Raw genomic sequence first — 60948 nt, forward strand, 5'->3', positions numbered from 1 at the left:
GTTCCAGATAATAGGTTTCCAGACACAATTTATTTCATGCAAAATATCATGAACAATGCAACTTAAATCTTCTGTCATTCTGGAGAGATGAGACAGTAGAGTTGGTTTAGTTTTAGGTATGTTTGTTTGCTGTACAATCTACTGTTGAAAGTTTGAGAGAGACATAGTGAGTCTATATTCAAGGCATGACAGAGCTGTATCAAGACCTAACAGTACCTTAAAGTCAAACTGTATTGTAGAAGGTCATCAAGGGTTGCATGGCCCTAAAGGGGACTTTAGGTGAAATCTCATTGCCTCACATCCTTTGTAAATCTAGCCCCAGGAACAATTCTATCAATCTTCCATAGTCTGCATTTTTTTCTGGGCATGAGACATCACTTCTTGTGTTTGGAGGACTCAGTAGAGGTGTTATAATTGAACTAAATGCTAGGAAAACAGATACAAAACACAAATGACACAGAACTGACAGAAAAGTAGTTCTTCAGAGGAGACAGGCCACAGGAAAAGCAGAACATACTCTTTATTTCTTAACCTAGTGATTCCTGATCAAGAGGTTGTATCACAGAAGACAATTACAAAGGCAGTGAGGCTTTACAGATTTTATTACATTTCCTTTAGTAAAGAGATTCCTTTCTTTTTTAGTTGCCAAATCACTGTAGACTTTGAAGTTCAAGTATAATCTGCCAAACATTCAGAATATACAGGCTCAGATACATATCTCCATAAAACTAACTGTTTATTTTATACTCTGGTATTCATAGGGAAAAAAAATCAGGACATTTTCAGAAATTTCTATTTCTGCTATGGGGACCAACCACAAAAAAGCTAAGAAACTCAACAACGATTCCCTTGGACACTGTCTGCTCTTTGCAAAGGTGAGCACTCAAAAAGATAGTTCATGAATGAGCCCAAATTCTTTATGTCTTCAGCAAGACTTTCTTTTTTTTTTTTCCTAGGGCTTTTTTGGCTGGATTTTCTTGTACTCCTAAGAAGTTTTGAAGGTAAGAAAAAATAATAATAATAACTCCATACGCAACAGATAAGTGTCTGGGTTTGAAAAAATACTAAGGAATTTAAAATGTTTTTATGCTGTTAATATTAACATCAAATTACAGTATTATGAAATTCCTACATAATATTCAGTGCTACAATAGAAAAGATACTGTGTTGTTGGAGAGGTCTATTATTATCATAAAAAAAGCACATGCAATCATATGCAGCAGTTCTGAACACTACAATTTATTGGCCTTTATTCAGGATAAGACTGAAGTACATACCCACTAGGACAAAGCTTGAATGCTTTGCAGAGTGGCACTTCATTAAATTTGAGGAAAAGTGTAGCCTAGGGTTTTTTCCGAATTCAAGAACTGTGCTATGAAATTATTTTCTTTTCCTTTAGCTGAATGGAGGAAAAACCACATAGAAGCTAGGATTTTCCTAGTTCATATAAACCATACATGAAAATATAAGCTTTAGACTACATAATCTATTCTAAAACAGACAAAGAAAAACATCTACAAGTATCTTGTTCTCTGTTGCTTTCCTCTCCTTTTTGCTTCCAAATACAATGTTTCAGTCAGGAGTTCTTTAGAAACTACCACAAAAAATCCTTTTGGGTTGGTGATGATTTGGCAATGCCTTAGTTCCCCATGTGGTTCAGCCTTTTTTTCTTATCTCAGAGCAGAATCACTAAGGTAAATTTCAATGCCATACTAATGCTCCCTGAGAGCACTCTGATAGTGCATATGTGACTAAATGACACATCTTACACTTTGCAAATTTCAAACTATGAGAACTAAAGGGATTTAATAGCATTTATCACCTATTTAGAGGACTCCTTTTCTGTTTGTTCCCTCTCTCTAACCTTCCTTTCAATCCGTAAACCCATGCAGAATTGATGGATTGCAATTTTGCTCAGGAGTATATCCATTGTTTTAGGAAACAAAGAGTTATTTTTCAAAGCACTCATCCAGAAACTTGGCTTAGAGAAGCTGGATCACAATGGTACTCCAGGTCCCTTAGGACACTTCCTTTTTCTTCCAGAAAAGACAAGACACTAGAAAATATTTAATTAAAAACAAAACAAAACAAAACCACCAAAACCCAAACCCTACATATGGCAAAGAAAAGCAAATAGACATTGGAATATTTCGCTTTTGTGAGTAATTATGTTCCTGAATTGGATACGACAAGTATGCTGAAGAGAGCAATTGGATGCTTGACTAGCTCTCGGTGTCCTGAATTAATGTCTTATTTCAGTTTGGGAGTGTAGTTCTGAGACAAATCTTCTGATCATCCCCACTTACCAGTTAGATTTGCACAGGGAGCGAGCTCTGAGTGCTCAGCCTCAATTCCTTTCAGATGAAACTAAACCAGAAGATGTGCTCCCACAGCATGCTCCTCCAAACCCTAAAATATTTAGTCCACAGCCTGTAAAGCTGTAAAGTAAAGTAAACTTCCCCTAAAATACATATAGTATGAATGTCAGATCCTTAGCACACATTCATTGGCTCTCTAAATGCTTCTGTAGTGCTGTACTGATTGCCACTACAAACCTTGCCATTATGGCCACATTAGGATACAGTTTGTGCACACAGTCATGAAATCTATTTGTGCAAATAAGAAAGACTTTTGCCTACAGCCATTCTGGGAAATCAGGTTCAGTGAGTGCTCTTTCTCTGAAATAGTTACACGCAGATGCTGCAGGTCAGTATTTAAAAGCATATGACAGAGATACTATAGCTGAGACCAATGAAGGCATAAACTTTGGGACTTCTTAATCTCTTAGAATGAAAATTTTAAGACCATTTTTTAATTTGTATATGAGGATGTGTCTAACAAATTACTGTGCTGAGATATTCAAAAGATGTCATCTTTGTCACAGTTTTCATTGTTGTTGTTATATTGGTATGAGTAGCTGAATACTTAGAACTATCTGCAATTGCAAATTGATGAACCAACAACCCATTTGATTAAAAAGACTATTTGCAGAGCCATGTTCACTGTGCTTCCATATGACTATAAAGGGAAAATCACAGCAAATTACTGCAAACCTTGATCTAAATCTCCAGAAGCAATAAAATTCTTGTTTGTTGCCAAAACATGTGAACCCTGACATGAGGTACCTCAAGAACAGCATTTGGGACAAGTATATATTTATGAACACATGAGAATGATCAGAGAAAGCTGGATTAATTATTCTAGGAAAGCAGCAGTGTCTCATTATGTAAAGAAAGCAGAGTTTGGCATAAACAAGCATTTCTGCTTACAAAGAAATGGAAGATTTATGTGTGAGTTGTTTCAAAAGTTGAGGTCATGATAGTTGTATGTTATATTCCAGACATTTTTGTGAATAAAAAAGTATAGCTGTGCTGGTCTTAAAAAAGAAAGAAGTAGGTAAAAAATGGAGTCCACATTTTCACTGTCTTTGGGAAGCACACAGGTAAGAGCTAAAAATAGTTACTAATGAGAAAAGTTTTGTAAAAAGACTATTGCTCCTTGTGAAGAACAGAGATGGAAGACAGAATCGTATGACAGCATATCAATATGCACAGCTAATTAGGAAGAATTTTTAAGTCAGGAAAACGTCTTAAGAGTGGGAGGAAAAGTGTTGCTCTGCCGCAGAGTCTTCTCAGAGATGTAAAGCCCTAGATTTTTATGCAACAAATTATGAAGCAAGCAGTTAGTATACTGTAGAAATGAACCTGCATTTGTAGGAGGTTAAACAGGAAAGAATGTAATAGGTCTTTTTCAATACAAATATGGTGTATTTTTCCTTGCAGAAATTAATTTTGTAAAATAGGTCTATAAATAAGTCTCTACGATGTTAGTATAGTGAAGTGATCACTGTTCCAGAGCCAGAGCTGCAAAACTCAACAAAGAGTATGGTGTAGAGTACAACCAGAAGGATAGTTTACAATAGAAGAAAAATGGTTTAATGTGACTGGCTTCTCCCTCTTTTTCAGAAGGATATGCTGAAATTATTTCAGACAAACTATATATATGAAGAAAGATCAGAACACTGAAGTACATTTGTCCTGGTTTCAGCTGGAATAAAGTTAATTTTCTTCTTAGTAGCTGGTATAGTGCTGTGTTTTGGATTTAGGATGAGCATAATGTTGATAACACACTGATGTTTTACTTGTTGCTAAGCAGTGTTTATACCAAGTCAAGGACTTTTCAGGTTCTCATGCTGCCCTGCCAGCGGAGGCTGGGAGCGTACGAGAAGCTGGGAGGGGACACAGCCAGGACAGCTGACCTATGTTAGCGTCTTTGGAATATTGTTGTCTTTTTCCTCAGTGATGCTGTTGTATGGAAGCTGATCAAAGTAAAGAATAAACATAGGGTGATTACTCAAACTCTTGTGGCTTTGATGTTGGATTAGAACACAATTTCAGTGGCAGACACTATATAAGAAACACTGTTGCATACAGTGATTTTATCAAAATGGAGATGAAGACTCCAAAGGAGTCTCCAGAGGTCTTCAAAGAAGAAAAAAATCTTTGTATTTTCAAACATACCAGATTTGTCTTTTTGATTACACTCTAAGGTTCATTTGATGTAGGCAGGTCCTACATTTGGCCCAGCAGTCTGTAAAATCAGTTATACAAGAGTCCGGTCAGACCCTCAGGCACCAGAAAGCACATCAAGTCTGCTCCCTTAGCCTTGCTAGCTGCCCCTCAATTTATTTGGGCTTTGTTTACATGAAAGTCTGTGATAGGAAGCATGTCACTTTATTGAAGTGATATTTAATGGATTAAAATGATTAAATGGCATTTTGTTGAAGATGGCTTAGACAGCAATTCATACATGGTGACTGATCAGGATCAGGGTTTGGGAACAGAACTGGTGAAATAGCATGATTAAAAATGCTCCAAGGTGACTGGAATTATTAATTAAGGACTCTCATTAAATTCAGCTTTCCCTGACACTGAAAAACATCAGTCTTTATGGAGCTTTTTTGTTTGGTGGGCTTGCAGCTTTTTTCTTGCAACACTTTGTTGCTTTTAGGTTAAATACTTGTGCTACAATATCCTAAGTTTATAATGGCATTCTGGAAGGAGAGCTGTCAGAAAAGCTAGGGCCGCTTGCTAGTTCAAAAACAATATATTTTGTTGAAAAGCCTTTTAGGAGTCTGTGGAAAACAGCATCACTTGTATCTGTTCTGCTAAGACCGTAATTGTCTGTGTCCCACAATACTTTGTCCCTCAAGGCTCTAGTATGGTTAAGTCTGGGTGATGCATTTCCTCTTAAAACACAGCAATAGTCCAACAGTGGAGAAAAAAACTCCACCACTTTATCAAAGACATACTTAGAAATAAATATGACTTTTCAGAAATGCTGCAGAAGACTTAAGTGTAAAAATCAATTTAAACATAATCATAAAAAACCATATTCTTTATACTACACATTAATGATTAGCCAGTCAAAAACTTTAGCCTTGTTTGCTCCGAAGAAAAAGTACAGATTACTTCCAATATTTTGGCAATGCTTTTTAAGTACCATGTTTCACTTATTTTGGCAATGCTTTTTAAGAACCATGTTTCACTGTGTGAAAATAAGTTTCACATCAACAAAACATTTATCATAGGTTCACCAGTACTGATTCCATATTGGTGATTTATACTTTTATATGAGACTAATTAATTGTTGCCATCTCACTTTTCATAAATATATGTAGGGTTGAAACTTCATGAGATGATTTTTCAGGTGACGTTTCAATTGGCCATGCAATGATATTATTACCCATGGAGGTATTTAAAAGACATGCAGACATGGTACTTAGGGACATGGTTTAGTGGTGGTCTTGGCAGCGTTAGGTGAACAGTTGGACTTGATGATCTTAAAGGTCTTTTCCAACCTAAATGATTCTATGATTCCATTGCCATAATGGCTTTGCAAAGGCAATCATTCTAAATGCTCCCTTCTGGAATTTCACTCTGACCAGAGACCACGGTTAGGATTATTTGGTTAAAAAAAAAAAAAAACCCAAATATTTTTCTCTTTGGATTCATTCCATGTGGAACAATTTTTGCTCATGAGGTCAGAGCAGCAGGACAACTGTGGATCACAGGAGGATCACTCCGTGCACTGTGATACAGCAGCCCTGCTGATGGGGTGCAGAGACAGGTTAGAGCTCCCTGCTAAAATGGTGCACAGCTGAAGAAGCAGCATCAGAGCCTTTGCAGATGGAGTATCAGAGATCATGACATTGGCCACAGGAATATTGCAGGAGCTGACTGCAATGCAGCTCCTCCACAGTGACCTCCACAAGGCTATTTTATCTTACTTGGGGAAAAAAAAAAAAAAAAAAAAAAATCACTCTTCATTCATATTGAATAAGATGGAGCCTTTTAATTTCTGATTCTCCAGATTTTTGATGTTTACTGTTTAAAATTGGTCACCCAGCACCAGCATATTTATAAAAACTGATTAATCACATCAATCTAGCACTTGGCTTGTCTGTGATTCACAAGATAGGAAATTAAACTTGGCATAGTGAGTAAAATTTGATTGTTACTATTCCAATCATTAATTGTATTTCACTTGTTATTTTCATACTGTCAAAAATATATTCCAGTTTGCAATTAGTTTAATAGCTTTTGTTTATTCCATCATATCAAGTTTCCTCTTAATTTTAAAGAATGTTTACATTTCCTAATCTGAAGACTATAATTTCATGATAGAATTACTATTACAGTGCTGCTAATCCTTTCCAAGGAAGTGTTTAATTATTTGGAGTGGATTGAACCAAGTGTTCTGGAAGAAAAACTGAGGACAGAGAATACAGTATCATTTACTTACCTGATATTTTGGCGTCAATATGGACTTCAGTTACTTATTCTGACCTGGATTCTCAAACAGTCCTACAGATACAAAACATGCCTGATCACATACAGCCTGGATATTCCACATGCAGAAAGAGAAATTTAAATGTATAACCAGTTCCACACATGTACGCTGCCTACATACATCTGCAGTTACTTAGCCCTAATCACATCGGTCTAAATCTACTTAGAAAATTACCTACCTTCTTGTGTTGCTTGTGCAAGCATAGAAAAATGCAGCTATAAATGTCCCTTACCTCAGTAGTTCAGACACATGATATGCACTTACCATCTATTTTCCCACAACTTTTTTTCCACCTCAATATGAAGTACAACTCTGTTACTTTAAGAGTCAATGTATTTTTCATACAAATATCATGCAAAAGCAAAATATTAAGAATATTTTATGAAGTCCCATCTTTAAAATGTAAGTGAAATTGGACAGATTGCAAAAAATTAAGTGAAAATATTGACAAATATTTCAGCTGTACGATGTTAAAATTAATCCAGTGGAGCAGAATAAATTAGGATAGGAGCTTGATTATTACTGTCTGATAATTATTTATGAATGTTACATAACCTGTTATGTACAGGTGCCCTTAATAATTTTTAAGTATTCATCCAGCACCTCTAGCAGTTAACATGTTCTATAAGGACGGGCAATCCCAAAGATTAAGTATCTTTACAATAGTTTCATTCTGCTGAAAAGAAATACAGTCTATGCTACTGTATGTCAAATGTTCATACCCAGTTAGGGTTCTAGTACTGGTGACTTCTGAGTTACCTCAGTTCTAGAAAGTTCATCCATTTCTTCCCCTCTTGCTCTGTGAGCTGTGTCAATGAAAGATATTGCTTCACCCTATAAACTCACCTTCTCTCTATAAATAACTTACAGGAACACACTGGATCTTATTAATTTCCTTTTTATAACAGAAAATATATATGAAAAACTTGGGTTTGCAAATTTAGCTTTATCCTGGATTAAACTGGTTAAAAATAATTTTCAAATGGGCCCATTGCAAATACAAAGCCTTATCACTTAGCACACAAAGCAGCACAATCTTTCCTGAAAAAACATACAATTTTTATATAAGAAAGTAGCATTCACAGCACAGAACACAAATTATTGGAAATAAAGACAGTCAAACATGTACAAAGGAACTCCTACCTTCTGCATATTTAACTTTTGTGTCTTAAGCATCTCCTATGCAAATTCAATGGGTTCTCATGATCTCACTTAAACCCTGTTCTCTTAATGGTCCAGGAGCACAAACACCACCAACTTTGAAGTCAAAAGATGTAAACCATCCAGCTTTTTTACATCCTACTTTGTGCCACACTCAGTCTTTACGTACCCGTATACCTTTGAAATCATGATTTTGAAAGTTTTATTTTATGTGTTTATGGATAGGTACCTTCTCGTAGTTACACTGGGAAAAGAATGGGCAGATTTATCTCTTCTAATTTTAACTGCTTCTAACTACCATTTAACTACCACTACTGCTACTTAGCCCTGCAGTTAAAGTCAGTCATCTGGAGTCAATGCAGAAGCCAAACACCTCCAAAGGAGTGATTTATCACTGGCTGTTTCACACAGTTCTTTTGGGCTGAGATGAATCAGCCTCTGATGGTGGTGGATTTTAGACAACTGGTCTAAGTTAGATGCCTAAGTTTCAGGTAACTGAATTTAGGTAAAGTGAAGGGAACTTTAATTCTCTTTAACATAATACTACAAGATCTTGGTTGATAATATCTAATATAAGTCAGCTCTTCCAATTGCTGAGGTTTCTGAATGTAAACAGTGTGAATTTATTTTGACCTCAGCATCTCCCACTGTCACATATTATATACTGTTCAGATGAATGGGGTTCTCTTCTACTCTTAAAATATTCTTCAAAACCATTTTGCCATAGGGATATATAACCAATGTGGAAATCATCTTGTTTCCCCTACTATTTCTCTTCCAGTACAACCTAGCCTATTGTTTACATTTAAACAAGGCTGATTGTTAACTAAAGTGTCTGTAATGACTCAATACTATATCACCACTTCATTTAACAGACAGTGCTTAGATTAGCAACTACTGTTAAAGAGCCTTCATAACAACTATTGGTACTGTTACCTACTCTGAAAGGCACCTTGCGTTAGATCATGTATTGCATCTAAACATTCGAAGTCTCTGAAATGGTACTAGGGAACCTGGAAAAGAATCTAGCCAATATAGCATAAACACTTACACATTGATATTACATTTTAAAGTTTTTATCTCCAGCATCTACAGTTTCATGTAAGACATTCAGTGGGCACACTGACATTCACGTAGGTAGAATATGAATGTTTGCTAGACAATTCTTATAGTTTTCGTCTTATACATCAGATTACCCCAACAGCATTTGCAAGGTGCAATGAATCACAGAGACTGAAGTGACTGCATAGTTGGGACAATAAGAGGAGGCAGGATCTGAACAGATACCACTGAAGTTATCATTAAAAAAGTGTTCATCATCAAAGAGGCTGACAAGTAATTGGAATGGGAAGGAAAATCAAAGCTAACTACTTCTATATGATCAGATGTAGAACTGAGTTTTTAAGGGATGACTTTAATTGCTTAAATCTGCCCTTTTGGGCCTCTCAGCTTGGGCCTGTTGAGCTACAGGTTAATATTGCTTTCTTGAGTTGCGGGTTTTGATGAAAACTGTCTTGGTCTTTTTGCATATCCTGGAAGTTTTACAATGTTTTGCTTTGCCCTGAGTGGGCTCATTCAACTCCTGAGCAAAATGTTAGTGTTTCCTGCAGCACAAACCAACCATAAGGACTAGTTAATGCGTTTATACACAGTGTTTGAGATATTGAGAAGCAGGGAAAACCTACTCAGGTAGTTGCTACTGCTCATTGTATGCAACTACCTAGAAACTTAGCACAAGGTATTAAATACAACTTTTGAAGTTATCATCCAAAACTATTAGCAAACAATTTTACAGGAAAGAAACATTACAAAGAGAACAAAAGGTAACCATTACTGACATCTTAGCAGTTATTCCTTGTTTTGCTGTGAGTGCACAAAGTGGCTAATAGCAGCCATCAAAGCAAAATTGCTGAAAGCATTATATTTTATAAATGTTATCCTATATGCTTGTTCAAAGTCTCAATAAGAGCTGGGCATTGTAACTGTATTGAGACAGGGCATCACAGAATGGACTTGTACAAGTAATTTAAAACAACTGGGTGTTTATAACTACCCATCTGAAGCTGTAGCAGTAGCTGCTGGAGAAACACTGGACCAATTCTCCGAAGACTTTCAGTCTTACTTTTATTACTGACTTCCCATACAACATTGGTCAAGTTACTTCATTTTTCTCTGCTTTGAGTCCTCCCTCTGCAAAACAGAGCTAATCATGCCTGTAACATGCTGTAAAGCATGTAAGCAAATGATGGAACTGCTCACATTCATCATGCCAGATGTGGACAAACTGGCTTTCCTGGGGAGAGAAATGCTACAGAGATGCAACCTAGTATTCTTGGGGAAGGCACATGTTAAGTCACTTCCATGCTCTGAGCTTGCAAGAGAACACTTTGTTAAGCTCAAATGGCATAATTTCCTTAAAGTTTCATGCAAATATGTGGACTTAGCCTTTTTGTGTAATATCTTAGTCAAAAGCATCATGTTAAAGATGTTCTTCACTTCTACACTAGCCTTGGCGCATTGGAGTTCTGGTCTGGTTTTGCAATGAAGGCTTAAATCACATCAGTGTTCTTGGTGGTTGCAGGGATTGTTTACGTATCTTTCTAGTTTAGGCTGGTATGTAGTTATTGGCTACTGAAGCAGAATAAATACAAGCACCTGAAGAGGTGGTTTCTTCTGGTCCTGTCAGCACATGAGGAAAAACATGTAATTCGTAAATGAAAGGTAGAGCTGTCTTCCTAAAACTGAGAAATACAAAATTAAATGGAGATGTTTCTATTGATCTTAAGGCTGACTTGGAGGAGAAACTTTAAGGCATTTCAAAAGCTAATCAGAACATCAGAAAATGCTAAAATACTTCTGGCGTCCACAGGATTAACATTACCATTAATTAACCTTTGCTGTATACACTGATAAATTATTCAGTCACTTAATGGCATTTAAATTTAAGTGCACTTGTATAGGTCCCTAGATTGTAGTTAGAGTTGGTTTAAAATGCAGGGTCTGAAATGCACTTAAGTGGAGCAGTGAACATCAATGAAATCTGAAAGCCTAAAACCATGCAAGAGGGTCTGCAGTTAGGCTGGGAGTTAGTGAGCAAAAGGGATGCTCTGCTTTCACACTTCTAGGCAAGATGCTAGCCATTTACAGAATGGCTTCCCAGCTCCTTTCGACTCTTGAAAGAGTAATGAACTCTTCTACAAGGAGAATTCATGGCCAAGAGTAGATACAGAGCTATGGAGGGACTACACTATTTTGGGTACCTCCGAAAGACGAGTGCCTCAACAGTACAAAGAAAAGAAGTGGTGTGACCTGAAGATACAAAACATACTATATATGGACATTGTAAAAATGTGTTGAAACAATTTAATTCACCTGAATGAACACACTGCCTTGCAATTTAGTGTCCTGATCATCCTTTCCCTCCCACCTGGGGAAGCGTAGGGGCACAACATAACAGAGTGGAGCTCAATCAACCTTTTGCCTGTATATTTTTCTCTGATACAAACACTCTGCAAATTAAAGTCCCTATTTGCATTGCAGTTTCATGCTAGAACAGCAGATCCTGACTGAGACTCCTATGTTTATATACTATATTTTATTCAGCCACTTTTGTCTGGTTTACAAGTGATTTGTAAAACCTAATGTTAGTCACGCACCTAAAAATTGAATAGTTCAGATACAGAATTTGGAAAACTAAGCTATGAGACTTCTGAAAGGAGAGTTAGTCACTTAAGAATGTGTGTGTTTGTCATTTGGCTAAATCAGACCCAGACACTGTAACCATCACCAGCTGGAAAGTATTACTATAATAAAAATAAATTTTAAAAAAAGAACTCCAGAGAAGTATATTTGAGTATGCACTGGCCTATATTGCTACTGAAATACTCAAATGAAACCTGTGGAACTAAATATCCATATAGGGTCATCCTGAAATTTGCAAGAGCATGGAGAAGCCTTCACTGAAGGAGTGCAATTTCTTTTGAAAGACAGTGTTGAAAACTCCAGCCAAGTTTTAAAATGGCTGGGTGAAACAGTCACAGTAATGGAATCTTTCTCCAGCATAAAAACTAGATGGCTTGTAATCCAGTATTACTGCATCTGGCCATATGTGCTGGATCATTAAAGGCAGCTAAATTAAACAGATAAGCAGGAAATCCAGACTGGCTTTACAAATCTAAAGTGCAATCAGCTACTTCCACAAAGCTAGTATAAGTGGCCCAGAGCTTAGCAATCTGAACTATGAAAAATGTTTATGCATCTTACTCATAAATTGTGCTTCACAGAATGCTGGGACATGGGAATAAAATGTGTTGCTTGTAGGTTTGTGACTTTGGGAGAACAAATATTCTTACTCCATAATAAATATATATTTTTGAGTCTGCTCTTTAAAAAGCTAAATACATTAACAGGGAAATAAGGGCCATTACTGAAACAAATAGGGCGGTATGGACATGCAATACTAAAAACAATGGCAAAAGTACTGATGTAAGGTGAAAACTGAACACTCACTTGTCTGGATCTAAAATTCTTGTAAGGGCATCATGCAAAACCTGAGCTTGTCACTTCTGAAAATCCAGTCGTGCCTGCCCTACAAGACAGTGGTCCGCAGCTTGAACCTGCCACAGCTGGGAACAGCCAGAATTTCCATAGTAGAGGAATGAGGTCCTCCCTGGGTCCTCAGAAAGTCAGGAACTCTCCACGGCTTCAAATGCTGTTCCTGCATGCAAAGGTTTCTTAGGAGAGCTGAGTTACACAACAGCCTTTACAGGCCGATCCTGGGAATCAGCCACAGAGATCAGCCTGAAAAGCTGAAGTTAGAGCTTCGTGAAAAAATGAAAAGTTTACCAAAAAAAAATAAAAATGTTTGCATCAACTTAAAATTTTGAAGCTGCTTCTTGGTGGAACAAACCCCTCTCCACTACATTTTGGGTCCCATTCTCTTTCTCATCCAACTCTGGAAGGAATGTCTTGCTTTTTTTCTCTGCAGCCACCAAAAAAGTCCTCAGAACCTGGAATACTGTTCTTATTTCAGGTCATATCTGCAGTGACATCCCATGAAGGTCTTTTACCAAATGGCTAAGCAGAGATTTATATTCTATTACAGTACAGAGTATTCATGGAAATCAAGAAATATCAGCACTCTATTTTTCACTGATCTTTTTTAAAGGATATTAATGGAAGAAAAATATTAATTAATGGAAGAAGCACTATTTTTACCTAATTTAATGTACATTCAGCCAGGTAACATAACTAGATTATATTTATCCAGAACGCGTGGTCTTGTTCAAACGGTCTGCTGAAAGCAGAACAAAACCTCTAAATCTGAGCCAAAAGTACACATTCTGAGGAAGAAACAGAAACCAAGCTGATTATTTAAAAGGTAGATGTTATATATTGGTATTTTTAACTGATCGTTATTTATTTTGCCTGGAAGCAAGCCTGCCATTTTCATACAGTTTGTTGGGGTTTTTTTAACAGTTTTATGCCACTGGGTAGTATCTACTGATGAAATGCAGTCAGAAGAGCTGCTTGTGTAATTGCACTTTCAGTGAAGCAGTTAAATCCTCTCCTTCAGCACTCGCTTGCTCTCACACCCACATACTCTTATTCGTATGCAGTGTCTTATCTCTTGCTGTCTGGCCTGTGAATTATGTGTCTGCTTTTACGTTTTCTGCCAGTGTTTGCTCATCACTGGTTGGTCATTTTTCACCTCCTGAGATACAGTCATCACAGTTACCAGTTGTACTTCCATGATAGAAAATGAAAAGTATGTCCCTCCACTTCAATATTTAACCCTGTTTGTGCTAAAAGAGGCGGAGGACTACTCTAGTCACAACATGCATTTTTTTCTAACTGAGATCAATCTGAAGCTGAAAAATTAGGTAATGTGTCATTAGTATTACGTTACTAAAGTTACTAGAGGCAGCAGCAGTCCTGGCCTCTGTCCACAAAATACTGGGCCATAATAGATCGCTGTGGGGTTAAGTCTGCTCTTCCATGTTATAGTACATAGCAGGCTGAGTAGGGGAGAGACAAATTAAATGGAGATGCACACAAGTGTGTGCAAATCAGAGAACACTGCAGGGCAGCAAATGGTTTCCTAAAAGAAGCAAAAGGCACTTAATCAGAGGGACCATGTGAGTGGCAGGAATTACTTGCTCCCTAAGCTGGGAGACGCAAGAGCATCTGGCTCCAACACCGTCATTAAGCCACCGTAACTCCCCCCGCATGCAGTGCAAAGAATCAGATACTGGTGGATTGACTGTCTTCCTGGTATTGCTGCCAAAAATACTTCAAGGGCATGTGTGAATGGAGGAAAAAACCCAACAGGTTGCTTTTCAGACTGAATTACTGGCACAAAGACACATGCATTTTAATGAAAATCCCGTTCACAGAACAGAGTGTTCAAGAAATTCAAATGCCTATGGGATTTCCAATAGCATATCTTAAGGGGATTCCTCTATTTATTGTGTCTTTTATTAAGAAATTAATTGCTGACAAATCTATCACACATCGTGTGCACAGATCTTCAGTCATCTTTGGCTGTGTGTTTTTACACAGTGCTTTGGTCTTGACAATATCAGAAAAGTCTCCAGGGGTGCCAGTGATAGTAATACTCATGCAAATTGCTTGGCCCCAACTGGATGTCAACGGAAAAAAGACAAGTTAACACTTTGCTAGTAAAAACACTGCTATTCTTTACAAAGGAATAAACAGACTTAAATAATTATCCATTTATGAAGTGCTGAATCATGGACCCAGATATCCCAGAAACCTTGCCAGGATATGCTTCCCATCCTGTTTGTTTTTTTCAGTAGGCTTTAAGGGATTGGTAGAAATGAGTACTTTCTCCAAATCATGGACTCTTTGGCAGCAGTTATTAGAAAAAGATTTATCACATGATAACAAACCCATCTCCACTTAGGAAATTAGTTTGCCAGCCCCCTCCCTGCAGCAGCTCCCTGTCCCTCTGTGGTTTGACAGAGGTAGGACTCCAGCTTCAGAAGCGTGAAGCTGTCCAACCTGAACTGTGCCCAGCCCAAAACAAGAGCGGTGGCTATCTAAGTGGAGAGGAGGTGCTCACTGACACCAGCAGTACTGGTCATGGCTTCACCGCAATACCAGGAGAACTGCAACCCAGCCAGACCCCAGGGGCAGCAACCCCATCAGGATTTTCCCCTCTGGGGAAAAAACCCTCCTTGCCCAGCCAGGGCACTAGCAACCCCCTAACACAGGCGAAGCTGAGCTGATCAGAGGTGCAATTACGTGGTCAAGTACCACGATGACGCTGCCCACACCTCAAGAGAGCTACAGGTTTTAGTAAGGCACGTGCTGGAAATCATCGCTCCTTGTTTCTAGTAGGCACTCAAGGAAGAACAGCACCTGCGGCAAGGTTGGAGGAATGCCAGACAGGACAACACTTCTGAAATGTCTCTGGTTAAAGTTTACTTTTATGACACAAAAGAAAAGAAGTAAAAAGTTGCTTTTCTGCAGACTTGAGCTAAATCACAAGACATTTGGCAGTTCGTTTCCCAGGAGGGCTCCAGGAACAATCAGTACATTTGCTGCTAGAAAGTATAAAAGGCAACATATTCCCAACTATGGTTACAATCCCTGAAATGGCTGTGCTGCCAGCAGTGATCTATAACCTCTGTATATTCAGTGTTTAAAGTGCCCTTTCTTTCATAAGAGCCAGAATTAGTGTGAGAATGTTAAGGCAAAGGCTGCCTGGTATGAATTAAAGCCATATGCAAACAACATTGTAGAAATGAATACGCAAAAATTTATGTTCTTGTCTTGCAGTGTGCAGCACTGTAAGTATACATCTCTGACCTTGTAAGCCTGAATATGTACTGGAAGGTCAGTTGAGTAAAACAACTGTTGTAGAGCATGGGACAGTATCTTCTACTGCTTCAAAATATAATTGTGTAGCTAAATAGTGCTGCCAGTGGGACCCTGTTCTATAGAACCAAAACTAAATGCTGGGAGCAACCTGTGGACAAGACACCTCAGGTTTTGCCCAACTGACCTCTGCTGCCAACGCTCTTCTGACCAGACTCATTTTTTACTGTATGGAGAGAAAAGCATGCTAAATGAGGCATGGTCCTGGCAAGCAGACCTACTTTAAAACCTAGGAATCTCGGGGTTTACAAAGCAGAAGTCTAGACAAAGCTGGGAATTTTAATATGGCTTGAAAGTTCCAGAGGGGACACATATATGCCTTCTCTCCCATTCAGGACCTAAGAATATCTCCCATAGTCACAGTAAAAGGCCTTATTTTTTCACCTTCCACCTTTTGGAGTACAGATAGGCCACCTTTTAAACAACGCATATTTACATTTTGTGACGATCTGATAAAACAAGACGTTCCATTCTAGTTATCTTTGTCAAATACTCGAGAAGAACGTCCTAAAATTTGAAAAGTTCTCCTCATTTGACAGATGAATTTTCCTGAGGGCTGACAGATTTTTAGGACATGTCTTTTAAATGAGTACTCTATTGACAACTATCATCTTCTGCCATCTGCAATTTTGGAGGATGTGATTGAGTTCCAGTGCCCTTGAAGAGATGAAAAAAAGCTGTTTTTCTCTAGCTCTGGAGACTGAAACCACTGAAAGTACATGGCTCTCTAATGCAAGAGCCAATTTCTATAATGAATATCTAGAAAAAATAACCCCAAGCCTTTCATCATTTTGAATATATTCTAGAACAAGCAAACCTATTTTATTTCACACTTGTTATTTTGACTTCACAAACATCATGGGTTCAAAAAGTGGAGCAGGTGGGAAAATGGAAAAATTAGAGAACCCAAAAAGAAAAAAGAAACCGCAGAAAACAAAGGCGATGGAATGTTCAGTTGTGCAAAAATCTAGAGAAAAGTGGAAACCACCTCTTCCCTACCCCCAAAGGTGCCTGGGTTTCTGTACCAATGGTGACCTTTCCAGCTTTGCGAGGGATGCTAACGCAGTCAGCCCTCGCCTTCCCCTCCACTCCGCAGCAGGAGTGACAGTCGTGGGGGGCAGATGGTAACACAGCTCGGGAGGCAGGTGGGCTGCCTTCGCATGGGGAAGCCCTCATCTCCTCCCCAGGGATGCCTCTCTCAGCTGGCACCCCTCTGAAGGGTCCCACTCTGCCTCCACATCAGTCCCCACCACTGCTGGAAGACTCTCAAATGCTTTGCTGGGGGCAGCTAGTAGGGTATCACCTCCAGGATGCGAGCAAGGGGCAAAAGCTATTCCACATGAATAAGGCATAATTTCAGGTAAAGTCCTCTGTGCTGCTGAGTAAACAGCCTGGCTTACGCTGTGCAATTGCTTCCTGTCTCCCTGCGTGATAAGGATTGTGACAGTCCGCTGGGACAGTGACCCAAGGTCTTTTCCAACGCACAATGGACAAGACAAACAAGAAACTGAAAGAGATTACATTTAGTTTCCTAGCTGCTGCCAGAAATTGTGATCCAAGGTAAAAGACTGTATGTGCGTGCATAGGTATACATGTATATATCCTCCATGCTATAGGGAGCAGTCAGTATCTAGCGTTCCCAGTAATTGCTGTTTCTGTTGCCTTTCAGGGCAAAAGCACCAGAAAGGAGAAGGCTCTGAAGCATAATTTTGGTCTGAGGGATGTAATTACATACTTCGACTTTTTCAAGTCAGTAGCTTTCTAGCAAGTTTTAGAAGCGCTATAAGTTATGCCAAATCAACAGCATACAGTTGTGGACATGCTCCTCTGAGAAGTGAAAGAAGCCCTTATTCCTGATCCACTTGATGTGACCAAAATGCAAAAAGTAGCTGCGCAAACTCTGCTAAACCACACTCATTGCTACAGAGAACCTTTAAATGATCTATTACTTTTCATTACCTAAAATTATAAGGTTAAAATCACAAATGTAATAGGTTATTTTTCAGTAATTAGGCAAATCCTTTCTCAGGCAATCACAGAAGGTTTTGAAGAAATTATTACTGCAAATGCTGTGTGTATGCTATTCTGCATTTCTTTTCAATCTTTTTCATATAAATTGACTTTTATAATTTCATTTTTTAAAAAAGTACATCAGGAGTCATGAATACTCTCAAATAACATGAAGCTATCTTTCATGTTTCAACTTTCACCTTTCAGCTACTCTTAAAAAGAGTAGAAAAAAATATCTTGCACAATATTTAATTAAAATGTGACATTAATATTTTAAAACACAAACAGGAAAATACCCATTTCAGATTAAAATCCCACAGACTATTATAACTTTCACTGATTCAACGAATATAAAATAGTGTATTATAAAATTAATTTCATGCAGCCAGATAAATCAATGTGTGCACGCTTACATGTTACTACATATACTATTACTACAGTTAAGCAAATGTTCACTTGAAACAAAGTATATGCCATATTATAAAAAAAATATATGTACAAATGTGTGTATATACATTATGGTGGCATTAGTCATAGCTCTATAATTAAAACTGAGCTGAATTTTGCATGAGAAGCAGGAATTCACCTAACCTTCGATACTCTGCAAAACTAATTTCAGCCTGCAAACATCAGCCCGACAATCAAGAACTCACAGGAGAACTTTATATCAGGGATTCAGTTGACCCATCATTTATTTTCACTTCATTAGAATATTTTTCTTAATTTGCAGTAAGGATCCAAAACAAAGAGATATATTTCCAAACAAACAGATGAAGTTATTTTATACATCTTTACCAGCTATCTCCTTTTGTTATATGCATCAGTAAAGATGGCTTTCTAGCTTAAGATTGTTTTCGCTAATCATTAACAAATGTCATCCTACCTAAGATGTTATTCACTAAATATGTACTTTAGAGTTTTCTAGGGAATATTTATTGGGAATTTTATGTAAAGCCATGCTTTTCAATAACACTTATTAATATGTACATCAATGAATTCAAGAATAACAAAGAATATTCTGCTGCAGTTTTCGTTACCTTTTTAAACTTTTGCCTTTTAGTCCTCTTTTATTCCTGAATATATTAAAGCAATCTATTGAGTCATTATTTATACATTCCAGAACAGCTTGTTTTCCCTTATCTCCTTTTAGATAAAAGCTTGTTTTCCTTACCCTTTTCATATTCAGTGGAGATTTTTTTTTTAATTTTAAGTTTACCTTAATTGTTAATTTCAAATTTTCAGATGACTTGTATTCAGTGTTATTACCTGTATTCACTTTTCAGATACTTTTATGCCATGCAGTCAAACAGTTTCCGATTGTATTGACACCACTGACAGGTATTGAAGTCCCGTTTGTTATCACAATGACCATTATTAGTTTGTACTATTCCTGTGAAAATTCCTGGAGGAAGCCCAGATTCTTTTGTTCCTATACACAGAGAAAAGGGAGGGGCTTTTCTGCTGTAGATCAACAGTAGTTTTTGAAGAGTTCACCAGTTTCAGTGTACAGACAAGATATTCTCTTCAACTCCCTTTCAGCCTTACTTTCTGTGGTTCTGTGTGTTAGCATCTGATTTTATGTAGGTATGTATATACATGTTCATAAATAATATATACAGACATTCCTTTGTATTTGGTTATTACTGTCATATAAAGAAGATGGATTATTTTACTTCAAATCCTGAATTTCTCTTATTTCATATAACCATACATCTCTATACTGCAACACAACTGTTTGTTAGTAGGTCTGTTTCCCTGGAAGGTAAACTGAGATAAATATTTTGCAATAATTCATCTATTTTTATGCAGTAATGATGTTTTCCCTGTCCAATATTTTGCTTGTGGTAAGCTAACCATACGGGCTCTGAACAGTCAGTTCCTAAATTCTAATTGCTAAAAGGCACTGAATTTACACCATCCCCAGGCACCACCATGAAATCTATTTGCAACAGTATATATTTACTTTCTTTAGGAAATATAAATCTTTAGCTACGTATGCTCTTTGCAAATCCATATCGCCACAGGATTATGTACAGAAACACATTTTATTCTAGCAATGGGATACACTGATGGCTATGAAACATTGGAACGGGCTGCCCAGGGAAGTGGTTGAGTCACCATCCCTGGAGATATTCAAAAAGCGAGTGGACAGGGTACTTCAGGACATGGTTTAGTGGGCTTGGTTAATGATTGGACTCGATGATCTTGAAGGTCTTTTCCAACCTAAACGATTCTACGATTCTATGATTCTATGATGTAAGTCTCCATACGGTACTACCAGGAAGAGTTTGCTCAAAATTTACATTGCAGTTACACTGGCCTTCCACTAGATGCCAATGTATTACAGAAGATATTATAATGGCAGTCAAGTCATACCAACTCAAGAATAAGGAGAATAACATACATTTTTTCATATATGCTCTTGGCCTGAACTGGATTAAAACTTCTACAGTTAACACTCCATCAGATTTGTATTAGCTGCCAGTCCTTGCCACAATCTTAACTGGAGTCCATTCTGACCAAATGTAATTTAAAGATTCTCTAAAGTAAGTAAGTCTGGGTCTGTAAATTCAGCAGACACCTAACCAGATGGTGCTCTGGAGCCTTCTGAACGCTTAGCGAGCCTGCGCAGAACTGGCACAGGCAATCATGTTTCCATTTAGCCCAAATTTTAGGTACCATTTTCTCTCATGGGATCGCCGGTGTGCTCTGCAAATCATGATGAACTCTATCCATCATACAGATAACCAGTGAATTGATGTTTGTCCAACACTATCCACATGCAGCACCACTGAGGGAACCTAAGACATTTCATACTTAGCATGAAATATATTGTGGCAGTGATTACAGGCTTTGGTTCCACAATATTTCATTGTGTTGGAAACTCCTAATTGAAGTACAACTCATAACCTTTCCTGAGGAGCCTACACACATGAAAGAAAGACTTACGATACCCCTTAGCAACCTGAAGCCTCCCGTTTGTCTTACAAAACCATGGCGCTGCCCTATTCTACAAACTGGATTTTAACTCTGCTACATGACTGGCAATAAACAGGTTGGGAACTACACTTTTGTTGCAGACCAACCTCTGAAAGCTATGATGCAACCTTTACATTGGCTATGTCTGAAGACTTTAAAGAGCACAGTGCATGGCAAAGGCTCCGAAGTATTTGCCTGCCGATTGCCATTGCTTGGGGAGGTTACGTTGATACTGTCTCACCACCAGGACATTAGCACTTCACAGCACTCCGCAATATTCAGCTGCTGCATTCTCAGCCTCTGACTCCTCTGCTTAATTTGTTTTCTCTGGCTGGCTGTGACAGTGGCTGGCGGTGCCCAGGCTCCCCAGCAGCAGCAGCAGCTCCCCAGTTGCTGGTGACCAGGAGCAGCGTGGGGTCAGTGAGGAGATCCACGCACTGCGGGGGCTCGCTTCAGGGGAAGGGACCGCGCATCCCACCTACCCCATCCCCAACCTGATGGCAACGGAGAAGTCACAACGTGTGAACTAGAGTGAGATCCCAGTTACGGGACCTGTGACACATGGGATGCTCTGCAGACATCAGAATGATCTGCACCAAAACGCTTTTAACTTAAACTGCTTAACTGGAGTTACTTTTAACTCTACACTTTGGTTTCACAGAAGAATGCACTGTTCAGTTAGATTTCAAAGTCAGCGTGGGAGAGCTAGGCTACCTTCCCTCTTTGTATTCTGCTCACTATCCACCGTGCTGGGTATTTAAGCATTGCAATTTCATTTTTATATTGATTCAGCTATTTTCTTGGGAGTTCGCATCTTCTTATGTAGCAATGTTCTTCTTCCCCCCCCTTCAGTTTTACATGAGTTTCATTTGAATTCCTTTAAATGAGAGCACTGCATAACACAAATGAAGCCACAGTCTCATTAATACTTTTTAAAATAATGACTTTTTGTAACCATAGTGTTTTGACTGGCTTTATAAGAGAAGTTTTAACAAACAAAAGAGAAAATCTGTAGTCAGATTGTAATCAGATTGTAATCTTGTAAGATTGTAATCTTATAAGGAAAACCAAGGAAAAGAGACAAGCTGCTAACAGGTATCTACTACTCTGGAAGTTTTCTCTCCCATTGTATAAACTTAGGATGCCTTTTTTATACGATATGTATTTTCTTTTTCTGTATAAAAATATGTACCACAGAGTCTGGGGTTCCTAAATTTCATAGGTTAATCACCTATCCTACAGTACAATCATTTGCATTTACATAGTAAGCTTCTATAGTACTGTCATCTGTACTATGATTACACCTATATCCATCAGAGATTCCTAATTTTCACTCTTCAGTTTAGCAAATATTGATTATCTGTAACTATTGTTGATACCCACATATGTGATGGGAACCAGAAAAGCTTTTTGCAGAAGCAGACAAAAAGCTTACTTAAGATTTTTTAAATGTAATACAATGATTAACAGAGAGCCTTGCAATATAGAGCAGACATGGAGATTTCTGTAGTATAATAATGAGAATATGAAATATGGGATTATGTGCACAGTGGGAAAAACAGATATTGAAAGAAAAACAGCAAATATTTTAAACTAAAAGATTACTTTGAAACACTAACATATAGCCAGCTTATTGGATTAAACTAATTGCAGTAGAGTTATTTTGTAGTTTCTGTAAATGAGACGTTCTGTGTAAGTATGCCTTTAGCCTTAAGAGAAACAACAGCCCTGAGGCTGCATTTCACTCAGTGGGATAACAGATGACTTAAACATCCTCCTTCACTACCCTTAACTGTTGAGTAGGATAGCTTCCTGTCTGGCATAAAAAAACCTTCTTTCCCCATGGATCTGTTCTTTCATAAAGGTCAGCACAGCCTCTACTTTGCCTTTGTCACTTAAAACAAAAAAGAAGTCAGTAAGTATACTGGTATATTCTCTAACCCTTGGGTTCCTAGGGGTTTTTTTGCCCTTCTTTCTTAAAGAAATGGGCTGAATAGATTGCCTTAAAAAAAAAAAAAGAGAGAGAGAGACAAAGATATTTCTCATTGAAAATGTTTGCTTTATGATTTTGTAATATTTATATAAAAGCAATCTTCCAAAAAAAACCATATTGGTATTTGGCAAGTATTTCTTCCCTTGCAAGACAGAAAGTTATTTTTACTTAACAATTAAGGCACTTGCTAAGGTGCTGCTTCAAAGATATTTCTTCCCACACAACTATTTTGTCATATGACTGCTAACATCAAAAAGAGAATAATAGTACTGCGCTGACTCTTAAGGGATGTTTTCAGTAAAACAAGCTGGCTGAAGAAAAATCTGGGTGCCGCTTCAATTGCTGGGCACTAGATATTTTAAATGCATTTTGGTGCTATACAATGTTCCAGTTGTTTGCATTAGCTGTTAATACTAGCCTTGATTATAAGTTTCAGCCACACATTACTTTGTGTCTGAGCTCTCTAGTGATGCACGTTGTCTTTTGAAGAATCAGTCATAATTTATACCGCATGCAAAGCTAACAGAGAAGCCTGAATTATAACCTTGCTCAGTGTAATTTGAAGGGGGACTGTAAGCCACATGCAAATGTCAATATTATTCTCTATATGCAAATATTGCCTTTGTTTGCATAATCCTCAAGAGTATCATGTTTCAGTATTCGGCTGCTTCTGCCAGACCAAAGGGCAAAGTGGTGGAGAGACCAGCAGTAATGTATACTACGAGAAGCCTTTTAACAAAAAAAGGCTTTTTGGCCTTGGCAAAACCAGTTACCAAATTTAGTCTCTGGTTATGAGTAGGTCAGTTTTACGTATGTCAAGTGAAGTTTTCAGGAGTCAAACAAATGAGATACTGCCTACCGCTTCACCCTCCTCCCACAGCCCCCATTACTCTCAGCCCAAGTAAGAGGAAGACACGCTCACAATTCCACCCTAGGGCATGATACGGCAAATCTTTGTACATCCACACACATACACGCACCCCCGCAAATAAATAAAAATACTACTTTTCAATCCAGAACATATCACCTGCCTTCAGTCAATTTTTTTCATTCATTCTTTTAACCAGCCATTGGGTCCATCAGACACCAGGCTCAGGCCAACAAGACTGACTGCACACACAGGCAAACCCAGCACGGATCCTAGTGGCGCGGCAGCTTTCTCTCCACACCAGTCTAAGTACCGACCAGTTATTGTGCACAGTAATCAAGGCAGTTTGCCTCCTGAGTGAACTGTGAGTGTTGTACTTTCTCTCTTCCACACACACATACATGCCAAATCCTGAAATCCTTCCACTTCATGCCCAAAGAATGGGTTTTGGTTTGTAACATCCAGTGATGCAATAAACAATAGTTTTCACCACAAAAATAAGACTGTTCTTGCTTAATATTGCTGACTTGAAACCAAAGGTACTTCTATACTTCACCCATTTAAAAGTTTTCCATAATTTCTCATTTTCTTTATGTACCTACAGGTTTTCATACTCGCAGACCTCTGCCTTTGATGTTGGATGCTTCTCCGACCCAGGAATCTCCCTGGAAAGGCTTCTTCACAGGCCTCCCTCTGCATACACCCTTGCTCAGTTAGCTCCACGTTACCAGCATAGGATTCAGCTTAAGCTTCATGTGTTCAACCAGCTGTTCCAACTGACCTTCTTAAGGGACACTTACTTGCCAGAGGACCTTTTCTAGCTGTAGTGGTTTTTAGTATCCCCGACTCTTCCTTCAGACCAGTTATTTTTTATTGCAGTCGATTTCAAAACCCTGAGTCATTCCGAAATCCATTATCATCCACTAACTGATTTTATAAGTCTGGGTTTTTTCCATGTTGTACACGTACTCCAAGAAGAAGGTTCCAGTTAGTGGCTTTGTTGTTTTGTTTGTGTTTAAGTCAGTAGGAAGTACAGCTTTACACATCCAGCTCAATGATCCAAAACCTATTCTTACTTTTTATTGCACAGCGAGGCGCTGCATATTTTATTTCCAGTTTGACCCCCCCAGCTTATTGCCTCAGATATGCAGCACAATAAACTATGCTTGCAGATAAGGAACTGCATTTTTTGCTAATTACCCAAACAGGGCTAATAGCAGTGAGACACTTGCATCTCTGCGCTGCCACAGCAGAATTTCTTTGCACTGCTGATAATTCCTTGGCACAGTACACATGGAGTATATAGAAGAAAAAAAGGAGGAGGTGGTGGCGATTGCAGTTTGAGGGGATCAGAGCTGTTCCCTGGCTGTTCCCTGGCTGGGGTAGCGCGGCTGCTCTGGTGTGAGGGTGGGCAAAGCCCATACAGGAGCAGCTCATTTCGTATGGCATTTGAGCTAAAACACTTGCTTTGTCAGAAGATAACGTAAGCGCTTCAGGTCGAGTTTAGGCTGTATAATTTGACAAGCTTTATTGCTAATATTTTAAAGACAGTTCTAGCTCCCTCTCGTGGACGATTAGCCACAGGCAACGTGTTCCCTATGAACCACACATACTGGTCACACATTTATATATTCCTGGCCCTAGAGTTTATACACTAATAAGATAAACTCTTTTATTAAAGAGATTAAAAGGATCTCACACTCTAATTTCTAAAAAAGTAGTTCCTTTATCTGCACTATCTTCCTACACTAAACCACCCCACTCATCAGCACAATACTCCACTTCATCAGACTTCAGCAAAGATATACAAGGCTCCTTTCTCTCCTCAGTGCTTCCCTGACTCTGTCTGTGTGATATCCACCTTGCCACCCGACCTCTAGCTCCTGCTTGCACCCGTACCTGAAGATGGAAGATGCTCTTCTTGCCACAGCTCTCCCTCGGCACTCAGCATCATGTCAAATGACGACTACCTCTAGCATAAACTGAACCAACTGAGCTCTTTTGAAGACAGTATTTATACTTCACTCCTGTGGTTGTTTCCTGAGCTGTTTCAAATTTTTTTTACAGTATCTCTTTCATAGCAGAAATATACAATGTGAAACTGCAATCCGGTAAGAGAATAGCTGATGCGACATACAGAAGTAATACCCGTTTCCCTGTTCTTCCTTCATATTTCCATTCAGCTCTCCATGGATGCATAAAATACGAAGATGACATCATCTTACTAAGTGCTCATGTTTATTTGATGGTCCTTCATGATCTGAAGTCCGTCCTTTCCTTCATTAAACAGAAGAAAAAGCAAAGTGAAACAAGAACCAGGGAGGGAAAAAGTATCACCTAGACTTAAATCCTTACAAGATGCTCTCACATTGTGTATGACTGGTGAGAAAGTACCTTGCTGTTTCATTTTTACATGACATTTTCTATGTGCTATTTATATAGGGTATTAATTGATATGGCATATAAAAATAAGCAATATTTTGTTAAGGTCAGAATTCCACCACGTGTCATGTTCATCACTGTACTTAAAGTACAAACCACACGCAGGAAGTCAATTTTTTGTATGAAAACTATTTTTTAAAAAGAAAGTTGTACAGCCTTATAGATACAAAAAGTGATTGCATAACAGTAGTGTTCTGTAGCACTTAAAATGCCATTCACTACTCCTGCTGTTCATTGATAAACTAAACCAAGTAATTTTTATATGATGTGTTTTATTTTTGTCTATATAGTGGTAAGAGATGCAACTGATATGTAAAAAAAACAAACACTCACAAGACTGTCATAAGAGAGGTGGATGGTTTTACACAGAAGCATCCCTTAGAAAAGGGTTACTTGCATTTTTCCCAGACTCCACTGGCCTCCACTGAAGCACTGAAATTGTTCCAGCGCAGTGAAATGTTGTATTTCACCTCCATGGCTGCAAAGAGAACAAATGCAACAGCTGCTTCCTAGGAAAGTGCAACCAAAATAAATAATATGGATGCTCCTGAAAAAAACAGTGGACACCTCCTATGCCTCCCACCTGTACTCTATGACTGAGTATGTCTATGGAGTCCCAATACAATTCACAGCAGGGTACTTGACTATCCCAGGTTCAACTGTCTGGATAGTCTAATCTTTGCTAACTGTGTGAACACTCATGCCAGCAATAAAGTAAATAATAATGCTGAGTACAATCTTGAGAGAATTTAATAATTTTTATTTGAAACTTCTGTACTGGTGAAATCTGACAGAAAGAATAAACACCTTTTGAAAATTCATGCTCCTCATAAACTGAAGATGATATGGTGGTAATATATCTTCTCTTACATTTCTCATGTGTCTTATTTTTACTTCAATTTTCAGAAAAATAATGACTCCTTGTAAAGAATATAATTTGCAATAGCATCAATCTGCAGAAGTACAAATAAAGCTAAGTAAATAAGAACAACATACTTTCATTACAGTTCTTGTGACTGGTCTTTGAAATGCCTTATTTCAGTATTTTGAGGCAACTCACAATCAGCGAATTCACATCCACCAGGAATTTACCCTCCTACTCAGATGAACTGGAAGAAATAAGTGGCAAACACTGATTCTGCCCGTGTCGGTGGTGCTCAGCCAGCCAGAGCTCCATGCAAAGATGACTTGCACAGAATTTTTTTTTTCTCCAGCAAAAGTATTTTTTAAAATATATTACAGGTTGAAACAAAACAAAACAAAAACCCAAGTGTGCCTCCTTATTCTACCCTTGAACATAAACACAAAGTACATAATGCAAATTGTTCCACACACAAACTGAAATTTGCAAGAGGCTTACAGGAATGCCAAAACCTATCTACGTGTCATGTCAAAACCTCCAAAACTCTGATAAAGTCATAACTTTAGGCTTGTTACCATCATTACAGGCCAAGATAATATTTTATTTGTACACAAGTAATCAAATTATATCTTAACTGCTTGTCTCTAGGCAACCATTGATTTTAAGATGAGTGATAAATTCTTGGGGACAAAGAATAAGCTAAATAGAATAAGGAGGTACCACTTAGCTGTTTAAATAATCATTAAAACCAAGGAATCACTCTTTTCTCTCCCCAGAAAATGACTCTCTCTAATTCACAGCTCCAAAGAATCACAGCAAATGTATTTATGCAGTTCTGCTAAATCAATCCCTGCTTTTAATTATGTAGGGGATATAAAAATGTTTGTATCAAAAAAAAAAAAAAAAAGAAAGTGAGTATAGGGACAGACTTTAGTGCATTGTAAATCTTTTCTAAAGCTCAGGACTGAAAGGTGCTATTGGGCCATTTTACCGTGTCTCCTACAACCTACTAGCAAGAGTATTTTGCATATTGTTACTACATATTTTTTTTTTGGTCTCTTCTTATCTCTGCCACAACATAACCTAAATGCTTCTTCTGGTGGAAACTGCTCAAGAAATGTGTTTTCTCCCTTGGTTAGCAGTCATCTTCCAGTGTCCAGCCTGCAGTTTTTTGCAACCTATTGTGGTGGGTTGACCCTGACTGGAGGCCAGCTGCCCACCAAAGCCACTCTGTCACTCCCCCCCTCAGCTGGACAGGGAAGAGAAAATATAACAAAGGGCTCGTGGGTCGAGATAAGGATGGGAGAGATCACTCACCAATTACCATCACTCAATTTATTACCAGTCAACCAGAGTAGGGTAATGAGAAATAAAACCAAATCTCAGAACACCTTCCCTCCACCTCTCCCTTCTTCCCGGGCACAACTTCACTCCCGGATTCTCTACCTACCCCCATCAGCGGCGCAGGGGGACAGGGAATGGGGTTTACGGTCAGTTCACCACATGTTATTTCTGCCGCTTCATCCTCCTCAGGGGCAGGACTCCTCACACTTGTCCCCTGCTCCAGCGTGGGGTCCCTCCCACAGGAGACAGTCCTCCACGAACTTCTCCAACGTGGGTCCTTCCCACGGGCTGCAGTTCTTCATGAACTGCTCTAGTGTGGGTCCCTTCCATGGGGTGCAGTCCTTCAGGAGCACACTGCTCCAGCGTGGGTCCCCCACAGGGTCACAAGCCCTGCCAGAAAACCTGCTCCGTGGGCTCCTCTCTCCACAGATCTGCAGGTCCTGCCAGGAGCCTGCTCCAGCGTGGGGTTCCCACGTGGTCACAGCCTCCTTCGGGAACCCACCTGCTCCGGCGTGGGGTCCTCCAGGGGCTGCAGGTGGATATCTGCTCCACCGTGGACCTCCCTGGGCTGCAGGGGGACAGCCTGCCTCACCATGGTCTTCCCCACGGGCTGCAGGGGAATCTCTGCTCCGGCGCCTGGAGCATCTCCTCCCCCTCCTTCTTCACTGACCTGGGGGTCTGCAGGGTTGTTTCTCTCACATGTTCTCACTCCTTTCTCTGGCTGCCCTTTCCGTCTGTCCCAACTTTTTTTCCCTTCTTAAAAATGTTATCACAGAGGCGTTACCACTATCGCTGATGGGCTCAGCCTTGGCCGGCGGCGGGTCCATCTTAGAGCCGGCTGGCATTGGCTCTGTCGGACACAGGGGAAGCTTCCAGCAGCTTCTCACAGAAGCCACCCCTGTAACCCACCCCACCCCCCTGCTACCAAAACCTTGCCACACAAAGCCAATACACCTATTTACATGCATTTGTTCTGGCATCAATCATCCATTAGTTTATCTAGCTCTTTCCCATTGTGCTCAGTGTCCAGATTTACCTATGAGTAACAACCCCATTCTCTGTCTTTGGTAGGCAAAAGAGATCAGCCTGTTAGCTTCCTTTTGCACTAGAGTATCTCTGGCCCCTAATTATCAAGTGTCTGCATCAGTTCTTGTCAGTTGTTATTCTTCTTGAATATGCTTCCATCCCCTTCTTCCAGATCTATATTTGAACAGCACCTTACCACTAATATTTCCTCTCTTCACGGGAAATGTCTTTCCTGATGACCTGCCAACTATATCTGCCTATAAGTGAGAAAGACATCTGGCATGATTATTCCTTAAAATAAGCCGTACAAGGTGGCAAGGAAACAAAAACAAACAGTCCTTCTACAGAACCCTTCAGACTTCTGTACCAGTGAAAGAAATGTAGGAAACCGAATCGAAGACCCTGAACACATTAAATATTAAGTGTGATGACCTATGCCAATTAGCATAACTAAGAATGGATGGAGTAATTCGTGCAGGCTGGATGTGCAGCAGAGTAAGCCTGGTCAGGAAGACAGCTGGTGTGGGGGAAGAGACGTGCCGTTGCCTTGTGCTGGGGGAGCTCCCCCTTGGCACAGGGGTAGTGGAAGAGTGACCCATATAGTTGTCCAAAAATCTGTCTCCTAGTGTTGGGAAAAAAAAGCAAAATTCTATTAATGATTGCGGCGGGGGGGCGGGAGGCAGGGCATGCAGGGAGCAGTTTGGCAGAGAAGGTGAAGAAAGGAGTGAGAGAAGGAGACTTCCAATCGTCAGCAGTGCTTCTAGGAGAATCAGCTGTGCATACATAGGCAGGCCAAGTAGCAGAATCATTACATGCTAGTTTAGCACTTCTAGGAAAAGAAGAGGAAGAAGAACAGTGGACACCAAGACAGAAGACACCAGTGTCAAGGAACTAATTATATTTCACTGGCAGAAAAGTAGTACACTCCAGAGAAAAATTAAAGCAATTGCACCATCTGAAAAAAAGAATGAGGAAACTTAAAAAGAAATCAGCTTGACAAAGTGGTGTGTCCTCAATTATCTGAACTCAAGAAGAAAGTATACAACAGGAAAAGAATGAGGAGAAAAAAAAATTTTGAAGCATCAAGGACAGAATGAGGCTGTCCAAGGCACAAAGGCAGATCCAACAGGCAAAGGTCATGAAGGACAGAAGAGAACACTCTGTCCACGCATATCCACCCATATTGTAAGGGGAAAAGCACAGAAAGAGATGGTACAGAAAAAGGCAATGTTTATTCATTGCCTGCTTTAGAGTCACATTCCCAAGTTTGTATTTTGCTTTTGTATTGGCTTACTCCTACCAGCTGCATATCTTTCACATCTTCCTATTGAAATGCTTATTTCTCTTCTCCTGCCCCCAGAACTACCTTAGCTCATCAAGGTTATTTTCAATATTTATCCTGTCCTCCAGCATGCATTATATCCCTTCCAGTTCCATGGCATCTGAGAACTCAATAACACACTCTCCATCACCTAGGCAAAACATGGGTTAGTATGCAACACAAACCAGACCCTTGCAAGACCCCACCCAATATGTATTCTACTTCTTTGACAGTATTCTCAGTGGCAAGCTTGTTTGAAATCTGAATTCTAAGTCTTGCACCCAGCTAGTTATACATTCCCTTTGCCATATTTCTCTAGCTTATTTACTGTACAAGCATGTCATAACAACAGTATCAAAAGCCCTAATAATGCCTAGATTAAATTCACTGCTTCCTCTCTGTCCTATCCTATCAAAGAAAGGAATAATATTGGCTCAGCACTACTTGTTGATTATAATTCATCTCATCTTGATCTTTCAAATACTTACATGTATTTGGAATTTTACTGCATAATTTATCTGGAAATTGGAGTTAGTTGACTGGTCTACACCCAACCCTTCTCTTTCTCCTTCCCTTCCCCCTCTTCCCTACTACAAGTAAGTACCACATCTGTTTTCTCCGTACTTTCCCTGTCTTCCAAGTTTGCAGAAAGTGCAAGGAGCTCTGATTTTCAAAGAACTTCAAACAATTTTAATTTGGGAGTGCCTAAAATGTTGGCTGACGCAACATCTTGCCTCTTTGCTGCTATGAATTGGATTACTGGAGAAGGACAATAGGTCTTAATAGTATAAATTACAGACACGCCTCCCTACAAAGGTTATTTCCAAATAGCTCAGAATCAGAGGCAGAATCAGAGGCAAACAATCAACCCACTGCTGAAATTAAAGACTGTTGGTATAAAGTCCAGAAGTTTGCACTTCACATCCAGTAAAAAATCACAGGAATATGTTAAAATAATCAATAGAAATTCTGTTCATCTTTTATGTGTGTATCAGATACCCTAATTTAAAAAAATGGAAAGAAAGAAGACTGTGAACAGGAAGTGAAAAAGATTAATATAGTACAATATTATGTTTACAGTAATGAAGGTCATAAAAAAAGACATGGATACTATATAATTTATTTCATGGCACATTTTTGTCTTCTCTCCTCATTTATGAATGAAAGTACTTGATTAGGCAGATACTTCTAACCACTACATTCCCAAAAGTAGACCACAACATAGCCTGAGAGTGTCTTGGCTGAAATCAAAGACAAGAAAGAAATCCGTATCTCATAACAGATGTCTAGTCTTTGACATTTAAAATATTCTTTCTCCATGCTTGCTGATTCATTTCTTGACTCTCTTTCCTGCAAGTCTTAACTACTCAGTGTCACACCCTTCACTCATATGTCTTTTGAAAAAGAACATAACTTTTATCCAGTGCTGACATCTTGTCATCTTTCTCCCAAGAATTCATACTGAGAGACGCTGATCTTGCGGTATATCCAAGATTGAAAGAATGTGCTTTTGGTTTTTGCTTAACAAGCTAAAATCTATAAACAACTCTGGTACATGAGGTTGCACTGAAGTACCGAAATCCATTTTTATTTATGCTTTTTTCTTCTCAGTGCAATTCTCTATTTTTTAATCCTTTATTTAAAGGAAGCTTGTCAGAGAAATCCTTTCCTGTTTGAGACAAATTTGGAGGATTAGAGCCTAGGGTCAGAAGGACAAGGACCCATCCTCCCACAGCCCAAGCATCCCTGCCTGGAACCTTGTTTTGCAAAGCTGGCGCAATACACAGAACTCGAAGGGGGTTACGCTACTTCTTCTAGTTACTTGTAACAGCAGTGTTTGACCTCCTCTCAGGAGAAGGTCCTCTGCAGTAATTTTACTGTTCCTCCTTCCTCTTTCTTTCTCCAGTGACGGGTTCAGAAATAAAGGGCTAGCCTACGGAAACTCTGGGTTTATATTGTCACCAGTTGTTAAGCCTGAAAAGTTGTTAAAAAATTCCACATCATTCAGACATGGCTATACCCAAAATCATGACAATAGAGGCAAAGACTCAGCACCTTGGAGTTTTACTCATATAAAATAATCCTCACTAATGAGGCTGGGGAAAAATCTATTTAAAATATATCTCATGTGTTAGACCACCACGATGCCACATCATACCTCTGAAGATGATGAAGTCTAATAAAAAAAAAAATCCTGAGAGTAGAGCGGATATGTGAAAGAGCAAATAAAATCATATAAAATTAATGGTTTGTTCAAGTTTGTTTAGTTGCTTTTTTTTATTGAGAAGGGAGCCTTGGGTGGCTGTAATTTTATTGCAGGGGGCGTTACCCTTATTTAATATTAGAATGGAAGTTCTCAAATGCTTTTATCACGTGGCTGTATCTCAACGGATATACAGAGCTCACTACTTCCATTTGCAGTCACAGAAGATCTGCATCTACCCTGCAGAACTGCATGAGATACCATCCTGTAAGCACTTAAGTGTCTGGAGCAGCGCCTGCTCAACATGATCTGCCAGCTGTCTTAAGGCCACCAACAAGTGTTCCACAGACCGGCAATTCCAAAACCCTTCAATGAACAAATATTTAGAGCATTCATGTCTGCAAAAATGTTTTCTTATTACATTTTTCAAACCCACAGAATAACATTCAGAGAGACATAAAGGCGGCAAAAGGGCTCCAGAAAACACCATTTCAACAGCAGTACTCCTTGTAAGCTCTGCAAAACTCATACATGCACACTCATACAAACTCATACATGCTCATAAATGTAATCTATCATAATTTGTCAGGGCAACACAAACCTGGGGACAAAACTGTGAGCACACTATAGTGTCATTCACTTTTGACGCTTCCCGTTTAGAAAAGGGCAAACAACTTCTGGTTCTGCTCCATTAGGAAAAACCATCACGAAGAATCATACAGCTCTGTTAGGACACTTCAGACATACCCCTAAGCCCTGCTCCTGCACAGAGTGGTGGTAGTACAGCATCACGTACAGAAAAACTCCACCCGCAAAGGCACAGGCACCAAACCATGCTTTGTTTTCTCCAGCTTTGCCTATCAAGTTGGCTGCAAACTGCAAGGTTTCGTAATTCTCTGTCTCATGTTGATTTCCTGATGTACAACGAAGTGCAAGTTTGCATTAAAGCCACTCCTTCAGTCAAGGCATTGGGTTTCTTCCACCCAGCTGCTAATTTTCTCAGAACTTGGAGGCATTGCGTTATCTTCGTGATTGCTGACTTGCTCCTCACACCAACCAATGAAACCAGCATTTTGGGCTAAGAAGGTACAAATCCAATGAAAGCACTGCTGAAGAGGTAGTGTTAGGCTAAGAAGAGGAAGCTGCAGTGATGATGTAGTGAGTAGGGAAGGGCTCCTTGGACTAAATGTATTTGCTCACAAGCCAAGTACTAACTGGCTCTAAATAAGCTCTCTTTTACTAAAGTACTGACAACAATTAAATATTTCCAAAATTGGTTTAAGTTGATTATAGTTCTAAGGTTTGGAAATCTTGGTTCTAACAATCTTACTTATTCTATTGAGCCTTTGAAATTTTTTTCTCCTGACCACAAGAACTAATATCTCATTTATTTCTGGCAGAGAAAAGGGTTGATAATGGCGGTTGTCTAATTCTTATATAACCCTCTTACTAAAAAGGAAGAAGCTCTAAGGGAAAAAGTAAATATTATAGATGTTTTATAGTCGGAGACTACACAAAAAATATTACTAGTACTCTGGCAGTTTTGGTTGCATATTGGTAATTGGTTTAAAACCAACTGTAGAATAACTTAAAAATACATTACATATATAAAATCCATAACAGGATTCTATGAAATAAGAAAGTAAACCCTGTGCTTTTTAAAAGACAGTGAAGGATACCTTTGTGATATTCAGACAGTAGGTATTGTTTATGGTCTAACTCTGAAAGAAGCTTACCAAACCTATGTCCAATAACTGCTGCATTATAGCATGACCTAGTGCTACACGGAAGTATTTAATAAACGTTTGAGTCACTGAAGTTTATAAAAGAAGATTTTACATCCTTCACTGCCAGCACTTCACACCCTCATGTATCAAAACATTTAAAAAAAAAAATCATTAGGGCACCATTTCTCAGAGTAGCAGCCTGAATAGAGTTGTAGACCAGAACTTTTAAGATTAATTAGGAAGACAATAGGTATTCCAGAAACTGACCCACTTCTGCACAGGTTATTTTGTTTAGTTTTTCTAATTGCATTGTTTCCAAGAATGCGGAATCTAGATCCAGAGGAGACACCTGTAAAATACAGCACATTAGGAAAGTTTGGTTCATTTAGAAGGAATTAATAGAATTTAAACTACTATAAAAATTCACCTAATCCATTTATGAAGCACATACAATTTCAGATAGCTACATACAACAGGAGGTCAGAGTGTAATAATCTCAAATAAACGAGCAGCTATAGGAATACTTATTAAAACTTCTGGAAGTACACAGCATGTCTGACCTTATTAAACTGGCATTCATTAATGATACGGCCTAAGCCATTGATGAGCTATGCAGAAAGTTTCATACCCACTGCAGAGTACAAATTCGATGTGTAAAACATCAGCCACTTAAATTTCCAAATCGGTTAGACTACAGCTCCTGTTATCAGACCACAGTACTTGATGTAATCCCCCAAACATGTTTTGTAGCTAACGAAAAGGTAAACATGTCTACACAGAATTTAACTTTGCAGCCTACCTAGACTGCCAAGTTTCAGCTGGTGTGTGTTGGCCAAAATCTGTCACAATAAACAAGCATTGCATAACACGTTTCTCCCAACCTCTGAGCTGGGCTCTACTCAACTAAATTAGGAGACAGAAGACAAGGACTCAGACCGACTGTCAGGCATTTGTGGCTTTGGAGAGGAGACTGAAGATATATCCTAATTTTTGCAGGTCGCTGAATTTAGGCAACTTCCTTTGTGAAAGACTTACTCAGAATTCTCAACTGTGATTTCAGGCAAGATCAAAATTGCATTCATCTCTACCATAGAAGGGCGGTTGTCAAAGCAAAAAGTGTATTTGTTGAATAAGTCTTTTTTATTCTGACCTCAGAAGTTTTTGTTCTACAAAAGCATCTGAAATAACATGGCATATTGAGATGAACAATTATTCACTTCAATTAAAAAATATGAGGTGCTTTATGACCATCAGCATTACTCAGTACCTAAGTGGCGGAGTTCAAAAGTTTTTGGCTTACTGACCTGTTTAACTCGAAGCTAAACCAGAGATAATATATGTGTATCACAAATAATTCTTCTGGTTTCTAACAGGTCTTCATATCCCATAATTATCTTCTACTTTGTGCAACTGTAGAGCATTACTTCTACCTAATGGGTCGTTTTCTTCAGGGCAAGAGGCAAATGACCTATTAGATAAAAAATAATTATACCTGCATGCTTCTTTTTCCATGTCAAAGGAATGATCAGGAGGACACTTAGCAGTGGTAGTTCTAAGGAGGTAGCCACCACATTAATGATTAGTGACAGTGGCACTTAGCTGAAGCAGTTAACTGCACAACAATCACTGTGGTGCACGCCATTGGATTCAGTTAGCATTACACTTACCAGTTTATCACTCTATAAATCAAATAAACTATCTTTCAGCGTTGGCACTTCTACAGATACTACTTTTTTTGCATATCTTATTCAGAAGTATGTATCTCTGAAAGCAATCTGTATTCATGCCCCTACAAGGGCAAAACATTGATTGTCTCACAGACGGAACAGAAAGGGGAAAACAAACAAAATCATTGGTTATTGAAAAGGAGGAAGGGAAATCAGATTGCTTTTTGATAAAGGACAAAACAAATAATAAATTACATGAGAAACGTCATGCAAATGTTTCCATCATATGCAACACCATTGATGTTGGCCCTACCTATGCGGAGCAACGAAGTGCTTTCCGCGAGCCTTTGCCACATGCTTTCCACGCTGCTCCAAAGCAGAGGTCCTTCTTTCCCATCTGTTACGGGTTTGTGTGGCGCGGCTTTTTTGGTAGCGGGTGAGGCCCTGCAGGGATGGCTCCCGTGAGAAGCTGCTAGAAGCTCGCCCGGCTCCAAGTCGGACCCACCTCTGACCCAGGCCGACCCAATGAGTGACGGTGGTAGCACCTCTGGGAGAACAGATTTAAGAAGGGGAACCTGCAGCAGAGAGGGGAGTAGACTGTGAGAGGAAGGAACCCCTGTGCAGACACCGAGGTCAGTGAGGAAGGAGGGGAGGAGGTGCGCCGCAGGAGGGGATGCCCCTGCAGCCCTGGTGAGATGGCAGGCTGTCCCCCCCAGCCCGTGGAGGGCAGCGGAGGCCCCCGAAGATGGCCGGGACTCCAGGGGAAAGCCCGCGCTGGAGCACTGCGTGACTGAAGATCGGCCCGCGGAAAGGACCCACGCCAGGGAAGTTCGGGAATAACTGAAGCCCGTGGGAAGGACCCACACCAGGGAAGTTTGTGAAGAACTGCAGCCCGTGGGAAGGACTCATGTTGGAGAAGTTTGTGGAGAACTGTCTCCCATGGGAGGGACCCCACGCTGGAGCAGGGGACGAGTGAGGAGTCCTCCTCCCCCTGAGGAGGAAGGAGCGGCAGAGACAGGGTGTGGGGAGCTGACCCCAACCCCCATTCCCCGTCCCCCTGCGCCGCCGGGGGGAGGAGGGAGAGAGAACCGGGAGTGGAGCTGAGCCGGGAACGAGGGAGGGGTGGGGGGGAGGCTGTTCTAAGGTTTGGTTTTTACTTCCTAATATCCTTGTTCTGTTTTGATTGGTAGTAAATTAAATTGATTTTGCTTCTTCCCCAAGTTGAGCCCGCCTTTTGCCCGTGACCATAAGTGGGCAGTGATGCCCCCCAGTCCTTCTCTCGACCCTCAAGCCTTTCTTTCTATTTTCTCCTCATCCCACCGTGGCCGGGGTGGGGCGGGGAGCGAGCGAGCGGCTGCGTGGTCCTTTGTTGCCGGCTGGGCTGAAGCCACGACACCATCCTACCGCAAGCACCCTCAGACAGCGAGGGAAGGGCACCCTCTAACATTTGCACACACAGGCAGAGCCAGCAAACACACACACATGTTTGCAAAAGCCAGCACAAACATTTGCTACAGCTGACAATCGTATCGAGTTTTAACTGGAATACTAAAAATGCTTTGTGAGAACCATGCCAAATTTTCCCCTGCTTGAGGGCAGCTAGCATGAACAAGTTACATGTGTCTTAACAAGTATTTTTCTTCAGCATTTGTCCTCCTTTCAGAAGTCAACCAGCATGTTTTTACTTAACTTTTCCTAGAATAATCTGTCAATAATATTGTCAGGCTAGGAACAGATATGCCTTTTTTCAGTTTAAAAGTAAAGGGATACAAGAATAAAGCAGCAGCCAAGAAGCTGTTGGATCATCAATTTTACGTATAATTAAAACTAAGCATTACAGTTGTCCTGGGGTTTTTTTCCACCTTAAAAACTCTACTCCAGCCCACTTCCCTCCCCTCCAAATAGCCTTGGAAGGGAAACAAAGACCTTCAAACTTTTTTTGGTGAAAATATGTTTAGTAAAGAATAATTTATCCTGACAATAATATGAAGCTAGAGGTGTCTTTCTTACTTTATTCACTTTTCCCATACCTGTATTGTGTAAATTTGTTTGATCTCCTAAGTCTTCTGCACTTATTACAGAGATATTCAAGAGTAAAAGCTGTATGTGAATCCCAGTTCTCACTTCCAGGAGTACTTCCACATTGTAAGAAATGGACAATTTAATTTTAAAAAGCATGAACACTGTGGGGAGCACCAGAAGCCAGATCTCTGCTAGTGAGCAAGGCATCATATAAGCAATTTCATTCTCTTGGGGCCAAAGTATCCTGCATTCCTGGTTGCACCTCTAGCTTTTCCAGACTGTCTAGCTTATAGCCTTGTGCCGGAAATCTCCACGTGGTCCATAAAATAGTGCAGTACAAGCTGCACCTTCTCATGTCGTACATGCTAGCAATGCCTTTCCAGCCTGCCCCCTTTTCAGGTACATCTCACACCTGACTTACTTACCATTTTGTTTAGCTGCTGACTCTGTTGGATTGACATGCAGCATGTGGCAGTCATTTTCACACGTAGCACAACCAAAGCCTGTCTCACCTCCAGAGCAACATGCAGAGAGCTGCGGGCTGGGGTGGAAGATGAGGGTGATTTCCAGCCTACCCACTTTTTCCCCTCCTCCTCTTCCCATTTGTCTGGTGCCCCTGTTCAAACAGGACCAGTCAAATGTGGTGATGTAATTTAACAAGCAAAAACCTACATGGGAGCTGGCTGTGGCTGACACCCATGGTGCTAGCTAGCACTGCACACATACGCATGGTTTTGTCATTTTATTCTTAAACAAATACTTTCCTTGTTTGCTCTGAGTGCAGCGATGCCAACACACTGTAAGAGGTCAAGGTGCTGAGCGGTGGCTCAGTCCCTGACAGACACACGTAGCCCAGGATGTGAGCAGAGTTTCATCCCAGCTGTTACCCCTGGGGTTGTCAGCACAGGCAAGGCATGAACTGACCCCACCTCTGTCCCACCCAGCTGTCAGCCCATCTCCTGCCATGATAGCCAGGATCTCACCTGTGTCTCAGGTTACCTCTGCAGAAGGAGTTTATCACCAGGCTGATTTCGCTCTGGCAGGCTTCCTAGAGACAGCTAGGAGAGCTGACTAAGGAAAAAGAAACAGGCTAGCCCTTGAGTTTATTCAAAAAGGATCTCCAACATTTTCAGAATTAGTGCTGCACGGGGAAAGTCATGCCCACTTCACCTTCTTGCTATTTTTTTTTTAAACACTATTTTAAAAGAAATATCAATCTGACATATTTATGCTCTTCTGTTCCTGTCTGTGGTGGGGCAAGTTAAGTATTCTCACAAAGTGTTTCTGGAGGGAAAAGCAAAATGCTGTAGCCTTCTACTCCCCTGTGCCCATAGATCATGCAGACAACCTGGGAAGGGAAGGTTGTCACACCCCAGCTCCCCGTGAACACCAGCCGCCTTATTCATATGGAGCCGGTTCCTTCTCAGCACTCTCAGGCTGCATTCCTGGTGCACGCCCTGGGTGCAAGGCTGAAAAGGGAGGGAAGGAATCCCTGAAAAATGAGTAAGTTTGTTTACCAGCTGGTCTGGCCCTGTCCTGCCTTTCCATACTCCCCCTGGTTCTCCCTAAGGCACTCATCCAAGCTGTGCTCCAGGGCTTAGTAGCAGTGACTGCAACCTTAGACAATCCTGAGCACTTTCTACTTTCCGGACCTGGAAGCTTTCTGAAATCCCTGTAGAAAAGGGGGAAGAATAGATTTAATTGGCACCAGAAGGATCTGGGAGGTAGGTATCCCACTGAATTCAGAGAGCCAAGGGATGGAAGTAGGCATCCCATTTGATTCTCCACAGATGTGCCTCAGGGAAAATGCCTTGATCACTTTCTGAAGCTCATGTTGGAAACACCTCCTAGGCAGGGAGCAGAAGGATGTCCTCCTGATCCCCCTCCCTGTTGGGGCTGCCCTGTCTTGGTCTGACCACAGCAATTTCTTGACTGCGTGGGTAGATCTCCATCTCAGCTTTAGACAAGCTTGAAAGGTCACTATAGGATGTAAGTTTCCTTGGTGGGCTCCTAGGTAATTTGCCTACCAAAAGTTACCAACAATGGACGGCTTCTTTGCAGGGCAATGGCTAAGAAGTTCTCTTTTGACAGAGTCAGTGAGAGGCAGGCTTCCAGCAGCTTAAGCCTGATTCCAGCAGGTTAAAGGTTATTCCAGGATTCTTCCTCAGTTTAGATGAACAGAAGACACTTGTTACAATGGGGAACACAGCCTTGTGCCGCACATGGACTCCAACCATTGTGAACAGGAAGGACAGAATAGGAAGAGGCTGATAATCTTTCAAGGAGCAAAAGTGGAAAAGCTGGTAATTTCTAGCTCTTCCCATACACTAGACAACGGTTAGTAATATCAACAAGCCAAAGCGCCCTGAGAACCTAGCCCACGAGAGATCAGTCCTTGGGAGATGGAGTCTAACTGGTGGTGATGACAGTTCATATTGTTCTTTATATAATCCAGTTTCAATGGAGAATACTTCTGATATTTCAGTCCAAACTCTTTTTATAACGTTAGCTTTGCAGTCACATACGCACTGCTGTATCAGCTAAAATACTGCTGGTGAGACAGACTGGCTTTTTAACAATTTTGCAACCTGCTCACATAGTGCAGGTTTGTTTCTGCTATTTTACTCAGCCATGGTGAGGCAGCAGGAGAGGCCGCTGCTGCCAAGGGGTTCATGGTCACTGGCTGCTGTGGGGCCAATGGAGTTCTCCATGCCACACTGAGACCTCGAGTCCTACTTTCTATGTGCACATTCTCTGTTCACCATCTCTGAGTGCTAAGAGCCAAGGTGTCGCGGTTTATACAACAGAAAAGATTTTTTTTTTTCTTTTACCAGAATTAGAACATTTGGTACTTCCTTTGCGTCTTGTCTCCTAGAGACTCACTTCCCTAGAACCTCTTTTCCTAGAAACACACAAACCGAGGAAGTTCCCATGTCTTCTGCTTGCCAAACTAAGAGTAACAGTGGGCTCTGATTATAGACTAGAGTCTCTTCCCACTGAAGAAGAGAGGTTTACATGCCAAGGAAATGGAGGGCACAGCAGTTGTAGTTTGTGCCCCAGGATCTGCAGCTAGAGGAAGCTGTCCATACAGCTCCTGAATGCCTCACTCCAAACCCACAGAAGCAAATGCTTGAAGTTTTGACCCGCTAGTACATACACCAATAAGCACCTGGGGAAGACTTTTCACCCAGGTTCACAAGCTGTGTTATATGCACCACTGGGTAATGTTTGCATTCAGATAAGACCCTTATAAGCAGAGCAGGGGACAAGGAATCTTGAGTTGGGGCAGGATAAGTGCAAGAAGGATGCCACACGGATTTGAGACTGGTATTTTGCCCAGGAGTACCCCAAGTAGGGGTGTACCAGCAGTACCAGAAATGCCTTAAGGGATCATAACAGAAGTGCGAGAACACTATGGCACGGGGAGCTCTTTCTAGGGTGTTCCTCAGAAGCAAATGAGGACACCGTATATGATGTCATGATGTCTGCAAGACTCTGCCTCCATGGAAGAAGATGTGGCTGTTCTACCACCTTATAAAACCACTCCTAATTTAGGGGCCCAGGTTGCCAGTAATGGACTAGCACTCCCAAAGAGGCCCATGTCCCCCTAATGCAACCCCCATTCATCTCCTTAAATGCCCCAGTCACACAGTCTTACCTAGACACATCTTTAGCTGCCTTGCTCGCAGCCGTGCCCTCATCTTAACCATACACAGAAAAAAGGCACTGCACTGTATCATCTGGGTCAGACAAGATAACAGACAACATTGGGTGTGACACACGCTGAAAATGCCACAGCTTCTCAGTACCCATATAAAAACACATCAAATAGAACAGGTGCCAAAACAGAACTCTGCCTGTGAAATGGCCTGTGAATTTTACTAGCAAGTTATTTTTCCTTCCAAAACTGCATGGCCCAGAAATCAAACAAGTAAGCCAGGGATAAGAAGTAGGAGATGTACGGTATATTTCTTCAATACTTCTAGAGAGGAAGGGGCTAAAAACTGCTGAAGTCAGGAAACCTTTACTATTGATTTACTAACCTTCATTAGCTGCATCTGCTATTGCTGTGGTTCCTTCAAAATTAAATGCCTTTTTTATAGGAATCTGCCTTGAAAGAGACTCAAATCTTCAATGCAAAGTGGGGCATTCTAGCATATGTTTCTGAAATCACAACAGCTTATTAAAGACTGATTAATTAGACAGTAGTAATTGTGGTGCGAGGCAAAGAGAGCCTGGGCAACCATGTTTAGCTTTGGTCCTTCACCATCATTTTGAAAAATGTGACTTGAATATTTTGAGAACAATTTCTGAATGTCATTTAAAACAATAAAAAAGCCACCATTGACCCTTCACTCATTTCTTCCTTTCAGTTTTAGAGTTTGCATCATTATTTGATCATTTTTTGTAGGTTAGAACAATTTATAGCTCTTTACACATTTTCATTTCAGATCACTTGCCATCTTTGAGAAGCCAGTGTTATTACCTCTGCTGAAGGAGAGAACATAAATCAAAGACACTGAAAGGCTCAAACACCACAGAACAAGAACACACGTGTCCATTCGCTGCTTCAAAGTCAGCCCTTTAAAATGCTTACAATAAACCAAAACCCACAGTACCTGCACACTGTTCTGATGAAATACATTTGATAGGTCTTCATGTAATATTTAATTGTACTTTCTCTGAAAAAAAAAGAAATTCAAGTCTCAGCATGCACCAACTGTTTTGATTTGCCAAGTGCTGTTTATCAGGTAAGTTGCAGTAGCACACCATATTTTAATTGTAATTTTGCTTCCTTCTTAACTGCCCCTTCCGGCTCTAACCACGTGCGTATCTCACACACACTGCAAACAAGGGAGAAAAGCACATTTGTAATGAGGGTCTTCAAAGATAGAAATGTGTTTGGAATTATTTTAGAGTAACTCCAGACAGCAGCAAAATAAGTGTCAGAAATAAGTCAGAGCTTCAAAGTGGAGATGCTCTATTTTCAGCTGAGCTTCAAACTGCAAACTAATCTTTTCCTTAAAAATAAGGATGTAAGTTAGGCGTGCTGAAATCAGGGCTAAGCAGGCACATGCTTGCAGGATTAGGCCCACATTTACAGTAAGTGATCTCTGTTTTAAACAATTTCTTTGTATCGATTGATTTTTTAAAAAAATCAATTTTAAGAACAGACTTCCTCTTCAAGATAGTTTACTACCATGCAATAAATGCAGGTCCTTGGTAGTAAAGAGTGCATTTCATAAGATTTTTTTATGTGCATGGATTTAAACACGTTGCTGGACCAAACAAGTCAAGTAAAAGTTGTAAAGACTGAGAAGGCATGGTTAGCAAAAGAAAAAAGCCCTGAAGTTCACAGAAGTCATCACATTTAAGTTTGTTTTCACACTTGGAGAAATGAAACAGCTTTTTGTTATGTACGAAAAATGCAGAAAATCCTCTCCTAAAATAAGCATTTATTCAGAGAAGGGATTTTAAAAAAAAAAAAAAAAAAAAATCTTTCAGATGAAAAAAAAAGTCTTTCAATGAATTTAGTAACACACCTAAACCCTTCGTCAGAATGGCTGTAGTGGGACACACACATTTATTAATATACATCCAAAGCAAAGAGAAAATAACTGTTAGCACCTTGCAATGTATTTCCAAGATTTAAGACCTGAAACTTATTCCTTGGGTAGACTCTGGTTTTACAAAATTGCAGATATTTAATTTTACTCCCTGGCACAGTGGCTCCACTGAAGTTGCTGTCACTATCCAGGGTGACTCTGTGCCTGTTTTGAAAACCAGGGGGAAGACTCCCAGTTCTCCTAGAAAAAAAAAAAAAAAAAAAAAAAAAAAAAAAAAGGAAAAGCAAAGAAAAAAGAAAAAAGGAAGAAGGAAAAGAAAGAAATGGAGTAACATTGCAGGGATAGTTTGCCGTGGGTATTACTCACCAACCACATTTTCTCAAGATAAATAACGGGCAATGAAGGAGAGGAGAGGAGAGGAGAAAATTAAAAAGAAAAGTTCAATTAATGCCTTTTTGTACTTGTATATGTAATATTGTAAAAAAGAGCCACCACTGAAAGACATGTAAGTTCACACAAATCATAAAATATAATTGATTATAATTTTGGAAAAACACTCTTAAAAGCACAACACTAAAACCAAATGAGCCTCAAAGACCTTGAAATGCAATGATATTTTCATCATTTCAATATGGGTGAATATCTGCAAAGACCACTGCTGCTACCAAACCTCCCCCCCTCCCTGAAACTGCACTTTTTGAAGTAGGAAAAGCAAGAGAAAATGCATTGACAGGACACCCCACCACCACCCCCTTCTTTCTTCTGTGGCTCACTAAAGCGGAAGCAGGATTTTCATAATTTGTCCCGGCTGAAATATGAATTTCTCCCACATTCGAGAGCCTCATCCGAGGCACTGAAACAGACAACTGGCTCGCAAACTTCCACTCGGTGAAGAGGGCAACCCCACCAAAGCCTCTCACTGCCACCGAGTTGACGTTAAGTGGCCGATGTGACCCACGGGCACGGTAAGGGCTGGATTGCAGGCACACCCCGGGCACCAACAAATGGAGACCAGGAACGGTTTTCGTGCCCGAGGGATGCTGCCCAGGTGCCTGCCGAACGCCTTGCCGGCACGGCAGCATGGCCGGGAGGAGGAGGAGGAGGAGGAGGAGGAGGGAGGGCTGCGTCTGCGCTCAGTGCCCAGCGATTGCCACCCTTGCGTGCAGCCTGTCCCACCAGTGGGTGAGCGGGGATCGGAGCTCTTGGAGAAAGTGTTGAGGCTGCTCTGCTTCATTTAAAGATAGCTGTTTGGGAGTGCATTTCCGAAGCCGAGCCTTCTCCTCGGTGAACTGACCTAGCACCCCTCTTCCTACCTGCAATCAAACCTCAACTACAATAATTCAACAGCAAGTAGGAGAGCTCTAACCCCAAGGAGGAGCAGTGAGACCCCAGAAGGTGGTGGCAAGGGCTGTTTCTTGCTCCTCGGGTTGAGCGTGCTGACCCGCAGGCTGGAAGCCCAGAGGGCTACAAGCCTCCTCATGCTGCGCGACCAGCACGGGCAAAGCCTGACTTACAGACAGGGCTCGGGGATGGATTCACGGCTGGGGACATGGGCAGTGCCCCTGGCAGCCAGGAGCGAGGAGCTTAATTCCCACTACTGCTGCCTTACGCCACACCATCTCCTCAACGGTGGTAGTGCTGCTCTTAGGAACCTCCCCTTCCCAGTGGTGGTTTATCAAAATCCCTTTATTTGGCATGTTGGTCTTGATAAAATCTTTATTGGCACCTTCCTGTACTGAGAGACAGGAAGGTAAAAGAATTACCTCATTCTGTTGAAGAAATAAGCTTTTCCAGAGCTTGATAACAAAAATTTCCTGTGAGCTTCCCACACTTCCACAATTCTTATCTTAATAGTTTTCGAGAAAATTTGTTTTTATTGCCTAACCTCCATTGGGAAAATTACCTTGAATTCTCACCTAAAAAAGAGATATATGCATTACATTTGAGTGAATGTAAGATATAATTCTACATTAAAAAACAGTGTAACAGTCAGTTCACATCTTTTTCAGCACACAACCCAATGACAGGACAAATGATTTGTGCAGAGAAAGTAGCAACAATAATTCAACAAAATGGGTGTTTGGGTGCAATGACAAAATTAGGTCCTTTGGTCTTGCTTAAATGTGACAGAAGATTAGAACTTCCCAGACCCGAGTACCAATGGGAGTTCTGGGTGCACAATAAACTTAACTCCGAATCCCAGTTAAGTAGAGATCCTCTTGTGGTTTGGGGTTTTTTGGAGGGTGAGGTAGGAAGGAATATGTCTCTTCCTCTCCCCCGTCCCCCCGAGTTAGATGAGAATAATTTAAGTACCAGACACATTTATTCTTAAAAATAAGAACATCAATAACAGTGGCCATGCTTTCCTGCGTTCCACCAGTTTGTGACGACTGCAGCACATATGTTTTACTCCAAAATAAAATAAAAAAGTTATAACTTTTCAACTAATTTTATCCAAAAATACAATCATTGACTAATGGTACTATAAGTTTGCAAGCAGCCTAAAGTCAAATCTAAAGTCAAGAGCAAAAGATCTTTTCAAGCTGACAAGCAACAGCTGCACAAAGACAGCAACATTCCCAGAAGTAATTAGACTTTTGAGGATTGACTCTTAACAAGAAATCATGTGCTTTGCAATCACGTAGCTACCCAGGAATATTGGTATTCCGGTGGAGGTTAATACGTAATTCCAAAATAGCTGTTTTTGTAAGAGTAAATCTGACCAGGTCAAGAGACAATTGCATCTTTAAATTTAAACTTTTTTAGAGAAACTATCCCCGGAAAATGTACTGAACAGAATCATGGAATATGTTCATTCATGAACAGACAAAATTACTGGTGCCTTTCAGTTGTTAGCTATGGAATTTGCAGTACCTTCTTTTACAGTTTTAAATGTTATTTTTGAAAGCAGTGTGAAAGAGAAAATGGCACACCTTTGCACTAATTAGACTACATCTTTCCAGAAGTCACTCATTTGTAAGTTTACTTAGTCAAATTATTTACATAGAAAAGCTAATATATCTAATATATCTCTTACTAAAACAGACAGCCCTATAAATTGTCACGGTATTAAAGAGAAGTGTGACACTCAATGCCTGGGAAATTCTACAGAAATATTTCAGTTTTATTCTCTCCCCGAAGGTTTCACCCACAGCCACAGTCAAGCTGCAGCTTAATTCAACTCCAGAGGGAGAGCTCTCTATTTACAGCTCAGCACCAACTGCATGTCGCAAAATGCGCAAACCGGTATCATTTAGAGTAGGTGAGTCTCAGATGGGATAAACTTTTATATCTTCAAGACTCCTTTTGTGAGTTCTTGATTAAAATGGGCTGTTAAGATGGTACTCATATAATAACTCTTAAATTCTTTCTTTTAGTATTTCAACTGGTTGGTGTCTGTTTTTTTCTTTAAAAAATAGGCAATTAACATCTGCTGAACATAGTCTTCTGAAGAGTTACATTTGATCTTTCTGCAGGCAGTCTTTTCAGAAAAAAAATCATTGCTAAATCACTAAAAGAAGTACTTAGAAAACAAAGTGCATATAATGATTAAAAATATTTTTAAAAGCACATAAAAGTTACAGTCAAAGCTTGAATATTTAAGCACCCTCCACACACAAATCCATCAAATAACATCTATATCGTAAGTGTATGTCACAGTCCAGGGTTAGGTCACGTAGCAGGGAGTGATTGGGATCTAAGTACATAATTAGGGCCAAAGTACAAATCACACCATCTGTTTGTCACTTTGACTAAAGAAAAAGTTCCACATACATTCAAAAGACAGACTCTTCATCTTCTTAAAAAACAGCAGTCAAGACCCTGCCACTACCGAAGAAAAGAGCAAAACTACTATTAACACTCCAGCATCACCTTTCAGTCATGTTCCCATTAATGCATAAAGCTACTATGCTGACTTTTTCCATCAATCACACTATTTTTTAAAAATGTAAATTGAAGCAATTATCAGTCTTCCTGTTGTTTCAGCCAGAAAACTAGCATAACCAAAGCAGCTGAAGAAATTTTCCTTTATACTTTACACCCTAACAATTTACTAGCATCTGCATAAAATACCTCATTTTGTGAGCATGCATGTACTATCATAACAAATTGGAAGACCTACTTGCCTAGAAGGAAAGTTGATCTTGTGGATACAGTTTTGCATGTCTGGACCTCTATAGTGCAGTTCTTTCAAAACCTTTGAGTTTTGAAAGTGCCAGTCTCTATGTACCAGACCCTAGAAACAGCTAGTCACAGATTTGCTTGCATTACACCAGGTACTCTTCCCCACTAAAAAGAGGAGTCCTGTGGCATTCTCTGACCTGCACACACCAGCAAATTCAAATGTGCACGGAGGGATGTTTTCAGACAGTATTTGGCAGAAGAGGGAAAAGAAGACATTAAATGAGAAAAAGAGTGACAACGTAGGACACATCTAAGAACTAGATCATGTAGCTATTAGTGAGGCAAAATCCTTGTCCAAATTCAAGATCTGAGCCATCCATCACATCCAGCCTGGCACACATTAAGGGAACAAGCAAGGACAGGTACTTGCTCTTTGTGTGGAGCTGTGTCGATATTGATCACTGTCCCTTGCCCAAACAGTACGGTAGTGATGCGGAATTATTACTAAAGTCAACCTGTTCAAAGCCAAAGGGGTGGAAAACACCCTCAGTCTTGAATCCTGGCAGGCATCTCCTGAAGAAGGATTGATTAATTTTTTTTCCAAAGAAAAACTCATGAGAAATGTATACCCAATCCAAAGCTGAGTGTAGTCCACAGACAAGTACAGAGGGCTAAGCACCTCCTCGTACATGAATGAAGCGGCACGATTCCAGTACCAGAGAACAGAAGGAAACCACCCTGAGCAGTCTACACCTTAGCCAGCTCCATATATTTGCTCCTTGATATTCACACCCCAGTATCTGTCCCCCCTTAGATAAGCACCCTTATGAGAAGGGAGAGGGGTTATGGAATCAGCTCTCTGTTCTCCTGCAGAGCAGCAAAAGGTGTAGAACTCAAAACTCAGAATGTTGGATGGGAGCTGTGAAGGGGATGCTACAAAGACATTTCATACCCTATTTTATTCCAAGCCTTTTCACCTGCACCAAAGCATCAATGTTCGCATTCTGAATTTACCTAGAAAACCACATCTAGCTACAGCTCTGTCTTTTAGAACTTGAGCTTCTTCTACCCTAAACCACCTTCCTGAGCCATTCACCGCCCTTTCTTAATCCTCTTGGATTTCTCAAGATGAGCTGGGGGGGGGCAAAGTCTTTGGAAAACCATCCACCTTGCGCTTCTGACCTGATGCCAGCAGCCTCAGGTAACCCCGGACCTGAGACGGAGCCCTCTTGGCAGTCCCGCCTCCCACGACCCACGATAGGGCACTGCGGAGCAGCTCAGAAACCAAGTCCCTCTCCTCCAAAAGAGCAACTCCAGAACGCGGTTGGGGCTTGCTTTTTTTTTGCCTTTTTTTTTTTTTTTTTTTTTTTTTTTTTTAAGGGTTTCCTCCCCGCGGATGAGCGGCTCTTTCCACGCGCACTGCCAAGGTCCATCCTTCCCTCCCTGCCCGCGCACACGGCACTGGGCGTGTAGCCGGGGCTCTATGTAACCCCCGCCGGCACGGCACGGCCCCGCCACAGCCGCTCCGCTCCGCGCCGCCCGCGGGGATCCCGACGGCGCCCCCCCCCCCGCCCCCGGCCCCGGTGGCGGGTCCCCGCCCGCCGCCGGTCCTCTCCGCCCGGCCCGGGAGCCTTGCCGACCTCCCCGGTGGCGGAGCGGGGATGCCTCCTCCCCTGGAGGCCGGCCAGCCGCCCGCGCCCGCCTCGCCGCGCTGAGGCCGCGGAGCCCGGGGCCGCGGCGGGGAGCACCGCGGCCGCCGGCGGAGCAGAAAGTGAAAGTACCTGCCGCCGGCGGAAGACCCATGGGAAAAGCAAAGCCCGGCCGGCCCGCAGCCGCGTCCCCCCCCGGCAGGCGGGCGGCGGGGGGCTGCTGAGCCCCGTCCGGCCGCCGCGGCTCCTCTCGCCGCCCCCCCCCCCGCGCGGCGCTCCGCGGGCTGCGGGCACCATGGGTGAGACGGCGCCGCCACCATGACCGCGGAGCCGCCGGCGCAGCTCCCTGACACCCCCCCCCGCGGACCATGTTCCATGGTAAGGAGCGCGCACCCCGCCGAGCCGCGCCGCGCCTCTCCGCTCCGCTCCGCGGGAGGGCAGAGCCGCGCGGGGCGCCCCGCTCCACCTGCGCCCGGGCCGGGCCGGGCCGGGCCGGGCTGGGCTCCGCCGCGGCGCTCCGCGACCCTCCGCTCCCGCGGCCGCGCTGGCTCCTCACCGGCTCCGCTGTCTCCGCGCTCCCGGCGCCGCCGCCGCCTCGCCTGCTGTGGCGGCGCGGTGCCGCCCGGTGCCCTTTTAAACCCGCGGTGACGGCCGGGGAAATTCCCAGGTTTGCTGCTTTTGTTTTTTTTCCCCTTTTCCCCTCAGAATGAAAGTAAAAGCGCCCGGTGCCCATCCCGCCCGCTGCCGGGAAGCGGGGCGCGGGAGCGGCGGAGGCAGCGGGACGCCGCGGGGCGGGGGGGGGGAGCTGCGGGGAAGCATTGCTCCGCGCCGCTCCGCGGGCACCTGCCGCCCCGCGGGCCGCGCCCGGAGCAGGTGCCGCGCAGCGCCGGGGACGCCTCGCCCTCGGGCCGGCGGAGCCCCGTCCCGTCGCCCGGCGGGCGGCAGGGGCGACCCGCGGAGCCGCGGCGCTGCCGCCCGCGCCTCCGCGCGGCTTCGGCGAGGCAGAGGGAGGAAACGCGGGCTCGTTAACCGCTGCCCTCGGGGACTGCGGGCTGCGGAGCGGGGCTGGGCGGCCGGGGCAGCGGGGGGCAGCGGGCGCCGCCGGCGGAGCTGCGGGCGGGGGGGGTGCGGGCGGCCCCGCAGGCGGGCTGCTGCAGGGAGCCCGCCGGGGCCGGGCGGGAACGCGCCTCCGGCGCGGGCGCGCCCGGAGCGCCGCTTCCAGGCTGCCTGCGCGGGAGGGGTTTTTCGATGGAAGAAACAAGAGGGGCTTTTTCGTGTTTGGAAATACTGGAATAGTGACTCTTCCCGGCTTTCCTGGGAGAATGTCTTGGGGCTTTCCAGAGACGACTTACGAGTTTTGGGGACTTTACTGAAAGGATGGGGTATTCCCAGTAAGACACGCTCCCTGTCTTCTGAAGCGCTGGTCGCGTGGAGCGCTATCAGTGCCGCTTCTTCTGAAGCCACCTAACTTAAAGAAAAATCCTTTCGCTCCTCAGTCCAAAGCTCGCGGAATTTTTTATGACAGCCGTCTAATGGGTTCCAGAGGACTCATTCAGGAATGTCTGAGCAGGTTTCATCGCGATCCTGCGATGGGTCAAGGGACCTCGTGAGTGTGCAACATCTCTTTCAGAATTATCTGCTTTCATTCTGTGACTTCCTCATTTAAAAAAGATTCACAATCTGTACAATACGGAGAAAGTAAAAATAAAAGAAGTGACTTTACAGTTTTCCCCTATTATCTCCACTTGTTGCTGGACAAACCAAGTTTTAAGTAATGGAGTCTGTTAGATTGGTTTTAATTTAGAAGATTGTTATTTGTGTCTTTTGAAGCATGTTTTTGAAGCAGCATATCCGAGTTGCTTCTATCACTGTTGTTTGGAAACAAACAATGCAGTTCTTTTTTTGCACTGGAATCGAGGTGCAATGCTATATTGGGAAAATGTTGTCCTGTAATTGAGTTCTTGCATTTTTTTGTCAACTGCTTTTAAAATATTAAATCTCAGTTCTACAAACTGATAATTCCCTTGGCACAGATATAGTTAGTGTAGAGATTTACAAAGGTAAAGCTCTGTGGAAGTCAGGTGTCCACTTGGAGCTTGAAGATCATAATAGATCCACCTTACCTAGTTTTTATATTTACTACATGTAGGATCCATTTAGGATCCATTTAGCTCTTCAGGCTAGATTTTTTGAGATATTAATAGACCTCAGTTGATCGCTATATGAAAAGGTTGGAAAATTTGGTTTGCAGGCCAGCAAATTTCCCATTAAAATTTGGCAGGCAGCTTGCACAGGAAGAATTTTGGAATTCAACTTGCACAGGTAAAAATTTTCCAGTCCCGTTTCTAGGACAGAGGTGTACACCACAGCATGTTCTCAAGTAATCTATCAGAAAAGAAGGCTTTGGTAGTCAGGAAAAGTGGTAATGCGTTCTGCTTTGAAGCAGCAGTGTGCAGTGGGAGTCAGCTGGGATGGGCTGTGAGGGACTGTGTTCCTCTGAATGGCAGATGAGCGCATGGTGTGGCTGTGGTTCTTGCATCATGGAGGTTAGGTGGCTTGGTAAAGATTGTGGTCAAGTTTCATTGCTTTCTTCTTAGTTACTCAAGATTTCTTTCTGCAGCTGGGATTTACTAGTGACACGCAAATCCAGAGACGCCCATCTCTGAGCGCTGGACTGAGTGTACCCAGTGCTCTCGTCCTCGCCGGAGAGGAAGGAAAGTAGCAGCTAGGGTCAGGGCACCCCTTCTGCCTTTCCTGGCTGCAAGCCCACAATTACTGAGTAGCAGAGATGGGTAGAAACAGCTCATACTGGTCCAGGAACCTGCTGTGATCTTTGCTAATCCTCCAACCTACATTTGTAGCTGTGTTTTTTTCCCCAAACCTTCCATTTAAGCATCATCCTAGCCAGTCTAGCTGTAAGCCAGAGTCCAATTATGAGCTTCCTAATCCCGATATCGTCCCGTACCCAGTCTCCCTCATTCCCAGCATCAGGCCAGTCACCTGCAGCCTCTGGTTACCCTGTCAGTCCCTTCAGGCTCTGTTGATATTTTGGTCTTTTCTCTCTGCCCATCCTCACAGAACTCATATTTTCCTGGATGTCATGCAAGGACAGAAGACCAGGGTTCTGAGCAAAGCATGATGGTCCACTGAAGGGAGAAACGAAGTGAGGGGCAGTGAGATTTGCTCCAAAAATGGCAAAAAGTCTTGCAGAGGAGGTTGTGTTGCCACCTTATCTCATGTTATGGCCTCTAGTATGCATTTGTACATTTGGTCAGCCCCAAAATGTGTTTAAACACACTTTTGATGTAAAGATGCGTTCATGGGCATTTGAAGAATTTATCACATGAAAAATGGACAATTAGGATGAGATTCAGCTGCAGATCAAGACACTTGAATGTCTACACCAATTCGACTAAGACGCTTAACTTGTCTACATATGTACTAGGTGGTTACAGTCCAATTACAGTCAATGGAGAGACCTTGTCAACGCTTGCAGTGAAGCCTGGAGATGAATTCAGCCCAAGTAGACACCAAGTGGGTGGTCAGCTCAGTAGCTGTAGGCTCTTAACCACGCTGGCTAAATCATCCTTGAGTTTGAGGGAGTTTAGACACCCAAATAGCGCCTTAATCTGGAGCTGAATCCTTCCCTCAAGGTACAAGTCATTTGGCTGTACAAAGATCCCTTTTAAACTATTTTAACAGATTACAGAATGTATTTGTTAATACAGCATACAGTCTATGGCATTTAATATGTACTTAACTGCTCTTGTTGTAATCCAGCCTTTTTTAGATCTATCTTTCGGGTTCTGCCACTGCTCCTTGTTCTGCCTCCAGTGAATTCATCTAGTTGTGCAATGGGAAATAAAACAACGGAAATCCGTGTGAAGTATGAGAATATACTAAGCCACGACGTCGATGAGCTGGTAGGTAATACCTCTTGGGCTTTCAAAAAAGGATTATTTTTAGATGATAGCAAATAATAGTTTAAAAAAGCTCTAATGTTAATATACAATAAAAGACCAATTTTAAATCACCATTATCCTGGAATGGTGGCTTTATTTGAGGCAGTATGACAATTCAGTATCTTTAAGATCTCTGAAATACATGGATGCTGCCTATTTGCATGTACAGATATGGTGATACAGGTATTTGTGCCAGTGCACCATGTAGTTAGACACATGTACCATTTGGCCCTAAATAGTATAGTACATTAAAAAGTACTCTTTTCTGAAGTAATTTCATGACTACTTCTATTTATATCTTCTTATCAAGAGAAGAAAGCATTATACAATCTGTATTTTGTTCTACTAATTGTAGACTTCTTGACTGAAGTTTTGTTGTCCATTGAATACAAATGCACAGAGGCACAAAATCCATACAACAATAACAGTTTATTTGTATTTTACCTATTAATGTGTCTTGTTTAGCCAACAATCAACTTTTCTAGATGGCAGCAGAGAAAAACTTAACTTTCTCAGTTGTAAATCTCCTCCGTTATGGCTTTATCAGCCAGAATTATTACAACTTTGCAAAACGGTATCGTAACAGTTTACCAATCCATGCCCAACACCTACCTTCCAACTCTTCATCATGAATTATTAACAATTAAATTAATCTGTCAAGAACAATTTCATGGGAGAAAGCACTTTTCGTAGTTGGATTAGCAGAGGCATTTCTATGAAAATAGGATTTCTCTGAGTTTGTCACTAAACGAGAACTCACCATGCTGTTGCAGTCTTAAATCAAGATCTATTTGAATGAAATACAAATGATATACAGTGCTTTTCCAAAGGTGAAATCAGGAGCCATTGTATTTCTTCACACTTACAATCCCTCACCATCCTTCAGAGCATTATGCCAGTGGTTTCCAACCTTTCTCTACCAAGACACATCAGCCCTCATCTGGAAACAAAATACCTTTAGGGTCAGGGAACGATCATTTAATCTTCAAAAACATTCTGATCATGTTGTGTTTGTTGAGATTATGAAGAGAGAAAGGTACTTGTCTGTAGATAAATGACGTTATCCTGAATGAGGCACCAAAGCTGGGGAAAATAATCACGGCCATATTAGAACAGATAAGTAGCCCCTCTAGTTTGTCACCTTATTTCTGACAAAAACAAGTGTTTCCTAGAGAACAAAAATAAATCTTGCTGAACAGTTATAAGATAGCTGACCTATAAGAGAAAACAAGATGAGAGGACTAACAGCCTCCGTGAAGCAGATCCTGCTGTCTTCCTGTGGTGGAGAGCCATGAGGTGCATCCCAGCTCTGCTGGAGCTGCAGGGTCAGGGAAGCTGGGGGGTGTCCCGGGTTGCAGGTGGCAATGCCCAATTTCATGCACTCCGTGCCCCAGGGTGCCATCAAGGATTTGAATGGAGCAATGCCATTCTTCCAGACACATTTTGAAAGTCTTTGTCTTTTTAATTGTAATAAATATTATAGAGTTTTTTAGGAGATGATAGATAGAATTTTTTAGGAGACTGTATGAGAACTAAACCTGTTATCCAAATAAATAAATAAATAAAACTTTAATGAATTTATGTTTGTGAAAGGTAATGGGAATGTACTGAACTCTGAAGCTTTCACTTCCTAGAATAGGCATGCACAAGCAACTGCTGTGCGTTTCTTCATTTTCCTGTCTTTATTTTTCCCAGTTTAAGAGAGATTCATTTGTCTTCTATGTAAAATCAGTGTATAGTCTTATCACTATAACTTAACAGCAAATATTATGGACAGTGCTATTTGGGTGATGGCAGCTGCCCACCAGGCACTTCCGTGCAATTGCAGAGCCAAAGTCAGTAACTTTCAGTCCCTCAGCCTGACATTTGGAGGCAGTTATGGAGATGACCAGTGGGTTATATACTAGACCTCTGTAAGTTAATATGATCTTTACTAATGCCTTTTTTGAGGCCAGGATTTCCCTTAGGTTGCTTTAGTCACAGCCAATTAACTGCCTTCAGAAATGTTATACGTTATACTAAAGATGATCTGAGGAAGTCAGTGAGAACGGATAAATCCCTTAGCAGTTAGCAAAGGAAGCCACAGATATATAGGTTTTAGGGTGATTATTTATTTATTTATTTATTTATTTATTTATAAATCTTGGTGCTGTGGGACTGCAGCAAAACTTCATTCTGTTGTGGTACAAGCAGAGATGTGCATTATCTTCCAAACATTGGGGGTTTTTTTGTCAGTCAATATTTGACTCCCTAAACTCTTGGTTTTGAAAACACTTCCTGGATGAAGTTCTGTTCATCTTGGGTGAACTTCTGAAATACAGGCAACGATACACAAAAGTCTGCAGAAAACCTTCAAGAATTAAGTTGTCTAATGTGTTCATATGCATGGCTAAGTGAGGAGATCTAACCCAATATTGTCATGAGCTGCCTTTTTTAAAGCCCTTCTGGTTGTATTAGGTTATCTGGATACAGGCTGAAGAAGAAAGCGAAGGAATTTTGTTGAGTTGGGTTCAGTTGTCAATGACAAGTGTCAAAGTAGAACAAAAACCCCTCACATTGATAAAAGATTATGATCACGCAAAGGGAGCAAGTGATATTGCTTAGGACATCTTCTGTTAGTGCATATGCAGAGTGCTACAATCTGTTTAGATGCCTGGGGCGTGTATGTATTGAAACAAACATTGACAAACATTGTATTTGGTGACTGTGTACAATTTAACTATTCTTGTATGTTTTAAAATGCCAAAGAACCAAGTAGTTCAATAGAATATGGAAGTTTAAAATGAATAATTTGTGTACAGGTCTGTGCTCCCCAGTACGAGAGAAATACAGAGCTACTGGAGAGAGTCCAGCAAGGGGCCACAAAGATGATTTAAGGGACTGGAGCATCTGTCCAATAAAGAAAGGCTGAGAGAGCTGGGACTGTTCAGCCTGGAGAAGAGAAGGCTCAGGGGGATCTTATCAATGCCTATAAATACCTGAAGGGAGGGTACAAAGAGGACAGAGCCAGGCTCTTTTCAGTGGTGCCCAGTGCCAGGACCAGTGACAGGAGGTTCCCTCTGAACATCAGGAAATGCTTTTTCACTGTGAGGGTGACCGAGCACTGGCACAGGTTGCCCAGGGAGGTTGTGGAGTCTCCATCCTTGGAGATATCCAAAAGCCGTCTGGACATGGTCCTGGGCAGCCTGCTCTGGGTGTCCCTGCTTGAGCGGGGGGTTGGACCAGATGACCTCCAGAGGTCCCTTCCAACCTCAACCATCCTGTGATATTATGTGATTCTGTGAATACCTTTAGAAATTGTAGCTGGATTGGGGTGTTCTTTGCCTGCTTGCCAAAGAAAAGCTCAGAATTGTACGCTGACCCTGCTACACATAAAGAGATGCTACAGAACAATTTAGTGTTGACGTCGCCAGCTGCTAGTGAGAAACTTGGCTCACTTGATTAAAAGTACTTCCATGTTTAAACATATATGATATTTTACAGGTAAATATGTCTGCAGAGTATCGTGACAGGTGCTGCAAGAATAAAAAACATGAAAATAGCAAAGTGTTTTTCTGCAATGATACTCAGGTAAAATTTAACTTCTCAGAATTTACTTTAGAGAATACAAACTCAAATGGCTTCTTTGTACAGTCCAGTCCTGAATAACATATTGTGATAGAACGTAATACTACCTTTTAATAGTCAAATCATGATATTCAGGGTTGTTCCTTTTTTGAATTTGGAATCACACAATTTGTCAAGTAAATTGATATTTTAAAAATTAAAATATTAAGCAATTCCATATCCAAGAAATGCTTTTTTTTTCTGCTATAAAGATTCTTTTATATTTTTAATCCAAAATAGTACAGAAAACTTATTTTATTTTGCCAATGGAAGTAAACATAAAAATTTTCCAACATCTGTTTTCATTTTTCCACAGAAAATCATATTAGCTAAGCTTTTCACTTCAGATCGGAAAGCTTGAATAGTTTGGGCAGATCTCAAATGACAGAAGGCACAATTGTCAGCTGTTGCTGCAAATTTTATCATGACTTGATAGAAGAACTGACTCCAAAAATCATTCACTGTTTTCCTAACTGCATCAGCTGATTTCATTATGGCTAATATTTCTCCCTAACATCCTTACGCTGTTACTATTACTACTACAAATTGATACTTTAAATATTTTGAAGAGATGGCAGGTAGGTCAGATTAGCCATGTGTTTTATTGGAAAGGATTGGCATTATGAAAGCAAAAGAAACTAATGGTAACTGATGGAGCTTTTTTTTAAAGACAAACCAACATTATAAAGAACTAATGGTGCACAGACTTTTCAGGACATATTTGTCTTGCTCTCTTTACAGGAGATAGAATCACTACAGAGTATGGCATGCAACATGCTCAGATTCTTTCATAAGCAAAAAATCAGCAAAGACTTCAGATGGAAAGCAGCATTAGTCTCATGTGGGACATTACAGGTTCTACAGTGCAAATGTGAAAGACATAAAAAAGAAAAGGTGAGTGGTAGTGATGGTCTACAGTTTATTGGAAGTATTGTGACTTATTCCGTAGTGCTCTTCAACACAGACTATCATATCTACCTCTTAAAGGTACAACTATCATGCACATGTTATATGCATGACGAATTTTGCTCTGTATAGCATATGTCTTGTAGTAGACATTAAGCCCAGTGCAAAGACTATGACAAATGAACTGGAAGTCTATAGTGATGATACATACTCTGGTTCAGTACTGAAATACCCGAGTTAATTCTCCAGTAAAAGACAAAGACCACACTTGTGCAAAGAAGGCCTTTAACTTCTCTAGTGTATAAAATCATAGTTGTTACTTCTCATTGGCGTTCTACCCTAAGATTAATGTTTAAATTTGGTTTGTTTCAACAAACAATTAGTGGGAGTTTCTCTCCTTTCCATAATCCCTTTGATCTTTATTTTAAGCACAATATCTCAAATTCAACAAGAACAGTTAGATATGAAAATATTTGAAGTTTTAGTCATTGGCAGAATCTGCTTTTTGATGTGTCACTCAAATCTACCGCAATGATCTACAGACTACCATAGCAAAGGAAGAGCGTTCTTCTAAGTGTGGCTCACAGTTAACTATTGAACACAAAAATATTGACCAACATCAAAAAGCGTCCCCATAGGCACGAAATGATATAATTCTTTATGACTGGCATAAATAGTTGGATTGAAGGCTGCATTTAACTCATTCTTTTTCTCCTTGAAATGGAGAAACTCTTATAATCTAGGACCAGCTCTTCAGAGTAACGTTGGTGTCTATATTTTGCTTAGCCACCTGTAGTGAATCCAACGTTTGTCTTACCATAAAGGGTATCCCAGTTAAGTCATAGAAGTCAAAGAGTGTCACTCTTGAAACTCCCGCCTAACCTCATGGATGTCTGGTTTTATTTAAAGACCAATTAAAGTCAGTTGGTAAAAATCATGAACAGTCATTGAATACGGACAAGAACCATGGTCATGTTGTCACTGGGTGAGATCCTGAACACTAGGCCACAGCGCCAACCCCTGGGAACAGGTCTGTCTTGTTCCACCCATCTCAAGGCACCACAGATGCAGCCGCATCTTTTGAAATTTGGCTCACAATTTAATCGCCTTTATTTTTCCAGTCCTTCAAATACTGGAGAATAAATTTTAAACCACTGACAGAGGACGTACATGTTCTCAGTTGCACACACTGGTTTCGTATTTGCTGTGTGTGGAAGCTGCATTCTCCCAGTCCAGTGGGCAGGGGTGGCAGCAGGGCTGTGCTCAGAGAGAGAATGTCAGAGTGATGCAGGCTGTGTACCGCCATGGCACGTTTTGTGCCTTAATTACCATGTAAGGCACCTCCATTATTTATTGAGATGTCAGGGGAACCAGTTTGTTTTAAAAGATGTCTATAGGAAAAGAATAAGCCCTTCTCAATTAACAATAACAAACTATTCTTTTTCAGGTTTGCACACAGGTAAATACACATAATAAAGAAGGTACAGAAACAGGTGAAGAGTCCAAAAAGAAATGTAACCAAGAATTTTGTGAACTGAAAGAAAATATATCTAGCCTTCGATCCTGCTGGAATAAATTTGAAAAAATAATTTCCAGGTGATTCTAGGTGAATCCTGCTCTTTTCTTTCGAAGTGGCATTACTTGGTATCTTTGCATTTTATATGCATTCTTCGAGTAACTGTCCTCGCTTATATGAACACTTTATGCCAGAATTCTGACAGAAAGCTACTGTACCTTGTTCCTGGAGATAGAATAAACAGAAACGGCTAAACCAAGCTGCTGAAGTCCAAGAAGTGGAAACAAAAGACCAGCGTTTGAAACAAAGAACTCTGCAGAAGGCTGTGTCCCACCTTCGTGCTCTGGATTTTCTGATCTTTCAAGTCACTTTTTAATACCGTCATATGAAAGCAATCTACTTACATGTCTACAGCAATTTATAAAACCATCTTAGAAGCTGCAGGTGAAGAAAGCAATATGGAAAATTAGCTGGTTTCTTTGTATCTATGCAAAATGCATCAAGGACGGACAGGACCAATGTACCAAACAAGCAGCTGATCTTGTGGCTGTTCTGCTGATGCATTAATGTTTTCAGTGTGGGTATCTAATAGGTCTGCAAACTGATTTAAGTTTGGAAAAATAGCAAAAAGGTTAACTCTTTGAAAAACTTAGGAAGGGTACTGATTTTTGAGAGATGTAGCACACTTCTACCGGCTGAAGTAGAGGCGAGACAGCGAGAACTATGGAAGGTGAAAAAGGAGATGCCTGAATGTAAGTTTGTTCAGCTGACTGGAAACAGCACTAGCCTTATATATTTGGTTATCCTAGAGTTAGCTGCAGGAGGAGCTAGAATTTCTTTCCTTCACATTGTGATTTCTTATATGCAATGATTTTATATAACGTGTTTAACATATTAGACAAACGTGACTTAAAATGTGTGAATATTTTCAGAGAATAATATATTGGCATTTAACTAATAAAGTGTTCATATTTAATTTTGGATAAATAGAAGTATTTTTATAGTTGTTTATAACTCTTTTGCAGTTTCTTACTTTGATATTGTAACTCCTTTGGTAATAAAATGTTTGTCTATGGAATTGGGCTGTTGACTTTTTGGGTATCATTACTCCTTTTTTAGCTTTTTTTCACAGCTAATCATTAAAAGCACAGCCAGTAATGTAACCTCCAGCTGCTTGGGACTTCACGTTATAAAATACCTATTTCTTAGTTGCTTGTAACCTGGCCAATTTAGGTAAA

General features: G+C 41.0%; 1 protein-coding gene across 4 annotated transcripts; it reads left to right on the forward strand.

Moving 5' to 3' along the window:
- Window positions 1-49692: 49692 nt before the first annotated feature.
- IL7 (interleukin 7) lies at window positions 49693-60692 on the forward strand. Of its 4 annotated transcripts, none has more exons than XM_030012823.2 (5): window positions 49693-50098; window positions 53501-53643; window positions 57166-57252; window positions 58030-58182; window positions 59642-60692. In XM_030012823.2, the coding sequence occupies exons 1-5, from the start codon at window positions 50089-50091 to the stop codon at window positions 59792-59794; spliced, it is 546 nt and encodes a 181-aa protein (XP_029868683.1). In that variant the 5' UTR covers window positions 49693-50088; the 3' UTR covers window positions 59795-60692. The 4 variants fall into 4 exon arrangements, with proteins under 4 accessions (XP_029868683.1, XP_040979120.1, XP_040979119.1 ...); XM_041123185.1 differs by lacking the exon at window positions 49693-50098 and adding an exon at window positions 50312-50387; XM_041123184.1 differs by lacking the exon at window positions 49693-50098 and adding an exon at window positions 50956-53373.
- Window positions 60693-60948: the final 256 nt, after the last annotated feature.

The sequence above is a fragment of the Aquila chrysaetos genome, chromosome 4, assembly GCF_900496995.4.
Source record: "Aquila chrysaetos chrysaetos chromosome 4, bAquChr1.4, whole genome shotgun sequence".
Lineage (NCBI taxonomy): Eukaryota > Metazoa > Chordata > Aves > Accipitriformes > Accipitridae > Aquila > Aquila chrysaetos.

Excerpts from the sequence above, each read along its gene's own strand:
- IL7 (XM_030012823.2), top strand. Across the intron at positions 53,644-57,165 it reads GCCACGACGTCGATGAGCTG|GTAAATATGTCTGCAGAGTA; the intron begins GTAGGTAATACC and ends GATATTTTACAG. Across the intron at positions 57,253-58,029 it reads TTTTCTGCAATGATACTCAG|GAGATAGAATCACTACAGAG; the intron begins GTAAAATTTAAC and ends CTCTCTTTACAG.